The sequence below is a fragment of the Oncorhynchus mykiss genome, chromosome 14 (assembly GCF_013265735.2).
Source record: "Oncorhynchus mykiss isolate Arlee chromosome 14, USDA_OmykA_1.1, whole genome shotgun sequence".
In the NCBI taxonomy this organism is placed as follows: Eukaryota; Metazoa; Chordata; class Actinopteri; order Salmoniformes; family Salmonidae; genus Oncorhynchus; species Oncorhynchus mykiss.
In genome coordinates, this window is record NC_048578.1 from 42,622,093 (window position 1) to 42,679,944 (window position 57,852).

Genomic DNA, 57,852 nt, shown 5'->3' on the forward strand with positions numbered 1-57,852 from the left:
ATGATGAATCAAACCCATTGAACACCACAGTGTTCCGGTCCATGATGAATCAAACCCATTGAACACCACAGTGTTCCGGTCCATGATGAATCAAACCCATTGAACACCACAGTGTTCCGGTCCATGATGAATCAAACCCATTGAACACCACAGTGTTCCGGTCCATGATGAATCAAACCCATTGAACACCACAGTGTTCCAGCCCATGATGAATCAAACCCATTGAACACCACAGTGTTCCGGTCCATGATGAATCAAACCCATTGAACACCACAGTGTTCCAGCCCATGATGAATCAAACCCATTGAACACCACAGTGTTCCAGCCCATGATGAATCAAACCCATTGAACACCACAGTGTTCCAGCCCATGATGAATCAAACCCATTGAACACCACAGTGTTCCAGTCCATGATGAATCAAACCCATTGAACACCACAGTGTTCCGGTCCATGATGAATCAAACCCAGGGATCACCACAGTGTTCCAGCCCATGATGAATCAAACCCATTGAACACCACAGTGTTCCAGCCCATGATGAATCAAACCCATTGAACACCACAGTGTTCCAGCCCATGATGAATCAAACCCATTGAACACCACAGTGTTCCAGTCCATGATGAATCAAACCCATTGAACACCACAGTGTTCCGGTCCATGATGAATCAAACCCATTGAACACCACAGTGTTCCGGTCCATGATGAATCAAACCCATTGAACACCACAGTGTTCCGGTCCATGATGAATCAAACCCATTGAACACCACAGTGTTCCAGCCCATGATGAATCAAACCCATTGAACACCACAGTGTTCCAGCCCATGATGAATCAAACCCATTGAACACCACAGTGTTCCAGTCCATGATGAATCAAACCCATTGAACACCACAGTGTTCCGGTCCATGATGAATCAAACCCATTGAACACCACAGTGTTCCGGTCCATGATGAATCAAACCCATTGAACACCACAGTGTTCCAGCCCATGATGAATCAAACCCATTGAACACCACAGTGTTCCAGTCCATGATGAATCAAACCCAGGGAACACCACAGTGTTCCAGCCCATGATGAATCAAACCCATTGAACACCACAGTGTTCCAGCCCATGATGAATCAAACCCAGGGAACACCACAGTGTTCCAGCCCATGATGAATCAAACCCATTGAACACCACAGTGTTCCGGTCCATGATGAATCAAACCCATTGAACACCACAGTGTTCCGGTCCATGATGAATCAAACCCATTGAACACCACAGTGTTCCGGTCCATGATGAATCAAACCCATTGAACACCACAGTGTTCCGGTCCATGATGAATCAAACCCATTGAACACCACAGTGTTCCGGCCCATGATGAATCAAACCCATTGAACACCACAGTGTTCCGGTCCATGATGAATCAAACATATTGAACACCACAGTGTTCCGGTCCATGATGAATCAAACCCATTGAACACCACAGTGTTCCGGTCCATGATGAATCAAACCCATTGAACACCACAGTGTTCCGGTCCATAATGAATCAAACCCATTGAACACCACAGTGTTCCGGCCCATGATGAATCAAACCCATTGAACACCACAGTGTTCCGGTCCATGATGAATCAAACCCATTGAACACCACAGTGTTCCGGTCCATGATGAATCAAACCCATTGAACACCACAGTGTTCCGGTCCATGATGAATCAAACCCATTGAACACCACAGTGTTCCGGTCCATGATGAATCAAACCCATTGAACACCACAGTGTTCCGGTCCATAATGAATCAAACCCATTGAACACCACAGTGTTCCGGCCCATGATGAATCAAACCCATTGAACACCACAGTGTTCCGGTCCATGATGAATCAAACCCATTGAACACCACAGTGTTCCGGTCCATGATGAATCAAACCCATTGAACACCACAGTGTTCCGGTCCATGATGAATCAAACCCATTGAACACCACAGTGTTCCGGTCCATGATGAAACAAACAGAAAACAGACAAATAGTATATGGAATAAATGCTTTGGTCAAGTCCTCGTCTAAAGCGAGTATGTATGTTGAAGGCCATGTTTCACTTTTTTATATATCTTTATTTAACTAGACGAGTCAATAAAAAAAAAATCTTATTTACAATAACGGCCTACCACGACCAAACCCTAACCCGGACTACAATTGTGATACAGCCTGGAATCAAACCAGGGTCTGTAGTGACGTCTCTAGTACTGGAGATGCAGTCCCAACTTGAGAGCCCACTTTAACCCACCCAACAATGATGAGTGTTGCATATCTGTATGAATCTGATGTCACTTTTTTTTTCCATTGTAAATCGGAGAGGTAATCAATTTTGTGCTGCATGCACACCATAAAAATATGAAGTCTAACATTGTCCAGGCTTGACGTAGATTCAGGTGAATACTTTAAGAACGCTGAGCCATTGCACCTGACTGCACCAGATGGCAGTGTGGGTTTCTTTGACAGTGAAGCTGAATCGTTTTGAACCTAGAAGAAGACCTATAGACTGGAGCAGGCAACAAGGAGTCGGGCCGAGAATGACTGAAGTAATGTCTAGTTGGTCAGAGAAGTATGGTAAGTTACCAAGTGAGTCCAAGGACCTCCAGAGCACAGAGAAGCTCCATCCATAAAAGTGTACGTGATGCACTATGTAAACCTCCTTCACTATGTAAACCTCCTTCACTGTGTAAACCTCCTTCAATATGTCAACCTCCTTCACTATGTAAACCTCCTTCACTGTGTAAACCTCCTTCACTATGTAAACCTCCTTCACTATGTAAACCTCCTTCACTGTGTAAACCTCCTTCACTATGTAAACCTCCTTCACTGTGTAAACCTCCTTCACTGTGTAAACCTCCTTCACTATGTAAACCTCCTTCACTGTGTAAACCTCCTTCACTATGTAAACCTCCTTCACTATGTAAACCTCCTTCACTATGTAAACCTCCTTCACTATGTAAACCTCCTTCACTGTGTAAACCTCCTTCACTGTGTAAACCTCCTTCACTATGTAAACCTCCTTCACTATGTAAACCTCCTTCACTATGTAAACCTCCTTCACTGTGGTAGTCTGCTTCGTGTGATGCTAGCATATTATCCAGGGCCAATGGTTGGATTGGCTTTACTGTCCTGACTCGTGCTCTCTCCTCCCTGTGTATATCCCCCATCCCCAGGTGAGCTGGGCTCTCTGGAACTCTACATCTTATGATTTAAAAGGTTGAAAATAAAGTCTCATGAATACATTTTTATTAATGTACAGTGCCAGCCAAAACTCATTCCAGGGTTTTTCTTTATTTTTACTATTTTCTACATTGTGGAATAATAGTGAAGACATCAAAACTATGAAATAACACATATGGAATCATGTAGTAACCAAAATATATTTTATATTTGAGATTCTTCAAAGTAGCCACCCTTTGCCTTGATGACAGCTTTGCATTATCTTGACAGGTGTCTCATCTAAAATATGCACAGAACAAAAAATATAATTGCAACATGGTCCTGTGTGGCTCAGTTGGTAGAGCATGGCACTTGCAACGCCATGGTTGTGGGATTGATTCAAAAAGTATGAAAAAAAAAAGTATGAAAATGTCTCACTCTGTCACAACTTCCACCTTCCTGTTCGGGCAACGCTCGGCAGTCATCGTCACCGGTCTTCTAGCTGCCACCTTTTCCCTTTTCTGTTGGTTATGTCTTATTGGTTTCACCTGTTCCTCGTTTGGGGTTTGGTTTAAGCCTTGTATGCCCGCCTGCTGTGGAGGGTATAGTTTGTATTTTTTTCCGTGCTGTTTGGGTCCTGTTTTGGGACGGTCATTTATTCGCCTGTTGTTTTGGCATGACTATTTATCACTGGAATAAATCAGTGTAATGTTCGTCGTCCTCGTCTGAGGAGTATGAAGGATCGGAGGACCAATGTGAGAATGCTGTTCATCGACTACAGCTCGGCATTTAACACCATAGTGCCCTCCAAGCTCGTCATCAAGCTCGAGACCCTGGGTCTCGACCCCGCCCTGTGCAACTGGGTACTGGACTTCCTGACGGGCCACCCCCAGGTGGTGAGGGTAGGCAACAACATTTCCACCCCGCTGATCCTCAACACTGGGGCCCCACAAGGGTGCGTTCTGAGCCCTCTCCTGTACTCCCTGTTCACCCACGACTGCGGGGCCACGCACGCCTCCAACTCAATCATCAAGTTTGCGGACGACAGTGGTAGGCTTGATTACCAACAACGACGAGACGGCCTACAGGGAGGAGGTGAGGGGCCTCGGAGTGTGGTGTCAGGAAAATAACCTCACACTCAACGTCAACAAAACTAAGGAGATGATTGTGGACTTCAGGAAACAGCAGAGGGAACACCCCCCTATCCACATCAATGGAACAGTAGTGGAGAGGGTAGTAAGTTTTAAGTTCCTCGGCGTACACATCACAGACAAACTGAATTGGTCCACCCACACAGACAGCATCGTGAAGAAGGCGCAGCAGCGCCTCTTCAACCTCAGGAGGCTGAAGAAATTCGGTTTGTCACCAAAAGCACTCACAAACTTCTACAGATGCACAATCGAGAGCATCCTGTCGGGCTGTATCACCGCCTGGTACGACAACTGCTCCGCCCACAACCGTAAGGCTCTCCAGAGGGTAGTGAGGTCTGCACAACGCATCACCGGGGGCAAACTACCTGCCCTCCAGGACACCTACACCACCCGATGTCACAGGAAGGCCATAAAGATCATCAAGGACAACAACCACCCGAGCCACTGCCTGTTCACCCCGCTATCATCCAGAAGGCGAGGTCAGTACAGGTGCATCAAAGCTGGGACCGAGAGACTGAAAAACAGCTTCTATCTCAAGGCCATCAGACTGTTAAACAGCCACCACTAACATTGAGTGGCTGCTGCCAACACACTGACTCAACTCCAGCCACTTTAATAATGGGAATTGATGGGAAATGATGTAAAATATATCACTAGCCACTTTAAACAATGCTACCTAATATAATGTTTACATACCCTACATTATTCATCTCATATGTATATGTACATACTGTACTCTATATCATCTACTGTATCCTTATGTAATACATGTATCACTAGCCACTTTAAACTATGCCACTTTGTTTACATACTCATCTCATATGTATATACTGCACTCAATACCATCTACTGTATCTTGCCTATGCCGCTCTGTACCATCACTCATTCATATATCTTTATGTACATATTCTTTATCCCCTTACACTTGTGTGTATAAGGTAGTAGTTTTGGAATTGTTAGCTAGATTACTTGTTGATTATTACTGCATTGTCGGAACTAGAAGCACAAGCATTTCGCTACACTCGCATTAACATCTGCTGACCATGTGTATGTGACAAATAAAATTTGATTTGATTTGAATAGACTGGGAGTCAGTATCAGACCCCAGAATTGACTGGGAGGCAATATCACACCCCAGAATAGACTGGGGGCAGTATCAGACCCCAGAATAGACTGGGAGTCAGTATCAGACCCCAGAATAGACTGGGGGGCAGTATCAGACCACAGAATACACTGGGAGTCAGTATCAGACCCCAATATAGATTTGGAGGCAGTATCAGACCCCAGAATAGATGTGGAGGCAGTATCAGACCCCAGAATAGATTAGGAGGCAGTATCAGACCCCAGAATAGATTTGGAGGCAGTATCAGACCCCAGAATAGACTGGGAGGCAGAATCAGACCCCAGAATAGACTGGGAGGCAGAATCAGACCCCAGAATAGACTGGGAGTCAGTATCAGACCCCAGAATAGACTGGGAGGCAATATCACACCCCAGAATAGACTGGGGGGCAGTATCAGACCCCAGAATAGACTGGGAGTCAGTATCAGACCCCAGAATAGACTTGGAGGCAGTATCAGACCCCAGAATAGACTGGGAGTCAGTATCAGACCCCAGAATAGATTTGGAGGCAGTATCAGACCCCATAATAGATTTGGAGGCAGTATCACACCCCAGAATAGACTGGGGGGCAGTATCAGACCCCAGAATAGACTGGGAGTCAGTATCAGACCCCAGAATAGACTTGGAGGCAGTATCAGACCCTAGAATAGACTGGGAGTCAGTATCAGACCCCAGAATAGATTTGGAGGCAGTATCAGATCCCAGAATAGATTTGGAGGAAGTATCAGACCCCAGAATAGATTTGGAGGCAGTATCAGACCCCAGAATAGACTTGGAGGCAGTATCAGACCCCAGAATAGACTGGGAGTCAGTATCAGACCCCAGAATAGATTTGGAGGCAGTATCAGACCCCAGAATAGATTTGGAGGCAGTATCACACCCCAGAATAGACTGGGAGGCAGAATCAGACCCCAGAATAGACTGGGAGTCAGTATCAGACCCCAGAATAGACTGGGAGGCAATATCACACCGCAGAATAGACTGGGGGGCAGTATCAGACCCCAGAATAGACTGGGAGTCAGTATCAGACCCCATAATAGACTGGGAGGCAGTATCAGACCCCAGAATAGACTGGGAGTCAGTATCAGACCCCAGAATAGATTTGGAGGCAGTATCAGACCCCAGAATAGACTGGGAGGCAGAATCAGACCCCAGAATAGACTGGGAGGCAGAATCAGACCCCAGAATAGATTTGGAGGCAGTATCAGACCCCAGAATAGACTGGGAGTCAGTTTCAGACCCCAGAATAGACTGGGAGGCAGAATCAGACCCCAGAATAGACTGGGAGGCAGTATCAGACCCCAGAATAGACTGGGAGTCAGTATCAGACCCCAGAATAGACTGGGAGTCAGTATCAGATCCCAGAATAGACTGGGGGGCAGTATCAGACCCCAGAATAGACTGGGGGGCAGTATCAGACCCCAGAGTTGTCTGGGTGTCCATCTCATTGTTTCCATACCTCATCGTTTGGGATGTCAATGAGACCTTCATCAGGGATACAATACGTTTAGTTAACAAGTCTTTACCTAGCAAGGTAAATGGTAGAATGGGTGGATACAGAATATCATGTTCAACATTCATTGTTCCAATTGAACAAGGAATGGGTTTTGTTTAAAAATATATTACCAGGGTGGAGGAAATCCGGTAAGCGTTTAAAATGTTATTGGTTAAGGGAAGGTCAAGTCCAATACCTCTACCAAAATCAGATGTAGTGTCTATACCAACCTAGGAATGTCTTTCCCCTGAATGTTTACCATAACGGTCTCCTTTCCCCTGAATGTTTACCATAAGGGTCTCCTTTCCCCTGTATGTTTACCATAACAATCTCCTTTCCCCTGAATGTTTACCATAATGATCTCCTTCACCATAACGGCCTCCTTTCCCCTGAATGTTTACCATAACGGTCTCCTTTCCCCTGTATGTTTACAATGACGGTCTCATTTTCCCTGAATGTTTACCATAATGATCTCCTTTACCATAAAGGTCTCCTTTCCCCTGTATGTTTACCATAACGGTCTCCTTTCCCCTGTATGTTTACCATAACGGTCTCCTTTCCCCTGTATGTTTACCATAACGGTCTCCTTTCCCCTGTATGTTTACCATAACGGTCTCCTTTCCCCTGTATGTTTACAATGACGGTCTCCTTTACCATAACGGTCTCCTTTCCCCTGTATGTTTACAATGACGATCTCCTTTACCATAAAGGTCTCCTTTCCCCTGTATATTTACCATAATGGTCTCCTTTCCCCTGTATGTTTACAATGACGGTCTCCTTTCCCCTGAATGTTTACCATAACGGTCTCCTTTCCCCTGAATGTTTACCATAATGATCTCCTTTACCATAAAGGTCTCCTTTCCCCTGTATGTTTACCACAACGGTCTCCTTTGCCCTGTATATTTACCATAATGAACTCCTTTCCCCTGTATGTTTACCATAATGATCTCCTTTCCCCTGTATATTTACCATAATGAACTCCTTTCCCCTGTATGTTTACCATAATGATCTCCTTTCCCCTGTATGTTTACCATAACGGTCTCCTTTCCCCTGTATGTTTACCATAACGGTCTCCTTTCCCTTCTGAATATTTACCATAATGATCTCCTTCACCATAAAGGTCTCCTTTCCCCTGTATGTTTACCATAACGGCCTCCTTTCCCCTGAATGTTTACCATAATGATCTCCTTTACCATAACGGTCTCCTTTCCCCTGTATGTTTACCATAACGGCCTCCTTTCCCCTGTATGTTTACCATAACGGTCTCCTTTCCCCTGAATGTTTACCACAACGGTCTCCTTTACCATAAAGATCTCCTTTCCCCTGAATGTTTACCATAACGGTCTCCTTTACCATAAAGATCTCCTTTCCCCTGTATGTTTACCATAACGGTCTCCTTTCCCCTGAATGTTTACCATAACGGCCTCCTTTCCCCTGTATGTTTACCACAACGGTCTCCTTTCCCCTGAATGTTTACCATAACGGCCTCCTTTCCCCTGTATGTTTACCATAACGGTCTCCTTTCCCCTGAATGTTTACCACAACGGTCTCCTTTACCATAAAGATCTCCTTTCCCCTGAATGTTTACCATAACGGTCTCCTTTACCATAAAGATCTCCTTTCCCCTGTATGTTTACCATAACGGTCTCCTTTCCCCTGAATGTTTAACATAACGGCCTCCTTTCCCCTGTATGTTTACCATAACGGTCTCCTTTACCCTGAATGTTTACCACAACGGTCTCCTTTACCATAAAGATCTCCTTTCCCCTGAATGTTTACCATAACGGTCTCCTTTACCATAAAGATCTCCTTTCCCCTGAATGTTTACCACAACGGTCTTCTTTACCATAAAGATCTCCTTTCCCCTGAATGTTTACCACAACGGTCTCCTTTACCATAAAGATCTCCTTTCCCCTGAATGTTTACCATAATGATCTCCTTTCCCCTGAATGTTTACCACAACGGTCTCCTTTCCCCTGAATGTTTACCATAACGGTCTCCTTTCCCCTGAATGTTTACCACAACGGTCTCCTTTACCATAAAGATCTCCTTTCCCCTAAATGTTTACCATAACGGTCTCCTTTCCCCTGAATGTTTACCACAACGGTCTCCTTTACCATAAAGATCTCCTTTCCCCTGAATGTTTACCATAACGGTCTCCTTTACCATAAAGATCTCCTTTCCCCTGTATGTTTACCATAACGGTCTCCTTTCCCCTGAATGTTTACCATAACGGCCTCCTTTCCCCTGTATGTTTACCATAACGGTCTCCTTTACCCTGAATGTTTACCACAACGGTCTCCTTTACCATAAAGATCTCCTTTCCCCTGAATGTTTACCATAACGGTCTCCTTTACCATAAAGATCTCCTTTCCCCTGAATGTTTACCACAACGGTCTCCTTTACCATAAAGATCTCCTTTCCCCTGAATGTTTACCACAACGGTCTCCTTCACCATAAAGGTCTCCTTTCCCCTGTATGTTTACCATAACGGCCTCCTTTCCCCTGAATGTTTACCATAATGATCTCCTTTACCATAACGGTCTCCTTTCCCCTGTATGTTTACCATAACGGCCTCCTTTCCCCTGTATGTTTACCATAACGGTCTCCTTTCCCCTGAATGTTTACCACAACGGTCTCCTTTACCATAAAGATCTCCTTTCCCCTGAATGTTTACCATAACGGTCTCCTTTACCATAAAGATCTCCTTTCCCCTGTATGTTTACCATAACGGTCTCCTTTCCCCTGAATGTTTACCATAACGGCCTCCTTTCCCCTGTATGTTTACCACAACGGTCTCCTTTCCCCTGAATGTTTACCATAACGGCCTCCTTTCCCCTGTATGTTTACCATAACGGTCTCCTTTCCCCTGAATGTTTACCACAACGGTCTCCTTTACCATAAAGATCTCCTTTCCCCTGTATGTTTACCATAACGGTCTCCTTTCCCCTGAATGTTTACCATAACGGCCTCCTTTCCCCTGTATGTTTACCATAACGGTCTCCTTTACCCTGAATGTTTACCACAACGGTCTCCTTTACCATAAAGATCTCCTTTCCCCTGAATGTTTACCATAACGGTCTCCTTTACCATAAAGATCTCCTTTCCCCTGAATGTTTACCACAACGGTCTCCTTTACCATAAAGATCTCCTTTCCCCTGAATGTTTACCACAACGGTCTCCTTTACCATAAAGATCTCCTTTCCCCTGAATGTTTACCACAACGGTCTCCTTTACCATAAAGATCTCCTTTCCCCTGAATGTTTACCATAATGATCTCCTTTCCCCTGAATGTTTACCATAATGATCTCCTTTCCCCTGAATGTTTACCATAATGGTCTCTTATATTATATTATATAAACTACATCCATTGTGTGTCGATGCCTTTGTACAGACCTCACTGATGTGATTTGTCTTGTGTCTGTCTACAGAATGAGTGACTAACCGACCCTAACCAGCCTGGGGACTAACCGACCCTAACCATCCTGGGGACTAACCGACCCTAACCAGCCTGAGGACTAACCGACCCTAACCAACCTGGGGACTAACCGACCCTAACCATCCTGGGGACTAACCGACCCTAACCAGCCTGAGGACTAACTGACCCTAACCAGCCTGGGGAGTAACCGACCCTAACCAGCCTGAGGATTAACCGACCCTAACCAGCCTGGGGACTAACCGACCCTCACCAGCCTGAAGACTAACCGACCCTAACCAGCCTGAGGACTAACCAACCCTAACTATTACTAGCCTGTTCAACCTGCCTGGGTACTAACCGACCCTAACCAGCCTGGGGAGTAACCAACCCTAACCAGCCTGAGGACTAACCGACCCTAACCAGCCTGGGGAGTAACCGACCCTAACCAGCCTGAGGATTAACCGACCCTAACCGACCCTAACCAGCCTGGGGACTAACCAACCCTCACCAGCCTGAGGACTAACCGACCCTAACCAGCCTGAGGACTAACCGACCCTAACCAGCCTGAGGACTAACCGACCCTAACTATTACTAGCCTGTTCAACCTGCCTGGGTACTAACCGACCCTAACCAGCCTGGGGAGTAACCAACCCTAACCAGCCTGAGGACTAACCGACCCTAACCAGATGTAGTCTGAATGGTGCGTGTTCTACAGCATCCAGTGTGTGATGACTGAGGTACTGTTAACTCTGTAGGGTGTTGGAGCGTTATAATGACTGTTAACTCTGTAGGGTGTTGGAGCGTTATACAGACTGTTAACTCTGTAGGGTGTTGGAGCGTTATACAGACTGTTAACTCTGTAGGGTGTTGGAGCGTTATACAGACTGTTAACTCTGTAGGGTGTTGGAGCGTTATATAGACTGTTAACTCTGTAGGGTGTTGGAGCGTTATACAGACTGTTAACTCTGTAGGGTGTTGGAGCGTTATACAGACTGTTAACTCTGTAGGGTGTTGGAGCGTTATATAGACTGTTAACTCTGTAGGGTGTTGGAGCGTTATACAGACTGTTAACTCTGTAGGGTGTTGGAGCGTTATACAGACTGTTAACTCTGTAGGGTGTTGGAGCGTTATACAGACTGTTAACTCTGTAGGGTGTTGGAGCGTTATACAGACTGTTAACTCTGTAGGGTGTTGGAGCGTTCTTCAAGTCATCATGGAGACACTTCCCTCCCTTCCACATATGAAGCTGCTAACACAACATTCAGAGTGGAACACAGAACACAGGGTGTTGGAGCGTTCTTCAGACTGTTAACTCTGTAGGGTGTTGGAGCGTTATACAGACTGTTAACTCTGTAGGGTGTTGGAGCGTTATACAGACTGTTAACTCTGTAGGGTGTTGGAGCGTTATACAGACTGTTAACTCTGTAGGGTGTTGGAGCGTCCTTCAGACTGTTAACTCTGTAGGGTGTTGGAGTGTTATACAGACTGTTAACTCTGTAGGGTGTTGGAGCGTTCTTCAGACTGTTAACTCTGTAGGGTGTTGGAGCGTTATACAGACTGTTAACTCTGTAGGGTGTTGGAGCGTTATACAGACTGTTAACTCTGTAGGGTGTTGGAGCGTTATACAGACTGTTAACTCTGTAGGGTGTTGGAGCGTTATACAGACTGTTAACTCTGCAGGGTGTTGGAGCGTTATACAGACTGTTAACTCTGTAGGGTGTTGGAGCGTTATACAGACTGTTAACTCTGTAGGGTGTTGGAGCGTTATACAGACTTAACTCTGCAGGGTGTTGGAGCGTTATACAGACTGTTAACTCTGTAGGGTGTTGGAGCGTTCTTCAGACTGTTAACTCTGTAGGGTGTTGGAGCGTTATACAGACTGTTAACTCTGTAGGGTGTTGGAGCGTCCTTCAGACTGTTAACTCTGTAGGGTGTTGGAGCGTTCTTCAAGTCATCATGGAGACACTTCCCTCCCTTCCACATATGAAGCTGCTAACACAACATTCAGAGTGGAACACAGAACACATCCTGAAGATGTTTTCCAATTAAACTAAGATACTGACAGAACTAATGGTCTTCATGACTTTTCATTGACTTGAAGGCTGTATGTATCATCTCTCTGTGTGGCCATATCATTTGACATTTAGAAAACCTATCCTGTAGAAATCAAGGCAGAAGAATGAGTTAGTTTATTATTATGAGTTTATTTTTATATTTACAGGGACAGGGCACATTAATCAACGGTTCAGTAAAAGTGATGGTTTTAGCCAGTCGGCTCATTTTAATCTGCAGTTCCAAATGTGGATGTAGAATAATTAAATCATTCCATGATTATAAACCATATGATGCAGGAAGCAAACAAGCCATGTCACAGTGCATTACATTATAATGTATATGATTAACTGAAAGACACAAACGGTGGAGGTGAATCAGAGGTGGTCAGGGTTCAGAGGTGACAGAGGAGAGGTCAGGGTTCAGAGGTGGCAGAGAGGAGGTGGTCAGGGTTCAGAGGTGGCAGAGAGGAGGTGGTCAGGGTTCAGAGGTGACAGAGGAGAGGTCAGGGGGTCATTCAGGGAGTATTCAGACCCCTTCCCTTTTTCCACGTTGCCTTATTCTAAAATGGATTAAAAAATAAATTAAAAATGTCCTCAATCTACACACATTACCCCATAGTGACAGATTTTGCTAAACAATTTACAAATAATAAAACATGACATTTACATGAAGTATTCAGACTCGTTGCTATGCGACTCCAAGTTGAGTTCAGGTGCTTCCTGTTTCTATTGATCATCCTTGAGATGTTTCTACAACTGTGGTAGTCCACCTGTGGTAAATTCAATTGATTGGACATGATTTGGAAAGAAATACACCTGTCTATATAAGGTCCCACAGTTGACAGTGTATGTCAGAGCAAAAACCAAGCCATGAGGTCAAAGGAATTGTCGTGGAGCTCCGAGACGGGATTTTGTCAAGGTACAGATCTGGGGAAGGTTAGCAAAAAATGTCTGCAGCATTGAAGGTCCCCAAGAACACAGTGGCCTCCATCATTCTTAAATGGAAGAAGTTTGGAAACACCGAGATTCTTCCCAGAGCTGGCCGCCTGGCCAAACTGAGCAATCGGGGGAGAAGGGACTTGGTAAGCGAGGATGGTCCCTCTGACAGAGCTCCAGAGTTCCTCTGTGGAGATGGGAGAACCTTCCAGAAAGACAACCAGCTCTGCAGCACTCCACCAATCAGACCTTTATGGTAGAGTGGCCAGACGGAAGCCACTCCTCAGTAAAAGGCACATGACAGCCTGCGTGGAGTTTGCAAAAAGGCACCTAAAGGACTCTGGCAATAAGAAACAAGGTTCTCTGGTCTGATGAAACCAAAATTGAACTCTTTGGCCTGTATGCCAAGGCCTGAATCCCTACGGTGAAGCATGGTGGTGGTAGCAGCATCATGCTGTGGGGATGTTTTTCAGCAGCAGGGACTGGGAGACTAATCAGGATCGATTGAAAGATGAACGGAGCAAAGTACAGAGATCTCATTGATGAAAACCTGCTCCAGAGCGCTCAGGACTTCAGACTGGGGTGAAGGTTCACCTTCCAACAGGACATTGACACTAAGCACACAGCCAAGACAATGCAGGTCTGGCTTTGGGACAAGTCTCTGAATGTCCTGGAGTGGCCCATCTCTGGAGAGACCTGAAAATAGCTGTGCAGCAACGCTCCCCATCCAACCTGACAGAGCTTGAGAGGATCTGCAGGGAAGATTGAGAGAAAATGCCCCAAATACCCCAAATACAGGCGTGCCAAGCTTGTAGAGTCATACCCAAGAAGACTTGAGGTTGTAATCGCTGCCAAAGGTGCTTCAACAAAGTACTGAGTAAAGGGTCTGAATACTTATGTAAATGTGATCTATTTTTTGATTTTATACATTTGCTAAAAATAAAAATATGTTTTTCATTTGTCATTATGGGGTATCGAGTCATTATGGGGTATCGAGTCATTAAGGGGTATCGAGTCATTAAGGGGTATCGAGTCATTAAGGGGTATCGAGTCATTAAGGGGTATCGAGTCATTATGGGGTATCGAGTCATTATGGGGTATCGAGTCATTAAGGGGTATCGAGTCATTAAGGGGTATCGAGTCATTATGGGGTATCATTATGGGGTATCGAGTCATTATGGGGTATCGAGTCATTAAGGGGTATCGAGTCATTAAGGGGTATTGAGTCATTAAGGGGTATCGAGTCATTAAGGGGTATTGAGTCATTATGGGGTATCGAGTCATTATGGGGTATTGTGTGTAGTTTGATGAGGGGATAACAACAATTGAATCCATTTTAGAATAAGGCTGTAACGTAACAAAATGTGGACATAGTCAAGGGGTCTGAATACTTTCTGAATGCACTGTAGAACAGACCTGCTTCTCTGACATGTAGAGTAATGAAGCATGTCAGTTCTATTCAAGACATTTCTGTCAGTACGTTAAGCCTTTCCAACTGCGTGCCAGGTCCCACGGTCAAGACATTTCTGTCAGTACGTTAAGCCTTTCCAACTGCGTGCCAGGTCCCACGGTCAAGCTCAGCTCTGTACAGTACTACTGCAGTACTACAAGAGCAAAACTATAGTACCGTACTCCTGAGTCAAGGCCAGGGGGCTGAACCAGAATGGAGGCTGTGGATGAGAGGCTGAACTGAAGCGCCCTATCAGAGTAAGGGAAGGGTCAGCCTATCATAGCAGAGGGGAAGGAGTAGCATATCAGAGAAGAGGGATATGGTTATTTCATGCCATTAAATACTGTCTATTGATTTGTAACATCAGACTCGTTAGTGCAATCAATCTTTTTTTAATCTAATTTCATGTAACAACTGAACAGAGAGACATTGTGTCTAGACAATAACTAAACAAGCCATCACAGCAGAGTGTGTATAGAACAGGGGAGATACACCTGTAATGTACCATGTCCTGATCTCCATGGTGATATGACATTACAGGTGTAGTTTAGTATCACTAGCACTGACTGGGTAGCTACACAGAGACAGACATCTAAATGTCTCTGTCTGGGTACAGACTGACCCTGACAGGGTAGCTACACAGATACAGACATCTAAATGTCTCTGTCTGGGTACAGACTGACCCTGACAGGGTAGCTACACAGAGACAGACAGCTACACAGAGACAGACAGCTACACAGAGACAGACATCTAAATGTCTCTGTCTGGGTACAGACTGACCCTGACAGCGTAGCTACACAGAGACAGACAGCTACAGAGACAGACAGATACACAGAGACAGCAATGGTTCCCATGCCCCCCCCCAATTATTGGTTTGTTTTTAAATGGAACTCGTCCGTCTTTAAACTTTAAAGTTGCAATAATAGAACCCACAAGGTATCTAATTGGGTAGTACATCATCAGTTCCTCTTGTCATGTCAGCTAACGACCTTACAGAGATGTTAAATACTGGTCAGACATGTCCAGATCAGCTAACGACCTTACAGAGATGTTAAATACTGGTCAGACATGTCCAGATCAGCTAACGACCTTACAGAGATGTTAAATACTGGTCAGACATGTCCAGATCAGCTAACGACCTTACAGAGATGTTAAATACTGGTCAGACATGTCCAGATCAGCTAACGACCTTACAGAGATGTTAAATACTGGTCAGACATGTCCAGATCAGCTAACGACCTTACAGAGATGTTAAATACTGGTCAGACATGCCCAGATCAGCTAACGACCTTACAGAGATGTTAAATACTGGTCAGACATGCCCAGATCAGCTAACGACCTTACAGAGATGTTAAATACTGGTCAGACATGTCCAGATCAGCTAACGACCTTACAGAGATGTTAAATACTGGTCAGACATGCCCAGATCAGCTAACGACCTTACAGAGATGTTAAATACTGGTCAGACATGTCCATGTCAGCTAACGACCTTACAGAGATGTTAAATACTGGTCAGACATGCCCAGATCAGCTAACGACCTTACAGAGATGTTAAATACTGGTCAGACATGCCCAGATCAGCTAACGACCTTACAGAGATGTTAAATACTGGTCAGACATGTCCATGTCAGCTAACGACCTTACAGAGATGTTAAATACTGGTCAGACATGTCCAGATCAGCTAACGACCTTACAGAGATGTTAAATACTGGTCAGACATGCCCAGATCAGCTAACGACCTTACAGAGATGTTAAATACTGGTCAGACATGTCCAGATCAGCTAACGACCTTACAGAGATGTTAAATACTGGTCAGACATGCCCAGATCAGCTAACGACCTTACAGAGATGTTAAATACTGGTCAGACATGTCCATGTCAGCTAACGTCTTTTAATTTAGTTTTTTTAGCCCATAGTTTTTTTTAGCCCAATACACATTAGACATGGCAAAAATGTATAGAATTGCAAAAAATGTTGCTTTAAAACTGAAACATTTATTTTGCGCCCCATGACAAAATGTGTAGAATTGCAGGAAATAAGCTTAAAAACCTGCAACATGTCCTCTCCACCAACAAGAGGGGTGTGAACAGTGTGTCATGAACAGTGCTGTACCAATAGAAATAGACACAGTGCGGTGCGCGTGCCGGGGGAGGCGTGGGATGTTCTCCAATGCTGGAAGGGGGCCCCAGGGTAATAACCATTTGGTAAACCCTACTCCAGATTATCAGTCTGTTTTCTAGGCTTGTAGAGCCCTGGATGAGAGGGCCGTGGACTGGAGAACAGCTGTTTGTTAGGCTTGTAGAGCCCTGGATGAGAGGGCCGTGGACTGGAGAACAGCTGTTTGTTAGGCTTGTAGAGCCCTGGATGAGAGGGCCGTGGACTGGAGAACAGCTGTTTGTTAGGCTTGTAGAGCCCTGGATGAGAGGGCCGTGGACTGGAGAACAGCTGTTTGTTAGGCTTGTAGAGCCCTGGATGAGAGGGCCGTGGACTGGAGAACAGCTGTTTGTTAGGCTTGTAGAGCCCTGGATGAGAGGGCCGTGGACTGGAGAACAGCTGTTTGTTAGGCTTGTAGAGCCCTGGATGAGGGGGCCGTGGACTGGAGAACAGCTGTTTGTTAGGCTTGTAGAGCCCTGGATGAGAGAGCCATGGACTGGAGAACAGCTGTTTGTTAGGCTTGTAGAGCCCTGGATGAGAGGGCCATGGACTGGAGAACAGTATGGAGGACAGCTGGACTGGACAGTGGACTGAATTCTACAATATTTTAAAGCTGCATATCCAACAATCGTTTGTCTTTGGACAGATAAACACACCTCATTATCTTGTTAAGGAACAGAAAGCAAGACAATCACAACGTTGTTAAATCTCCACTGTCTGGATGCCTTGTTGTGTCACCATTCTGTCCAATAGAGGACCTCTCCTCCTTGCTGACTGGAAGACAAGAGGGAGGAGAGGAGAGCGATTTCTTTTTTGTGGGTCCGCTGTCGTCTTCTCTTGCACCCTCTTTTCCTCCCCCTCTCTCCTCGTTCTCCCCCTCTCTTATTTCCTGATGCAGTTGGGCCAGCTGAGTCCTCCGCAGGCTGCAGACACAACTACATACAGGACCACCTGACGAGAACACACCACATAGTTCAGACTATTACACACACACACACACACGGAGGGGTGAACAGACAGACAGTACCTACCAGTGACACCACCACTACGACAACAGTCAGTTTGAGGTTCTTCATACACATGGCTCTGGCCAGGTTACGGCTGGTGGTCTTAAAACTCACAGACTGGAGGAGAGAGGAAGTTAGTGACGCTCTGAGCCGGGTTATAGGAACAGTAGTAGTAGGATAGTTGAGTAATTGTAGTAGATTAGAATGTAACTCACTGAGCCGACCAGGTTCTCCGTTTTATCAATCAGCAACTCCAACTTCTCTCCCCTCTGAGCCACCAAGTCTGTAGGAAACACAGAGTAAACACAAGACACTCAAATAAATCCTCAGACCCTAGACACTTCTCCCCTAGCCCCTAATTCAGCGGTAGTGGTGGATGTAGGAGTGGAGTCTTATCTCACCGATGTTGCGTACCATGATGCCTTTCAGGTCGTCAACCTGCATCTGAGTCTCAGCCAGGCGATCTGATGGAGGAGAGGAATGGTGCTTCTAGAGAGAGAGAAGGAGAGAGAGAGAGAGAGAGAGAAGGAGAGACAGAGAAGGAGAGAGAGACAGAGAGAGAGAGAGACAGAGAGAGAGAGAGAGAGAGAGAAGGAGAGAGGGAGGGAGAGGGAAGGAGGGAGAAGGAGAGAGAGGGAGAAGGAGAGTGAAGTAGAGACACAGGGAGGGAGAGATAAGGAGACACAGGGAGGGAGAGATAAGGAGACACAGGGAGGGAGAGAGAGGGGATCAGTGGTATGGTGTTCATGTGACTGAAGGTAAACAGACTGTCCTCACAAACGCAAATGGAGTGTGTGTGTAGTGTGTGTTTGTGCCTGTGTGTGTGTTTTCAGTGGTGTGGTCATGCGCTCAGAGTTCCCCCAGAGGCAGAGTTGTCATGCTCCCCTCACGAGCCCCTCCTTACACGCTAACCCGTCCTCCAGCCATAATCCTTTCAGCCCAGGCCCCTACTCTGGCCCCTGCCCAGGCCCCTGCTCTGGCCCCTTCCCAGGCCCCTGCCCAGGCCCCTGCTCTGGCCCCTTCCCAGGCCCCTGCCCAGGCCCCTGCTCTGGCCCCTTCCCCGGCCCCTGCCCAGGCCCCGGCTCTGGCCCCTTCTCTGGCCCCTGCTCTGGCCCCTTCCCAGGGCCCCTGCCCAGGCCCCTGTTCTGGCCCCTGCTCTGGCCCCTTCCCAGGGCCCTTCCCAGGCCCCTGCTCTGGCCCCTGCCCAGGCCCCGGCTCTGGCCCCTTCCCAGGCCCCTTCCCAGGCCCCTGCCCAGGCCCCTGCTCTGGCCTCTTTGAGCTGACGGTGTGTTCCTCATCTCTCCTGCCACTACTGATTGGCATTCCGAGTCTTGTCTTTGTCTCCCAAATGACTCTTTGTTTAGTAGCTCTTCACATGTCTCTAAAACCATGTGGATTAGCTCATCTCTGACTTCTGTGATCGAAAAAACCTTGGTTTCATGCATGTTAACATCAGAATCCTCCTCCCTAAGTTTGTTTTACTCACTGCTTTAGCATACTCCGCCAACCCTGATGTCCTTGCCGTGTCTGAATCCTGGCTTAAGAAGGCCACCAACAAGATATAACTGCCAAAGGGTAGGAGTTAGCCTGCAAAGTTCTGTCATACTTTCCAGGTCTATACCCAAACAGTTTGAACTTCTAATTTTAAAAATTAATCTCCCCAGAAATAAGTCTCTCACTGTTGCCGCCTGCTACCGACCCCCCTCTGCTCCCAGCTGTGCCCTGGACACCATTTGTGAATTGATCGCCCCCCATCTAGATTCAGAGTTTGTTCTGTTAGGTGACCTAAACTGGGACATGCTTAACACCCTCATAGACATTATCTTGACCAACTGGCCCTCCATATACACCTCTGCAGTTTTCAATCAGGATCTCAGCCATCACTGCCTCATTGCCTGTATCCGCTATGGGTCCGCGGTCAAACGACCTTCACTCATCGCTGCCAAACGCTCCCTAAAACACTTCTGCGAACAGGTCTTTCTAATCGACTTGGCCCGGGTATTCTGGAAGGATATTGACCTGATCCCATCAGGTCGAGGATGCCTGGTCATTCTTTAAAAGTAACTTCCCCGTTGAAAAATGCAGAACTAAGAACAGATATAGTCCTTGGTTCACTCCAGACCTGACTGCCCTCGACCAGCACAAAAACATCCTGTGGCGGACTGTAATAGTCCCCGCGATATGCAACTGTTCAGGGAAGTCAGGAACCAATACACAAAGTCAGTCAGGAAAGCAAAGGCTTTTTCACAAGCACAAATTCACATCCTGTAGCTCTAACTCCCAAATGTTTTGGGACACTAAAGTCCATGGAGAGCAAGAGCACCTCCTCCCAGCTGCCCACTGCACTGAGGCTAGGCGACACGGTCACCACTGATAAATCCATGATAATCGAAGATTGCAATAAGCATTTCTCAACGGCTGGCCATGCCTTCCTCCTGGCTACTCCAACCCCGGCCAACAGCTCCGCCCCCCCCCCCCCCCCCCCCGCAGCTACTCGCCCAAGCCTCTCCAGCTTCTCCTTCACCCAAATCCAGACCGCAGATGTTCTGAAAGAGCTGCAAAACCTGGACCCGTACAAATCAGCTGGGCTTGACAATCTGGACCCTCTCTTTCTGAAACTATCCTCCACCATTGTTGCAACCCCTATTACCAGCCTGTTCAACCTCTCTTTCGGATTGTCCGAGATCCCTAAAGATTGGAAAGCTGCCGCGGTCATCCCCCTCTTCAAAGGGGTGACACTCTAGACCCAAACTGTTACAGACCTATATCCCTCCTGCCATGCCTATCTAAAGTCTTCGAAAGCCAAGTAAATAAACAGATCACTGACCATTTCGAATCCCACCGTACCTTCTCCGCTGTGCAATCCATATGCTCTACAAAATTGCTTCCAACACTCTACTCAGCAAACTGGATGCAGTTTATCACGGTGCCATCCGTTTTGTCACTAAAGCACCTTATACCACCCACCACTGCGACCTGTATGCTCTAGTCGGCTGGCCCTCACTACATATTCGTCGCCAGACCCACTGGCTCCAGGTCATCTACAAGTCTATGCTAGGTAAAGCTCCGCCTTACCCCAGTTCACTGGTCACGATGGCAACACCCACCCGTAGCACGCGCTCCAGCAGGTATATCTCACTGATCATCCCCAAAGCCAACACCCCATTTGGCCGCCTTTCGTTCCAGTTCTCTGCTGCCTGTGACTGGAACGAATTGCAAAAATCGCTGAAGTTGGAGACTTTTATTTCCCTCACCAACTTTAAACATCAGCTATCTGAGCAGCTAACCGATCGCTGCAGCTGTACATAGTCCATATTTACAGATGGACTATGTATATGGACAATGTTAGCCATACGTTTTATATATATATATATATATATATATGTGTAAGACAACACTTAGCACTACATTATTTACAGTCGAAGTCGGAAGTTTATATACATTAGCCAAAAACGTTTAAACTCAGTTTCTCAATTCCTGACATTTAATCCCAGTAAAAATTATCTGTTTTAGGTCAGTTAGGATCACCACTTTAGTTTAAGAATGTGAAATGTCAGAATAATAGTAGAGAGAATGATTTATTTCAGCTTTTATTTCTTTCATCACATTCCCAGTGGGTCAGAAGTTTACATACACTCAATTAGTATTTGGTAGCATTGCCTTTAAATTGTTTAACTTGGGTCAAACGTTTCGGGTAGCCTTCCACAAGCTTCCCACAATAAGTTGGGTGAATTTTGGCCCATTCCTCCTAACAGAGCTGGTGTAACTGAGTCAGGTTTGTAGGCCTCCTTGCTCTCACACACTTTTTCAGTTCTGCCCACAAACTTTCTAAAGGATTGAGGTCAAGGCTTTGTGATGGCCACTTCAATACCTTGATTTTGTTGTCCTTAAGCCATTTTGCCTTTGGAAGTATGCTTGGGGTCATTGTCCATTTGGAAGACCCATTTGAGACCAAGCTTTAACTTCCTGACTGATGTCTTGAGATGTTGCTCATGAGGCATCCCTCATGATACCATCTATTTTGTGAAGTGCACCAGTCCCTCCTGCAGCAAAGCACCCCCACAACATGATGCTGCCACCCCCATGCTTCACAGTTGGGATGGTGTTCTTCGGCTTGCAAGCCTCTCCTTTTTCCCTCCAAACATAACAATGGTCATTATGGCCAAACAGTTCTGTTTTTGTTTCATCAGACCAGAGAACATTTCTCCTAAAAGTATGATCTTTGTCCCCATGTGCAGTTGCATACCGTAGTCTAGCTTTTTTATGCCGGTTTTGGAGCAGTGGCTTCTTCCTTGCTGAGCAGCCTTTCAGGTTATGTCGATATAGGACTCATTTTACTGTGGATATAGATACTTTTGTACCCGTTTCCTCCAGCATCTTCACTTTGCTATTGTTCTGGGATTGATTTGCACTTTTCACACCAAAGTACGTTCATCTCTAGGAGACAGAATGCGTCTCCTTTTTGAGTGGTATGACGGCTGCGTGGTCCCATGGTGTTTATACTTGCTTGTACAGATGAACGTGGCACCTTCAGGCGTTTGGAATTTTCTCCCAAGGATGAAGTAGACTTGTGGATGTCTGCAATTTATTTTCTGAGGTCTTGGCTGATTTCTTTTGATTTTCCCATGATGTCAAGCAAAGAGGCACTGAGTTTAAAGGTAGGCCTTGAAATACAGCTACATGTACACCTCCAATTGACTCAAATGATGTCAATTAGCCTATCAGAAGCTCCTAAAGCAATGACATCATTTTCAGGAATTGTCCAAGCTGTTTAAAGGAACACAATACATTTGTGGAGTGAGAGTGAGAGGTCTAGCTGAAATGCAGACCTGTCAAACCCTGTCTCACAGTCTGTTCTGACCACTCACTACCATACTAACATATTACAGGGTTGGCTCTCGTCATCTGAGTAGCCAGAGTGGAGGAGAACTAACTCACCATCTGATCAGGGAGTGGAGGAGAACTAACTCACCATCTGATCAGGGAGTGTGTGTGTGTGTCTCACCATCTGAGCCATCAGAGTGGAGGAGAACTAACTCACCATCTGATCAGGTAGTGTGTGTGTGTGTCTCACCATCTGAGCCATCAGAGTGGAGGAGAACTAACTCACCATCTGATCAGTGAGTGTGTGTGTGTCTGTGTCTCACCATCTGAGCCATCAGAGTGGAGGAGAACTAACTCACCATCTGATCAGGTAGTGTGTGTGTGTGTGTGTCTCACCATCTGAGCCATCAGAGTGGAGGAGAACTAACTCACCATCTGATCAGGTAGTGTGTGTGTGTGTGTGTCTCACCATCTGAGCCATCAGAGTGGAGGAGAACTCTGAGTTCATTGCGTAGGGAAGGGCTGTCTGAGCTCTGGAGCCATACGTCGTCTGGAAACGCTTCTTCACCTCTCCCAGGAAGCTGAACGCACGTGACCGCTCAAAGTCCTAACAGACAGACAGTTAACAGACAGACAGTTAACACAGTCAGACACAACAGACAGGCAGTTAACACAGTCAGACACAACAGTTCCAACAGACCTGGCAACAGAGGGCAGTGCGTACGGCCTAGTACATCACTGGGGCCAAGATTCCTGCCATCCAGGACCTCTATACCAGGCGGTGTCAGAGGAAGGCCCTAAAAAATGTCAAGGACTCCAGCCACACTTGTCATAGACTGTTATTTCTGCTACCGCACGGCAAGCGGTTCCTGGAGCACCAAGTCTAGGTCCAAGAGGCTTCTAAACAGCTTCTACCCCCAAGCCATAAGACTCCTGAACATCTAATCAAATGGCTAACCAGACTACTTGCATTGTATTTTACACTGCTGCTACTCTCAGTTTATTATCTATGCATAGTTACTTTAACTCTACCTACATGTACATATAACCTCAATTACCTGGACTAACCGGTGCCCCGCACATTGACTCTGTACCTGTACCCCCTGTGTATATAGCCTTGCTATTGTTATTTTACTGCTGCTCTTCAATGATTAGTTATTTTAACATAAGCTCTGAGGAAGGCCTTGAGGCCGATACATAAAACATAATGAAGAGCAGTGATACTAGCAAGAGGGTTTCTTCTATTTTCTCCCAACTGTTACCATGCAACACACACACACACGGGATTGGAAATGATACAGACAATTACCTTGATGGAAGCTACAATATTAAAATCTGATCAACCCCCCCCATATAAAAATTAAATACATTTTTAAAAACTCAACCCCGACCCTCCATAAAGGACTCAACCCCGACCCCCCCCTGTAAAGGACTCAACCCCGACCCCCCCGTAAAAGACTCAACCTCGACCCCCCCCCTGTAAAGGACTCAACCCCGACCCCACCCCTGTAAAGGACTCAACCCCGACCCCCCCCCCCCCCCCTGTATAGGACTCAACCCCGACCCCCCCCCCCCCCCCCCCACCTACTACAATGTGATTTCCTGGATTTTTTTCTCTCATTTTGTCTGTCATAGTTGAAGTGTACCTATGATGAAAATTACAGGCCTCTCATCTTTTTAAGTGGGGGAATTTGCACAATTGGTGGCTGACTAAATAATGTTTTGCCCCACTGTACATTTTGGTTTGTAAACCAAAGAACACTATATACACTCGGTCTCTCAGACACACATTAAAACTAAAGCCTGTATACTCACGTCGTCAGTGATACAGAGATATATGATTCTGTCATGGCAGATGTAGTGGAAGAGATAGCTGAAGGAGAAGACAAGATACTCCGTTTGATTTAATCTTCACGGTCACACTAACAAACATACACTACAAGTAGAACAGGACTATCCAACTCCAGGCAGATATGTGTGTGGCTGTCTGAGTGTTAACCCTACCTGCCATGGCTGTAGGTGAGCTTGTTGTTCTCGGATGGTATCTTAGCTAGGATCTGTTCTGTCACCTCCAGGAAATTACCGCCACACCACGCATGCTTCGCCAGGATGGTGCTGCCGCGGGCAACCACTGCAAACAGGATCGCCATAGTTGTGGACAGGGTCAGGGAGGACAGCTGGTCAGGGGTTCACTGAGAGAGATGGAGGGATGGGTGGAGGGAGGAGAAAAGTTATGAGGAGGGAGAGGGATAGAGAGATGGTGGGTTAACATGTTTTCACCACTAAGCTAGTGGCAAAGTAGGCAACGAATAGTAGACAAGTCTACAACAACACTGTTGAGACCAACAACACTGACATGTTGTTAACTAGCTAGCTAAGGTTAGCTAACCCAGTGCACTAGCCAGCCGTCTGCCTGCCTGCCGAACATCGGGAAATATGAGCAAGAGATTCACCACCGCCAACTTTAACATTGTCGCTCTGAATAAAACTAAAGTAGCTAGTTAAGGTGGCTGGTTAGCATAAACTACAACAATGACGTTAACAAAGACTGCCGTATGCATCCTGGGTACCCACGGTTGCGATCATCATGACAAATCATAGTTAGCAATAATACGGCCATTATAAATGGTTTTGTTAGCAGTACTAAACAATAACAATTAATCATGCATACCTGCGATGCTCAGCAGTCTTCAAAACGATGTGTTTTCAACATTAAAACAACTGTTAACGTTAATCTTCTCGTCTGACTTCTGCTTTCCCAGATCCTTGATCGGAAGCTTTATCTGGTTCCACCTAGGGAAATGTGGTTTTTTGCTTCCTTACGATGAATATGCATGCAGAATGTTGAACTACACTTCCTGGTGTGCAGCTACTTCCTGGTTGTGTCAGACCAACGTCACATGTATGTCACATTTACGCGACAAAACAGGAAACTTTGCAGTCGAGTGTTTTTTTTTTTCAAGCATGGCTGGGGTAGATGGAGAAAAGAAATCGGTATTGGAGATGGTAAGTGTTGCGAACTACTTTATCGAACAGGGCATGAAAATATGCCTCTGAATAGTTGTTTGAAATGGTTCTCATGTGGTGCCATAATTCGGCAAAGGCAGCCTCATCGTGTAATGGCAGGCTGAGTTTTCCACGGTTCGTGTGGAAGAAGATTCACCGGCACTGGTCATGATTTGACTACAGTAGCGTTATGTCAGACCAGGTACTGTTAACTCAAATACACAATGTACATAATTATTTTAATTAAGCCTGATCCGTACTGCCTGTGTTGCCAGTTATCTAGGGTTTGTTTTGACAACTCGTAAATGTAACCGGGAATTTAGACAGCGTCCACTGGGGGATGTTTCCATTATATTTAGTTTATTTAAAGGCAATTACACCTGTGTACGCTACTCTTCGTGGGGTACAGAAAAATTAAGGCAGTTTATACAATTTAAAAAAACATTACAATACATTCAGGCCCTCAAGCCACTTCTCCACCACTACCACATGTAACGGATGTGAACCAGGGTCCCTGGTTCGCGCCCGGGTATGGGCGAGGGGACGGTCTACTGTTACATTGATGCTGTTGACCCGGATCACTGGTTGCTGCGGAAAAGGAGGAGGTCAAAAGGGAGGTGAGTGTAACGGATGTGAAACGGCTAGCTTAGTTAGCGGTGGTGCGCGCAAAATAGTGTTTCAATTGGTGACGTCACTTGTTCTGAGACCTTGAAGTAGTGGTTCCCCTTGCTCTGCAAGGGCCGCGGCTTTTGTGGAGCGATGCTTCGTGGGTAACGATGCTTCGTGGGTGACTGTTGTTGATGTGTGCAGAGGGTCCCTGGTTCGCGCCCGGGTATGGACGAGGGGACGGTCTAAAGTTATACTGTTACACACATATCTACAGTACTGTTCCATAAGGTGTATTTTTATGTTTTTTATCTACTTGTACTGCTTGCATCAGTTACCTGATGTGGAATAGAGTTCCATGTAGTCATGGCTCTATGTAGTACTGTGTGCCTCCCATAGTCTGTTCTGGACTTGGGGACTGTGAAGAGGTCTCTGATGACATGTCTTGTGGGGTATGCATGGGTGTCCGAGCTATGGGCCAGTAGTTTAGACAGACGGCTTGATGCATTCAACATGTCAATACCTCTCATAAATACAAGTAGTGATGAAGTCAATCTACTCCACTTTCAGCCAGGAGAGATTGACATGCATATTATTAATATTAGCTCTCTGTGTACATTCAAGGGCCAGCAGAGTTGCAAAGAAATAGCCATATGTCAGACTGGCCAATAAAAATAAAATATTAAGATGGGCAAAAGAACACAGACACTGGACAGAGGAACTCTGTGTAGAAGGCCAGCATCCCAGAGTCGCCTCTTCACTGTTGACGTTGAGACTGGTACTATTTAACGGGTACTATTTAATGAAGCTGCCAGTTGAGGACTTGTGAAGCGTCTGTTTCTCAAACTAGACTCTTATGTACTTGTCCTCTTGCTCAGTTGTGCCCCGAGGCCTCCCACTCCTCTTTCTATTTTGGTTAGAGACAGTTTGCGCTGTTCTGTGAAGGGAGTAGTACACAGCTTTGTACGAGATATTCCGTTTCTTGGCAATTTCTCACATGGAATAGCCATCATTTCTGAGAACAAGAATAGACTGATGAGTTTCAGAAGAAATGTCTTTGTTTCTGGCCATTTTGAGCCTGTAATCAAACCCACAAATGGGCAGTTTTATTGTTTCTTTAATCAGGACAACCGTTTTCAGCTGTGCTAACATAATTGCAAAAGGGTTTTCTAATGACCAATTAGTCTTTTAAAATGATAAACGTGGATTAGCTAACACAACGTGCCATTGGAACATAGGAGTGAGTGATGGTTGCTGATAATGGGCCTCTGTACGCTTATGTAGATATTCCATAAAAAATCAGGTGTTTCCAGCTAGTAATTTACAACATTAACAATGTCTACACTGTATTTCTGATCAATTTGATGTTTATTTTAATGGACAAAAATGTGCTTTACTTTCAAAAACAAGGGCATTTCTTAGTGACCCCAAACTTTTGAACGGTAGTATAGGTTCAGAACTTTTGTGAAATAGCACAGTTACAAATATAAATCATACTGGATGGACATCCGAAATAGAGGAAGGACTAAAAACAAACAAATATAACTAATGAAAAATAGATTGTCTGTAAAATGTATATCATATGTATAAGATGGAAGTAGAAACCCTTGTTGTTTATTAGTTTACTCCAGTTAGGGGGGTGGTGGGGTTAGTGGGGTGGTGGGGTTAGTGGGGTGGTGGGGTTAGTGGGGTGGTAGGGTTAGGGGAGGGGTGGTAGGGTTAGTGGAGGGGTGGTAGGGTTAGTGGAGGGGTGGTAGGGTTAGTGGATGGGTGGTAGGTTTAGGGGAGGGGTGGTAGGGTTAGGGGAGGGGTGGTAGGGTTAGGGGAGGGGTGGGGTGGTAGGGTTAGGGGAGGGGTGGGGTGGTAGGGTTAGTGGAGGGGTGGTAGGGTTAGTGGAGGGGTGGTAGGGTTAGTGGAGGGGTGGTAGGGTTAGTGGAGGGGTGGTAGGTTTAGTGGTAGGGTTAGGGGAGGGGTGGTAGGGTTAGTGGAGGGGTGGTAGGGTTAGGGGAGGGGTGGTAGGGTTAGGGGAGGGGTGGTAGGGTTAGTGGAGGGGTGGTAGGGTTAGGGGAGGGTTGGTAGGGTTAGGGGAGGGGTGGTAGGGTTAGGGAAGGGGTGGTAGGATTAGGGGAGGGGTGGTAGGGTTAGGGGAGGGGTGGTAGGGTTAGGGGAGGGGTGGTAGGGTTAGGGGAGGGGTGGTAGGTTTAGGGGAGGGGTGGTAGGTTTAGGGGAGGGGTGGTAGGTTTAGTGGAGGGGTGGTAGGTTTAGTGGAGGGGTGGTAGGTTTAGTGGAGGGGTGGTAGGTTTAGTGGAGGGGTGGTAGGTTTAGTGGAGGGGTGGTAGGTTTAGTGGAGTGGTGGTAGGGTTAGTGGAGTGGTGGTAGGGTTAGTGGAGGGGTGGTAGGGTTAGTGGAGGGTTAGGGGAGGGGTGGTAGGGTTAGTGGGAGGAGTGGTAGGGTTAGTGGGAGGAGTGGTAGGGATAGTGGGAGGAGTGGTAGGGATAGGGTAGGGGAGGGGGAGGAGTGGTAGGGTTAGTGGAGGGGTGGTAGGTTTAGTGGAGGGGTGGTAGTGGTAGGGTTAGGGGAGGAGTGGTAGGGTTAGGGGAGGGGTGGTAGGGTTAGTGGGAGGAGTGGTAGGGTTAGTGGGAGGGGTGGTAGGGATAGGGGAGGGGTGGTAGGGATAGGGGAGGGGTGGTAGGGTTAGTGGGAGGGGTGATAGGGTTAGGGGAGGGGTGGTAGGGGGAGGGGTGGTAGGGTTAGTGGTAGGGTTAGTGTTGGGGTGGGGGGGTTAGTGGAGGGGTGGGGGGGTTAGTGGAGGGGTGGGCGGGTTAGTGGAGGGGTGGGGGTTTAGGGGAGGGGTGGTAGGGTTAGTGGAGGGGTGGTAGGGTTAGTGGAGGTAGTGTTAGTGGAGGGGTGGTAGTGTTAGTGGAGGGGTGGTAGGGTTAGTGGAGGGGTGGTAGGGTTAGGGGAGGGGTGGTAGGGTTAGGGGAGGGGTGGTAGGGTTAGGGGAGGTAGTGTTAGTGGAGGGGTGGTAGTGTTAGTGGAGGGGTGGTAGTGTTAGGGGAATAATACAGGAAGGTACATTCTAAAAAAGTGTGTGTGTGTGTGTGTGTGTGTGTGTGTGTGTGTGTGTTTACCCCAAATGCAGACAGTTACATAGAATGTTGCTTCCATCATTCTGCAATATTAAAGCTGATCCACAAAAAATATGTATTGAAATACAATCTATGCAATATTTACACTAGATATACTAGGATATATATTAGTGAGCTATGTAGAAATACACTGTATAAATACTAGAGGTGTTGCTGATTATATTCAATCACATTCCTGTAAATCTTAGAGAGGATCCTCATGTTAAATACTGTTGAAGTAATATGGCTACAGGTTCATCTGCCTCACCTAAAGCCCATTCTGGTGGGAAGCTGCTATAGACCACCAAGCGCTAACAGTCAGTATCTGGATAACATGTTGAAATGGTTGATAATATATGTGATATCAACAGAGAAGTATATTATCTGGGTGATTTAAATATTGACTAGTTTTCATCAAGCTTCCCACTCAGGAAAAAGCTTCTAACTGTAACCAGTGCCTGTAACCTGGTTCAGGTTTATCAGTCAACCTACCAGGATAGTTTACAAACAGAACAGTAACTAAACCATCCACTTGTATTGGCCACATCTTTACTAATCCCACAGAAATCTTCTCTTATGTAGTATTCACACCCATCAGATGTAGTGATCATGATATAATAGCCATATCTAGGAAAACCAAAGTTTCAAAGACTGGACCTAAAATAGTGTATAACCGATCATACTAGAGGTTTTTACAATGATTCCTATGTTGAAGATGTGAAGAAATAAGATGGTCTGATGCGTGTGTAAATGAGATGGTCTGATACGTGTGTAAATGAGATGGTCTGATGCGTGTGTAAATGAGATGGTCTGATGCGTGTGTAAATAAGATGGTCTGATACGTGTGTAAATGAGATGGTCTGATGCGTGTGTAAATGAGATGGTCTGATACGTGTGTAAATGAGATGGTCTGATGCGTGTGTAAATAAGATGGTCTGATGCGTGTGTAAATGAGATGGTCTGATGCGTGTGTAAATGAGATGGTCTGATGCATGTGTAAATGAGATGGTCTGATGCATGTGTAAATGAGATGGTCTGATATGTGTGTAAATGAGATGGTCTGATACGTGTGTAAATGAGAACGGTCTGATACGTGTGTAAATAAGATGGTCTGATGCGTGTGTAAATGAGATGGTCTGATGCGTGTGTAAATGAGATGGTCTGATGCGTGTGTAAATGAGATGGTCTGATGCGTGTGTAAATGAGATGGTCTGATGCGTGTGTAAATGAGAACGGTCTGATACGTGTGTAAATAAGATGGTCTGATGCGTGTGTAAATGAGATGGTCTGATGCGTGTGTAAATGAGATGGTCTGATGCGTGTGTAAATGAGATGGTCTGATGCGTGTGTAAATGAGATGGTCTGATATGTGTGTAAATTAGATGGTCTGATATGTGTGTAAATGAGATGGTCTGATACGTGTGTAAATGAGAACATCTGATGCTGCACTTGAAGCATTTCTGAAACTGCTTTTTCAAGTTACTGACAGGCATCAATAAACTAACTGACGATAAGAGATTTACCAAATCCCCATGGATAGATGATGAACTGAAAAACTGTATTGACTGAAAGGGATGATGGTGATGGTGATGGTGGTGGTGATATGGGAATGGAAAATAAATCTGGCAACACAGCAGATTGGCAAACATACAGAGAAATCACGTAACTAAACAAAAAGAAGAAACTACTATGGAATAAAGATGCATTCTATAAGGAATGATAGTGAAAAGGAGTAGCTAGGCAGAGAAGCTAACTGAGTTCCATTGAGACTGATGGCTCATTCATAACAAAACCCTTTGATATTGCCAACCACTTTAATAATGATTTTGAGGAAAGTTTGGCATGACCTTCAAAACAACATGCTGATCCTTCATATTCCTGCATAACGGACCAAAATAATGAAAGATGAGCGCTGTAGTTTTGAATTTGTGTGGATGAGGTGAAGAAGATATTTGCTATCTATGAATTAGGACAAACCACCTGGAACTGAACTTGGATATTAAGTTGGTAGTGGAATACATTGCGATGCTATTTGGCACATCTTCTATCTAAGCCTAGAAGACGGGGTGTGCTCTTAGGCCTGGAAGGAGGCAAAGGTCATTACGCTGCACAAGAAAAATAAAAGCACCCTATATGGATTCCCATAATTTGCCTTATCATGGCTGGACAGTTACCTATCCAATATAACAGAGGGTTTTCTTTAATGGAAGCCTCTCTAATGCAAATTCAGTTGAATGTGGTGTACCGCAGAGCAGCCGGCTTGGGCCATTATTGTTTTCTGTGTCTCACTAATGACCTTCCACTGACCTTGAATAAAGCCTGTGTATCCATGTACGCTGTCAACTGAACAGTATAGATGTTGGCTGCAACAGTAAAAAAAATTAGAATGGGTAACTAGCAACAGTGGTGTAAAGTGCTTAACTTGTTATGGCTGCAATCCCGTTAACGGGATAAGTGTCATCAACAACCGCTGAATAGCATAGCGCTACCTACATTCAATGAATGAGTTGAGTGAGTGTTGAGTGTTGGCAGCAGCCACTCAATGGGAGTGGTGGCTGTTTAACAGTCTGATGGCCTTGAGATAGAAGCTGTTTTTCAGTCTCTCGGTCCCAGCTTTGATGCACCTGTACTGACCTCGCCTTCTGGATGATAGCGGGATGAACAGGCAGTGGCTCGGGTGGTTGTTGTCCTTGATGATCTTTATGGCCTTCCTGTGACATCGGGTGGTGTAGGTGTCCTGGAGGGCAGGTAGTTTGCCCCCGGTGATGCGTTGTGCAGACCTCACTACCCTCTGTAGAGCCTTACGGTTGTGGGCGGAGCAGTTGCCGTACCAGGCGGTGATACAGCCCGGCAGGATGCTCTCGATTGTGCATCTGTAGAAGTTTGTGAGTGCTTTTGGTGACAAGCCAAATTTCTTCAGCCTCCTGAAGGTTGAAGAGGCGCTGCTGCGCCTTCTTCACGATGCTGTCTGTGTGGGTGGACCAATTCAGTTTGTCTGTGATGTGTACGCCGAGGAACTTTAAACTTACTACCCTCTCCACTACTGGTCCATCAATGTGGATAGGGGGGTGTTCCCTCTGCTGTTTCCTGAAGTCCACAATCATCTCCTTAGTTTTGTTGACGTTGAGTGTGAGGTTATTTTCCTGACACCTCGCTCCGAGGGCCCTCACCTCCTCCCTGTAGGCCGTCTCGTCGTTGTTGGTAATCAAGCCTACCACTGTTGTGTCGTCCGCAAACTTGATGATTGAGTTGGAGGCGTGCGTGGCCACGCAGTCGTGGGTGAACAGGGAGTACAGGAGAGGGCTCAGAACACACCCTTGTGGGGCCCCAGTGTTGAGGATCAGCGGGGTGGAGATGTTGTTGCCTACCCTCACCACCTGGGGGCGGCCCGTCAGGAAGTCCAGTACCCAGTTGCACAGGGCGGGGTCGAGACCCAGGGTCTCGAGCTTGATGATGAGCTTGGAGGGCACTATGGTGTTAAATGCCGAGCTGTAGTCGATGAACAGCATTCTCACATAGATATTCCTCTTGTCCAGATGGGTTAGGGCAGTGTGGTTGAGATTGCATCGTCTGTGGACCTATTTGGGCGGTAAGCAAATTGGAGTGGGTCTAGGGTGTCAGGTAGGGTGGAGGTGATATGGTCCTTGACTAGTCTCTCAAAGCACTTCATGATGACGGAAGTGAGTGCTACGGGGCGGTAGTCGTTTAGCTCAGTTACCTTAGCTTTTTTGGGAACAGGAACAATGGTGGCCCTCTTGAAGCATGTGGGAACAACAGACTGGGATAGGGATTGATTGAATATGTCCGTAAACACACCAGCCAGCTGGTCTGCGCATGCTCTGAGGGCGCGGCTGGGGATGCCGTCTGGGCCTGCAGCCTTGCGAGGGTTGACACGTTTAAATGTTTTCCTCACGTCGGCTGCAGTGAAGGAGAGTCTGCATGTTTTGGTTGCGGGCCGTGTTAGTGGCACTGTATTGTCCTCAAAGCGGGCAAAAAAGTTATTTAGTCTGCCTGGGAGCAAGACATCCTGGTCCGTGACGGGGCTGGTTTTCTTCTTGTAGTCCGTGATTGACTGTAGACCCTGCCACATACCTCTTGTGTCTGAGCCGTTGAATTGAGATTCTACTTTGTCTCTATACTGACGCTTAGCTTGTTTGATTGCCTTGCGGAGGGAATAGCTACACTGTTTGTATTCAGTCATGTTACCAATCACCTTGCCCTGATTTAAAAGCAGTGGTTCGCGCTTTCAGTTTCACGCAAATGCTGCCATCAATCCACGGTTTCTGGTTTGGGAGTGTTTTAATCGTTGCTATGGGAATGACATCTTCAACCCACTTTCTAATGAACTCGCTCACCGAATCAGCGTATTCGTCAATGTTGTTGTTTGACGCAATACCAAACATATCCCAGTCCACGTGATGGCAGCAGTCTTGGAGTGTGGAATCAGATTGGTCGGACCAGCGTTGAACAGACCTCAGCGTGGGAGCTTCTTGTCTTAGTTTCTGTCTGTAGGCAGGGATCAACAAATTGGAGTCGTGGTCAGCTTTTCCGAAAGGAGAGCGGGGCAGGGCCTTATATGCGTCGCGGAAGTTAGAATAGCAATGATCCAAGGTTTTTCCAGCCCTGGTTGCGCAATCGATATGCTGATACAATTTAGGGAGTTTTGTTTTCAGATTAGCCTTGTTAAAATCCCCAGCTACAATGAATGTAGCCTCAGGATATATGGATTCCAGTTTGCAAAGAGTCAAATAAAGTTTTTTCAGAGCCATCGATGTGTCTGCTTTGGGGGGAATATATACGGCTGTGATTATAATCGAAGAGAATTCCCTTGGTAGATAATGCAGTCGACATTTGATTGTGAGGAATTCTAAATCGGGCGAACAGAAGGACTTGAGTTCCTGTATGTTGTTGTGTCCACACCACGTCTCGTTAACCATGAAGCATACGCCCCCGCCCCTCTTCTTACCAGAAAGATGTTTGTTTCTGTCGGCGCGATGCGTGGAGAAACCAGCTGGCTGCACCGACTCCGATAGCGTCTCTCCAGTGAGCCATGTTTCTGTAAAGCAAAGAACGTTACAGTCTCTGATGTCCCTCTGGAATGCTACCCTTGCTCGGATTTCATCAACCTTGTTGTCAAGAGACTGGACATTGGCGAGAAGAATGCTAGGGAGTGGTGCACGATGTGCCCGTCTCCGGAGTCTGACCAGAAGACCGCTTCGTTTCCCCCTTTATGAAGTAGTTTTTTGGGGTCGCCGGCTGGGATCCATTCCGATGTCCTGGGTGAAAGGCAGAACACAGGATCCGCTTCGCGAAAGTCATATTCTTGGTAGTACTGATGGTGAGTTGACGCTGCTCTTATATTCAGTAGTTCTTCTCGACTGTATGTAATGAAACCTAAGATGAGCTGGGGTACTAATGTAAGAAATAACACGTAAAAAAACAAAAAAAACTGCATAGTTTCCTAGGAACGCGAAGCGAGGCGGCCATCTCTGTCGGCGCTGGAAGTCAACTATTTTGTTGATCTTCGGATGTTTTCACTCACGAGACTCCCAATTACACAACAAATGTTCCTTTTGTTCCATAAAGATTATTTTATATCCAAAATACCTCCGTTTTTTTGGCGCGTTATGTCTAGAAATCCACAGGAAAGAGCGGTCACGACAACGCAGACAAATTCCAAATAGTTTCCATAATGTTCACAGAAACATGTCAAACGTTTTTTATAATCAATCCTCAGGTTATTTTAAAAATATATAATCGATAATATATCAACCGCAAATGTCTTTCACAGTAGGTGAGGGAAAAGCAATAGCTGTCCAAACTCTGTTGCGCGAACAAAACTCATGTGACCATTTTACGCGATGTTATCTTTCTGGCTCATTTTTCAAAATAAAAGCCTGAAACTATGTCTGAAGACTGTTGCCACCTTGAAGAAGCGATAGGAAAAGTAATCTGGTTGATATCCCTTTAAATGGAGCAAAGGGCGGCTATGGAACATGGAGATTTCAAAATAGAGCCACTTCCTGTTTTGATTTTCCTCAGGGTTTCGCCTGCAATATCAGTTCTGTTATACTCACAGACAATATTTTGACAGTTTTGGAAACTTTAGTGTGTTCTATCCAATACTAATAATAATATGCGTATATTAGCAACTGAGACTGAGGAGCTGGCCGTTTACAATGGGCACCTTTTCATCCAAGCTACTCAATACTGCCCCTGCAGCCATATGAAGTTTTAAGTAAAAATACTTTAAAGTACTACTTAGGTAGTTTTTTGGGATATCTGTACTTTACGATTTATATTTTTTCTTCACTACATTTGTAAAGAAAATCTTGTACTTTTTACTCTATTTTCCCTGACACCCAAAAGTACTCATTACATTTTGAATGCTTAGCAGGACCGGAAAATTATCAAATTCACACTATTATCAAGACTCAACTCTTGGTCATCCCTTGTGCCTCTGATCTGAAGGACTCACTGAACACATGCATCTTTTGTAAATTACATCTGAGTGTTGGAGTGTTCCCTTGGCTAAATTTTACATGTATGTTTGATACTTAAGTATATTTATAACCAAATACTTTTAGACTTTTACTCAAGTAATATTTTACTGGGTAAATTTCACTTTAAGAAAACCGGGGTGTATAGTAATAGTTTATAGAGTATGGTGTTTATAGACAGTAGAAAAGGTGTGGACGGCAGTAGTTATATAGGATGATTAACTAGACTACAGTGTAGAAATAAGTGGGTAAAACAGTATCTATTAGTGTGACAAGTGTTGAATGACTACGTACATAGATTGCTGCCCTGAGGTGCAGGGTAGAGTACCGGGTGTTAGCCGGCTAGTGACTAAGGTTCAGGGTAGAGTACTGGGAGGTGGCTGTTTAAGGGTCTGATGGTTGTATCTGTGTCTCCAGGTGCAGGCTGATGGAACAGACGAAGGCTGTGTGACGTTTGTTCTTCATGAGGAGGATCACACTCTGGGGAACTCTCTACGTTACATGGTTATGAAGAGGTTAGTCCCTGACCCTTAACCTCTAACCCTAACTCCCTCTGCTACAACATCATCGAGAGGTTATTACCTGACCTCTAACTCCTAACCCTAACTCCCTCTGCTACAACATCATCGAGAGGTTAGTCCCTGACCCTTAACCTCTAACCCTAACTCCCTCTGCTACAACGTCATGAAGAGGTTATTACCTGACCTCTAACCCCTAACCCCTAACTCCCTCTGCTACAACATCATGGAGAGGTTATTACCTAACCCCTAACTCCCTCTGCTACAACATCATGGAGAGGTTATTACCTAACCCCTAACCCTAACTCCCTCTGCTACAACGTCATGAAGAGGTTATTACCTGACCTCTAACCCCTAACCCCTAACTCCCTCTGCTACAACATCATGGAGAGGTTATTACCTGACCTCTAACCCCTAACTCCTTCTGCTACAACGTCATGGAGAGGTTATTACCTGAACTTTAACCCCTGACCTCTAACCCCAACTCCCTCTGCTGCAACATCATGGAGAGGTTATTACCTGACCTCTAATCCCTAACCCCCTCTGCTACAACGTCATGGAGAGGTTATTACCTGACCTTTAACCTCTAACCCTAACTCCCTCTGCTACAACGTCATGGAGAGGTTATTACCTGACCCCTAACCTCTAACCCTTAACCCTAACTTAAAACCCTAATTTAACCCTAACCTCTGACCTCTAACCCTAACTTCCTCCGCTTCATGATCAGGTTAGTCCTTGACACCCTAACCTCTGACCCTTAACCCTGGGCAACCAAGCTCCTCTGATACAGGGCCATAATCCAGGCCTTGCCCCTAGCCCCTGCTCCACAGCCACCAGCCACCATTGAGATGTGTTGTTGTCAGTAGGTGTCCACCTTGCCATTAGTTGGGCTTGGTTTATCCTTGGTTATATTGCTCCCTCCTATGTAATGCCTCACCATAGTGATGGGTCTTACTGTGTGTAATGGTCTGTTTCTGCTGTGTGTTTAGCCTGGATGTAGACTTCTGTGGTTACAGCATCACTCACCCCTCTGAGAGCAAAATCAACTTCCGCATCCAGACCCGAGGTACGTAGGAGACAACTCTCCTCCACCCTCTGTTCTTCTCTCCTCCACCCTCTGTTCTTCTCTCCTCCACCCTCTGTTCTTCTCTCCTCCACCCTTTGTTCTTCTCTCCTCCACCCTCTGTTCTTCTCTCCTCCACCCTCTGTTCTTCTCTCCTCCACCCTCTGTTCTTCTCTCCTCCACCCTCTGTTCTTCTCTACTCCACCCTCTGTTCTTCTCTCCTCCACCCTCTGTTCTTCTCTCCTCCACCCTCTGTTCTTCTCTCCTCCACCCTCTGTTCTTCTCTCCTCCACCCTCTGTTCTTCTCTCCTCCACCCTCTGTTCTTCTCTCCTCCACCCTCTGTTCTTCTCTACTCCACCCTCTGTTCTTCTCTCCTCCACCCTCTGTTCTTCTCTCCTCCACCCTCTGCCCTGTGTTCTTCTCTCCTCCACCCTCTGTGCTTCTCTACTCCACCCACTGCCCTGTGTCTTTCTCTCATCCACCCACTCTGCCCTGTGTCCTTCTCTCCTCCACCCACTGCCCTGTGTCCTTCTCTCCTCCACCCACTGCCCTGTGTGCTTCTCTCCTCCACCCACTGCCCTGTGTCCTTCTCTACTCCACCCTCTGCCCTGTGTCCTTCTCTACTCCACCCTCTGCCCTGTGTCCTTCTCTCCTCCACCCACTGCCCTGTGTCCTTCTCTCCTCCACCCACTGCCCTGTGTCCTTCTCTCCTCCACCCACTGCCCTGTGTCCTTCTCTCCTCCACCCACTGCCCTGTGTCCTTCTCTCCTCCACCCACTGCCCTGTGTCTTTCTCTCCTCCACCCACTCTGCCCTGTGTGCTTCTCTCCTCCACCCACTCTGCCCTGTGTCTTTCTCTCCTCCACCCACTCTGCCCTGTGTCTTTCTCTCCTCCACCCACTGCCCTGTGTGCTTCTCTCCTCCACCCACTGCCCTGTGTCTTTCTCTCCTCCACCCACTCTGCCCTGTGTCCTTCTCTCCTCCACCCACTGCCCTGTGTCCTTCTCTACTCCACCCTCTGCCCTGTGTCCTTCTCTACTCCACCCTCTGCCCTGTGTCCTTCTCTACTCCACCCTCTGCCCTGTGTCCTTATCTACTCCACCCTCTGCCCTGTGTCCTTCTCTACTCCACCCTCTGCCCTGTGTCCTTCTCTACTCCACCCTCTGCCCTGTGTCCTTCTCTACTCCACCCTCTGCCCTGTGTCCTTCTCTACTCCACCCTCTGCCCTGTGTCCTTCTCTACTCCACCCTCTGCCCTGTGTCCTTCTCTCCTCCACCCACTGCCCTGTGTCCTTCTCTACTCCACCCTCTGCCCTGTGTCTTTCTCTCCTCCACCCACTCTGCCCTGTGTCCTTCTCTACTCCACCCTCTGCCCTGTGTCCTTCTCTACTCAACCCTCTGCCCTGTGTCCTTCTCTACTCCACCCTCTGCCCTGTGTCCTTCTCTACTCCACCCTCTGCCCTGTGTCCTTCTCTACTCCACCCTCTGCCCTGTGTCCTTCTCTACTCCACCCTCTGCCCTGTGTCCTTCTCTACTCAACCCTCTGCCCTGTGTCCTTCTCTACTCCACCCTCTGCCCTGTGTCCTTCTCTACTCCACCCTCTGCCCTGTGTCCTTCTCTACTCCACCCTCTGCCCTGTGTCCTTCTCTACTCAACCCTCTGCCCTGTGTCCTTCTCTCCTCCAGCCACTCTGCCCTGTGTCCTTCTCTCATTCAGCCACTCTGCCCTGTGTCCTTCTCTCCTCCAGCCACTCTGCCCTGTGTCCTTCTCTCCTACACCCACTCTGCCCTGTGTTCTTCTCTCATCCACCCACTCTGCCCTGTGTTCTTCTCTCCTCCACCCACTCTGCCCTGTGTTCTTCTCTCCTCCACCCACTCTGCCCTGTGTGTAACACAACTACTTGCTGACATGCCTAATAGAAATCCCCAGTCAGCATGTTTCCTGTCGGTCTACATACTGCAGTAACGACAGCATGTCATTCTATTGGTGGGATGTAGCCACTAGCCTCCACAGCTTTTACAAACTATGACCTGTATGTGTCGGTATGTGTGTGTCTCTCTCTGTGTGTGTGTCTCTCTCTGTGTGTGTGTGTGTCTCTCTCTGTGTGTGTGTGTGTCTCTGTGTGTGTGTGTGTGTGTCTCTCTGTGTGTGTGTGTGTCTCTGTGTGTGTGTGTGTGTGTCTCGCTGTGTGTGTGTGTCTCGCTGTGTGTGTGTGTCTCGCTGTGTGTGTGTGTCTCTGTGTGTGTGTGTGTGTGTGTGTGTGTGTGTGTGTGTGTGTCTCTGTGTGTGTGTGTCTCTGTCTGTTCCAGGTGGGGTTCCAGCTGTGGAACCTTTGAGAAGAGGACTGAATGAGCTCAGTGATGTCTGTCAACACGTCCTCAACACCTTCCAGGTACCACCATCCTTCCAACCCAGGGTCTGTGGGGTCAGGGTCAGGTACCACCATCCTTCCAACCCAGGGTCTGTGGGGACAGGGTCAGGTACCACCATCCTTCCAACCCAGGGTCTGTGGGGACAGGGTCAGGTACCACCATCCTTCCAACCCAGGGTCTGTGGGGACAGGGTCAGGTACCACCATCCTTCTAACCCAGGGTCTGTGGGGACAGGGTCAGGTACCACCATCAGTCGGTCATCCTTCCAACCCAGGGTCTGTGGGGACAGGGTCAGGTACCACCATCCTTCCAACCCAGGGTCTGTGGGGACAGGGTCAGGTACCACCATCCTTCCAACCCAGGGTCTGTGGGGACAGGGTCAGTTATAACAGTAGTGGGGACAGGGTCAGTTATAACAGTGGTGGGGACAGGGTCAGTTATAACAGTGGTGGGGACAGGGTCAGTTATAACAGTGGTGGGGACAGGGTCAGTGGGGACAGGGTCAGTTATAACAGCAGTGGGGACAGGGTCAGTTATAACAGTAGTGGGGACAGGGTCAGTTATAACAGCAGTGGGGACAGGGTCAGTTATAACAGTAGTGGGGACAGGGTCAGATATAACAGTAGTGGGGGCAGGGTCAGATATAACAGTAGTGGGGACAGGGTCAGATATAAACAGTAGGTTGGTGGGGACAGGGTCAGTTATAACAGTAGTGGGGACAGGGTCAGTTATAACAGCAGTGGGGACAGGGTCAGTTATAACAGTAGTGGGGGCAGGGTCAGATATAACAGTAGTGGGGACAGGGTCAGATATAACAGTAGTGGGGACAGGGTCAGATATAACAGTAGTGGGGACAGGGTCAGATATAACAGTAGTGGGGACAGGGTCAGATATAACAGTAGTGGGGACAGGGTCAGTTATAACAGTAGTGGGGACAGGGTCAGTTATAACAGCAGTGGGGACAGGGTCAGTGGGGACAGGGTCAGTTATAACAGCAGTGGGGACAGGGTCAGTTATAACAGTGGTGGGGACAGGGTCAGTTATAACAGTAGTGGGGGACAGGGTCAGTTATAACAGCAGTGGGGACAGGGTCAGTTATAACAGTAGTGGGGACAGGGTCAGTTATAACAGCAGTGGGGACAGGGTCAGTTATAACAGTAGGTTGGTGGGGACAGGGTCAGATATAACAGTAGTGGGGACAGGGTCAGTTATAACAGCAGTGGGGACAGGGTCAGTTATAACAGTAGTGGGGACAGGGTCAGTTATAACAGCAGTGGGGACAGGGTCAGTTATAACAGTAGGTTGGTGGGGACAGGGTCAGTTATAACAACAGTGGGGACAGGGTCAGTTATAACAGTAGTGGGACAGGGTCAGTTATAACAGCAGTGGGGACAGGGTCAGTGGGGACAGGGTCAGTGGGGACAGGGTCAGTTATAACAGTAGTGGTGACAGGGTCAGCTGTAACAGCAGTGGGGACAGGGTCAGCTGTAACAGCAGTGGGGACAGGGTCGGTTATAACAGCAGTGGGGACAGGGTCAGTTATAACAGTAGTGGGACAGGGTCAGTTATAACAGCAGTGGGGACAGGGTCAGTGGGGACAGGGTCAGTGGGGACAGGGTCAGTTATAACAGTAGTGGGGACAGGGTCAGTTATAACAGCAGTGGGGACAGGGTCAGTGGGGACAGGGTCAGTTATAGCAGCAGTGGGGACAGGGTCAGTTATAACAGCAGTGGGGACAGGGTCAGTTATAACAGCAGTGGGGACAGGGTCAGTGGGGACAGGGTCAGTTATAACAGTAGTGGGGACAGGGTCAGTTATAACAGTAGTGGGGACAGGGTCAGTTATAACAGCAGTGGGGACAGGGTCAGTTATAACAGCAGTGGGGACAGGGTCAGTTATAACAGCAGTGGGGACAGGGTCAGTTATAACAGCAGTGGTGACAGGGTCAGATATAACAGTAGTGGGGACAGGGTCAGTTATAACAGTAGTGGGGACAGGGTCAGCTGTAACAGCAGTGGGGACAGGGTCAGTTATAACAGTAGTGGGGACAGGGTCAGCTGTAACAGCAGTGGGGACAGGGTCAGTTATAACAGCAGTGGTGACAGGGTCAGCTGTAACAGCAGTGGTGACAGGGTCAGCTGTAACAGCAGTGGGGACAGGGTCAGCTGTAACAGTAGTGGGGACAGGGTCAGTTATAACAGTAGTGGGGACAGGGTCAGTTATAACAGCAGTGGGGACAGGGTCAGTTAACAGTAGTGGGGGCAGGGTCAGATATAACAGTAGTGGGGACAGGGTCAGATATAACAGTAGTGGGGACAGGGTCAGTTATAACAGTAGTGGGGACAGGGTCAGATATAACAGTAGTGGGGACAGGGTCAGATATAACAGTAGTGGGGACAGGGTCAGATATAACAGTAGTGGGGACAGGGTCAGTTATAACAGTAGTGGGGACAGGGTCAGATATAACAGTAGTGGGGACAGGGTCAGATATAACAGTAGTGGGGACAGGGTCAGATATAACAGTAGTGGGGACAGGGTCAGATATAACAGTAGTGGGGGCAGGGTCAGATATAAACAGTAGGTTGGTGGGGACAGGGTCAGTTATAACAGTAGTGGGGACAGGGTCAGTTATAACAGTAGTGGGGACAGGTTCAGATATAACAGTAGTGGGGGCAGGGTCAGATATAACAGTAGTGGGGACAGGGTCAGTTATAACAGTAGTGGGGACAGGGTCAGTTATAACAGTAGTGGTGACAGGGTCAGCTGTAACAGCAGTGGGGACAGGGTCAGTTATAACAGTAGTGGGGACAGGGTCAGTTATAACAGTAGTGGGGACAGGGTCAGTTATAACAGTAGTGGGGACAGGGTCAGTTATAACAGCAGTGGGGACAGGGTCAGTTATAACAGTAGTGGGGACAGGGTCAGTTATAAACAGTAGGTTGGTGGGGACAGGGTCAGTTATAACAGTAGTGGGGACAGGGTCAGTTATAACAGCAGTGGGGACAGGGTCAGTTATAACAGTAGTGGGGGCAGGGTCAGATATAACAGTAGTGGGGACAGGGTCAGATATAACAGTAGTGGGGACAGGGTCAGTTATAACAGCAGTGGGGACAGGGTCAGATATAACAGTAGTGGGGACAGGGTCAGATATAACAGTAGTGGGGGCAGGGTCAGATATAACAGTAGTGGGGACAGGGTCAGTTATAACAGTAGTGGGGACAGGGTCAGATATAACAGTAGTGGGGACAGGGTCAGATATAACAGTAGTGGGGACAGGGTCAGATATAACAGTAGTGGGGACAGGGTCAGATATAACAGTAGTGGGGGCAGGGTCAGATATAACAGTGGGGACAGGGTCAGATATAACAGTAGTGGGGGCAGGGTCAGATATAAACAGTAGGTTGGTGGGGACAGGGTCAGTTATAACAGTAGTGGGGACCGGGTCAGTTATAACAGTAGTGGGGACAGGTTCAGATATAACAGTAGTGGGGGCAGGGTCAGATATAACAGTAGTGGGGACAGGGTCAGTTATAACAGCAGTGGGGACAGGGTCAGTTATAACAGCAGTGGGGACAGGGTCAGTTATAACAGCAGTGGGGACAGGGTCAGTGGGGACAGGGTCAGTTATAACAGCAGTGGGGACAGGGTCAGTTATAACAGTAGGTTGGTGGGGACAGGGTCAGTTATAACAGTAGTGGTGACAGGGTCAGCTGTAACAGCAGTGGGGACAGGGTCAGTGGGGACAGGGTCAGTTATAACAGTAGTGGGGACAGGGTCAGTTATAACAGCAGTGGGGACAGGGTCAGTGGGGACAGGGTCAGTTATAGCAGCAGTGGGGACAGGGTCAGTTATAACAGCAGTGGGGACAGGGTCAGTTATAACAGCAGTGGGGACAGGGTCAGTGGGGACAGGGTCAGTTATAACAGTAGTGGGGACAGGGTCAGTTATAACAGTAGTGGGGACAGGGTCAGTTATAACAGCAGTGGGGACAGGGTCAGTTATAACAGCAGTGGGGACAGGGTCAGTTATAACAGCAGTGGGGACAGGGTCAGTTATAACAGTAGGTTGGTAGGGACAGGGTCAGTTATAACAGTAGTGGGGACAGGGTCAGCTGTAACAGCAGTGGGGACAGGGTCAGCTGTAACAGCAGTGGGGACAGGGTCAGCTGTAACAGCAGTGGGGACAGGGTCAGTTATAACAGTAGTGGGGACAGGGTCAGTTATAACAGTAGTGGGGACAGGGTCAGTTATAACAGCAGTGGGGACAGGGTCAGTTATAACAGCAGTGGGGACAGGGTCAGTTATGACAGTAGTGGGGACAGGGTCAGTTATAACAGTAGTGGGGACAGGGTCAGTTATAACAGCAGTGGGGACAGGGTCAGTTATGACAGTAGTGGGGACAGGGTCAGTTATAACAGCAGTGGGGACAGGGTCAGTTATAACAGCAGTGGGGACAGGGTCAGTTATAACAGCAGTGGGGACAGGGTCAGTTATGACAGTAGTGGGGACAGGGTCAGTTGTAACAGCAGTGGGGACAGTGTCAGTTGTAACAGCAGTGGGGACAGGGTCAGTTATAACAGCAGTGGGGAAAGGGTCAGTTATAACAGCAGTGGGGACAGGGTCAGTTATAACAGTAGTGGGGACAGGGTCAGTTATAACAGCAGTGGGGACAGGGTCAGTTATAACAGCAGTGGGGACAGGGTCAGTAGGGACAGGGTCAGATATAACAGTAGTGGGGACAGGGTCAGTTATAACAGCAGTGGGGACAGGGTCAGTTATAACAGCAGTGGGGACAGGGTCAGTTATAACAGCAGTGGGGACAGGGTCAGTTATAACAGCAGTGGGGACAGGGTCAGTTATAACAGCAGTGGGGACAGGGTCAGTTATAACAGCAGTGGGGACAGGGTCGGTTATAACAGTAGTGGGGACAGGGTCAGTGGGGACAGGGTCAGTGGGGACAGGGTCAGTTATAACAGTAGTGGGGACAGGGTCGGTTATAACAGCAGTGGGGACAGGGTCAGTTATAACAGTAGTGGGGACAGGGTCCGTTATAACAGCAGTGGGGACAGGGTCAGATATAAACAGTAGTGGGGACAGGGTCAGATATAAACAGTAGGTTGGTGGGGACAGGGTCAGTTATAACAGCAGTGGGGACAGGGTCAGTTATAACAGTAGTGGGGACAGGGTCCGTTATAACAGTAGTGGGGACAGGGTCCGTTATAACAGTAGTGGGGACAGGGTCAGTTATAACAGCAGTGGGGGACAGGGTCAGTTATAACAGCAGTGGGGACAGGGTCAGTTATAACAGTAGTGGGGACAGGGTCCGTTATAACAGTAGTGGGGACAGGGTCCGTTATAACAGTAGTGGGGACAGGGTCAGTTATAACAGCAGTGGGGGACAGGGTCAGTTATAACAGCAGTGGGGACAGGGTCAGTGGGGGACAGGGTCAGTTATAACAGCAGTGGGGACAGGGTCAGTGGGGACAGGGTCAGTTATAACAGCAGTGGGGACAGGGTCCGTTATAACAGTAGTGGGGACAGGGTCAGTTATAACAGCAGTGGGGGACAGGGTCAGTTATAACAGCAGTGGGGACAGGGTCAGTGGGGGACAGGGTCAGTTATAACAGCAGTGGGGGACAGGGTCAGTTATAACAGCAGTGGGGACAGGGTCAGTGGGGACAGGGTCAGTTATAACAGCAGTGGGGGACAGGGTCATTTATAACAGCAGTGGGGGACAGGGTCAGTTATAACAGCAGTGGGGGACAGGGTCAGTTATAACAGCAGTGGGGGACAGGGTCAGTTATAACAGCAGTGGGGACAGGGTCAGTTATAACAGCAGTGGGGACAGGGTCAGTGGGGACAGGGTCAGTTATAAAAGCAGTGGGGACAGGGTCAGTTATAACAGTAGTGGGGACATGGTCAGTGGGGACAGGGTCAGTTATAACAGTAGTGGGGACAGGGTCAGTTATAACAGTAGTGGGGACAGGGTCAGTTATAACAGCAGTGGGGGACAGGGTCAGTTATAACAGCAGTGGGGACAGGGTCAGTGGGGACAGGGTCAGTTATAACAGTAGTGGGGACAGGGTCAGTTATAACAGCAGTGGGGACAGGGTCAGTGGGGACAGGGTCAGTTATAACAGCAGTGGGGACAGGGTCAGTTATAACAGTAGTGGGGACAGGGTCAGTTATAACAGTAGTGGGGACAGGGTCAGTTATAACAGCAGTGGGGACAGGGTCAGTGGGGACAGGGTCAGTTATAACAGCAGTGGGGACAGGGTCAGTTATAACAGTAGTGGGGACAGGGTCAGTGGGGACAGGGTCAGTTATAACAGCAGTGGGGACAGGGTCAGTTATAACAGCAGTGGGGACAGGGTCAGTTATAACAGTAGTGGGGACAGGGTCAGTTATGACAGTAGTGGGGACAGGGTCAGTTATAACAGTAGTGGGGACAGGGTCAGTTATAACAGTAGTGGGGACAGGGTCAGTTATAACAGCAGTGGGGACAGGGTCAGTTATAACAGCAGTGGGGGACAGGGTCAGTTATAACAGTAGTGGGGACAGGGTCAGTTATAACAGCAGTGGGGACAGGGTCAGTTATAACAGCAGTGGGGACAGGGTCAGTGGGGACAGGGTCAGTGGGGACAGGGTCAGTTATAACAGCAGTGGGGACAGGGTCAGTTATAACGGCAGTGGGGACAGGGTCAGTTATAACAGCAGTGGGGACAGGGTCAGTGGGGACAGGGTCAGTTATAACAGTAGTGGGGACAGGGTCAGTTATAACAGCAGTGGGGACAGGGTCAGTGGGGACAGGGTCCGTTATAACAGTAGTGGGGACAGGGTCAGTTATAACAGTAGTGGGGACAGGGTCAGTTATAACAGTAGTGGGGACAGGGTCAGTTATAACAGCAGTGGGGACAGGGTCAGTGGGGACAGGGTCCGTTATAACAGTAGTGGGGACAGGGTCAGTTATAACAGTAGTGGGGACAGGGTCAGATATAACAGTAGTGGGGACAGGGTCAGTTATAACAGTAGTGGGGACAGGGTCAGTTATAACAGCAGTGGGGACAGGGTCAGTTATAACAGCAGTGGGGACAGGGTCAGTTATAACAGTAGGTTGGTGGGGACAGGGTCAGTTATAACAACAGTGGGGACAGGGTCAGTGGGGACAGGGTCAGTTATAACAGTAGGTTGGTGGGGACAGGGTCAGTTATAACAGCAGTGGGGACAGGGTCAGTTAACAGTAGTGGGGGCAGGGTCAGATATAACAGTAGTGGGGACAGGGTCAGTTATAACAGCAGTGGGGACAGGGTCAGTTATAACAGCAGTGGGGACAGGGTCCGTTATAACAGTAGTGGGGACAGGGTCAGTTATAACAGTAGTGGGGACAGGGTCAGTTATAACAGTAGTGGGGACAGGGTCAGATATAACAGTAGTGGGGACAGGGTCAGTTATAACAGTAGTGGGGACAGGGTCAGTTATAACAGCAGTGGGGACAGGGTCAGTTATAACAGCAGTGGGGACAGGGTCAGTTATAACAGTAGTGGGGACAGGGTCAGATATAAACAGTAGGTTGGTGGGGACTGTTAGATGTTATTTACGATTAGATCTCTGCTGTTAAACTGATAGATGTACCTTAGCATCTGCTGTGTTATTGGGTTAACGTGTGTGTGTGTGTGTGTGTGTGTGTGTGTGTGTGTGTGTGTGTGTGTGTGTGTGTGTGTGTGTGTGTGTAGAGGAGTGTGAGTGAGTTCAGGTCACAGCAGGAGGACGTCATGGATTGAGGAGCCCACTGCTGACCCAGCGGGACCGTTGACGGGATATGAAACATACAACTCTGTATTTCTATCCTAATGCTGTACATTGTTGATAGATAAATGATTTATTTCCCAATGCACCAATATGTTGTATTAATATTGGAGGAGTATCCTGTCGGCATGACATTCTGTTTGTCTAAACTTTAGTAAAGTGTTTTATCAGAGAGTTGACTTGTTTGTCGTGACTGGTGTGATTTATAATTCCAGTAATCAGATTTTTTATTTATTTTATTTATTTTACCTTTATTTAACCAGGTAGGCAAGTTGAGAACAAGAATGTGTGTCGCAAATGGCACCCTATTCCCTATATAGTGCACTACTTTAGACCAGAGCACCCTATTCCCTATATAGTGCACTACTTTAGACCAGAGCCCTATTCCCTATATAGTGCATTACTTTAGACCAGAGCACCCTATTCCCTATATAGTGCATTACTTTAGACCAGAGCACCCTATTCCCTAAATAGTACATTACTTTAGACCAGAGCCCTATTCCCTAAATAGTGCATTACTTTAGACCAAAACACCCTATTCCCTATATAGTACATTACTTTTGACCAGAGCCCTATTCCCTATATAGTACATTACTTTTGACCAGAGCACCCTATTCCCTATATAGTGCATTACTTTAGACCAGAGCACCCTATTCCCTATATAGTACATTACTTTAGACCAGAGCACCCTATTCCCTATATAGTGCACTACTTTTGATCAGAGCACCCTATTCCCTATATAGTACATTACTTTTGACCAGAGCACCCTATTCCTTATATAGTTCACTAGTTTTGACCAGGGCACCCCTATTCCCTATATAGTACATTACTTTTGACCAGAGCACCCTATTCCCTATATACAGTGCCTTGCGAAAGTATTCGGCCCCCTTGAACTTTGCGACCTTTTGCCACATTTCAGGCTTCAAACATAAAGATATAAAACTGTATTTTTTTTATGAAGAATCAACAACAAGTGGGACACAATCATGAAGTGGAACGACATTTATTGGATATTTCAAACTTTTTTAACAAATCAAAAACTGAAAAATTGGGTGTGCAAAATTATTCAGCCCCCTTAAGTTAATACTTTGTAGTGCCACCTTTTGCTGCGATTACAGCTGTAAGTCGCTTGGGGTATGTCTCTATCAGTTTTGCACATCGAGAGACTGAATTTTTTTCCCATTCCTCCTTGCAAAACAGCTCGAGCTCAGTGAGGTTGGATGGAGAGCATTTGTGAACAGCAGTTTTCAGTTCTTTCCACAGATTCTCGATTGGATTCAGGTCTGGACTTTGACTTGGCCATTCTAACACCTGGATATGTTTATTTTTGAACCATTCCATTGTAGATTTTGCTTTATGTTTTGGATCATTGTCTTGTTGGAAGACAAATCTCCGTCCCAGTCTCAGGTCTTTTGCAGACTCCATCAGGTTTTCTTCCAGAATGGTCCTGTATTTGGCTCCATCCATCTTCCCATCAATTTTAACCATCTTCCCTGTCCCTGCTGAAGAAAAGCAGGCCCAAACCATGATGCTGCCACCACCATGTTTGACAGTGGGGATGGTGTGTTCAGCTGTGTTGCTTTTACGCCAAACATAACGTTTTGCATTGTTGCCAAAAAGTTCAATTTTGGTTTCATCTGACCAGAGCACCTTCTTCCACATGTTTGGTGTGTCTCCCAGGTGGCTTGTGGCAAACTTTAAACAACACTTTTTATGGATATCTTTAAGAAATGGCTTTCTTCTTGCCACTCTTCCATAAAGGCCAGATTTGTGCAATATACGACTGATTGTTGTCCTATGGACAGAGTCTCCCACCTCAGCTGTAGATCTCTGCAGTTCATCCAGAGTGATCATGGGCCTCTTGGCTGCATCTCTGATCAGTCTTCTCCTTGTATGAGCTGAAAGTTTAGAGGGACGGCCAGGTCTTGGTAGATTTGCAGTGGTCTGATACTCCTTCCATTTCAATATTATCGCTTGCACAGTGCTCCTTGGGATGTTTAAAGCTTGGGAAATCTTTTTGTATCCAAATCCGGCTTTAAACTTCTTCACGACAGTATCTCGGACCTGCCTGGTGTGTTCCTTGTTCTTCATGATGCTCTCTGCGCTTTTGACGGACCTCTGAGACTATCACAGTGCAGGTGCATTTATACAGAGACTTGATTACACACAGGTGGATTGTATTTATCATCATTAGTCATTTAGGTCAACACTGGATCATTCAGAGATCCTCACTGAACTTCTGGAGAGAGTTTGCTGCACTGAAAGTAAAGGGTCTGAATAATTTTGCACGCCCAATTTTTCAGTTTTTGATTTGTTAAAAAAGTTTGAAATATCCAATAAATGTCGTTCCACTTCATGATTGTGTCCCACTTGTTGTTGATTCTTCATAAAAAAAATACAGTTTTATATCTTTATGTTTGAAGCCTGAAATATGGCAAAAGGTCGCAAAGTTCAAGGGGGCCGAATACTTTCGCAAGGCACTGTAGTACATTACTTTTGACCAGAGCACCCTATTCCCTGTATAGTACATTACTTTTGACCAGAGCACCCTATTCCCTATATAGTACATGACTTTTGACCAGAGCACCCTATTCCCTATATAGTACATGACTTTTGACCAGAGCACCCTATTCCCTATATAGTACATGACTTTTGACCAGAGCACCCTATTCCCCGTATAGTACATTACTTTTGACCAGAGCACTCTATTCCTTATATAGTTCACTAGTTTTGACCAGGGCACCCCTATTCCCTATATAGTACATTACTTTTGACCAGAGCACCCTATTCCCTATATAGTACATTACTTTTGACCAGAGCACCCTATTCCCTATATAGTACATGACTTTTGACCAGAGCACCCTATTCCCTATATAGTACATGACTTTTGACCAGAGCACCCTATTCCCTATATAGTACATGACTTTTGACCAGAGCACCCTATTCCCTGTATAGTACATTACTTTTGACCAGAGCACTCTATTCCTTATATAGTTCACTAGTTTTGACCAGGGCACCCCTATTCCCTATATAGTACATTACTTTTGACCAGAGCACCCTATTCCCTATATAGTACATGACTTTTGACCAGAGCACCCTATTCCCTATATAGTGCACTACTTTTGATCAGGGTCCATAGGGTTCCATGTGGAGAGCTGTCTCCCTACAGAGGAACAGACATCAACACCACTTCCTGAAACCATTCTGTAGGATCTGGGCTCAGTTCACCTGGAGTCTGTTGGTGCAGTTAAACTCACAGAACGCTGTTGTGTTGAATGTTTTCCAGACTCTTAACGGATATCAGAGGTTTATTGGTTGTGTACACATTTTGCGGATGTTATCGCAGGTGCAGCAAAATGCTAATGTTTCTAGCTCAAACAGTGCAGTATACCTAACAATACAAAAAAATACACACCTCATAATTAAAGGAATTAAGAAATATCAGAACGAGCTAAGTCAGTCAGTGCATTCAGAAAGTATTCAGACTTTTTCCACATTTTGTTACGTTAGTCTTATTCTAAAATGTATAGATAAATACAAATCCTCAGCCAACTACACACAATACCCCATGATGACATCACAATACCCCGCGATGACATCACCATACCCCATGATGACATCACAATACCCCATGATGACATCACAATACCCCGCGATGACATCACCATACCCCATGATGACATCACCATACCCCATGATGACAAAGAAAAAACTTGCAACTGTGTCAAAAATAAACAGATACCGTATATACGTGAGTATTCAGACCCTTTGCTATGAGACTCAAAATTGAACTCTGGTGCCTCCTGTTTCCATTGATCATCCTTGATGTTTCTGCAACTTGATTGGAGTCCACCTGTGGTAAATTCAATTGATTTGGAAATTGATTTGGAAAGAAATACAGGTTGAAGGAATTGTCCGTAGAGCTCCGAGACAGGATTGTGTTGAGGCACAGACCTGGGGAAGGGTACCAACACATTTCTGCAGCATTGAAGGTCCCCAAGAACACAGTGGCCTCCATCATTCTTAAATGGAAGAAGCTTGGAACCACCAGTACTCTTCGTAGAGCTGGCCGCCCAGATAAACTGATCAATCGGGGGAGAAGGGTCTTGGTCAGGGAGTTGACCAAGAACCCGATGGACACGCTGACCGAGCTCTAGACTTCCTCTATGGAGATGGGAGAATCTTCCTGAAGGACAACCGTTTCTGCAGCACTCCACCAATCAGGCCTTTATGGTAGAGTGGCCAGAAGGAAGCCACTCCTCAGTAAAAGACACAGACAGCCCGCTTGGAGTTTGTCAAAAGGTGCCTAAAGGACTCTGGCCATAAGAAACAAGGTTCTCTGGTGTGATGAAACCAAGATTGAACTCTTTGGCCTGAATGCCAAGCGTCACATCCAGTGGAAACCTGTCACCATCCCTATGATGAAGCATGGTGGTGGTGGCAGCATCATGCTGTGGGGATTTTTTTCAGTGGCAGAGACTGGGAGATTAGTCAGGATTGAGGGAAAGATGAACGGAGCAAAGTACAAAGAGATCCTTGATGAAAACCTGCTCCAGAGCACTCAGGACCTCAGACTGGGGTGAATGTTCACCTTCCAACAGGACAACGACCTGAAGCACACAGCCAAGACAACGTAGCCAAACAACGTTTGGGGCAAGTATCAGTATGTCCGTGAGTGGCCCAGCCAGAGCCCGGACTTGAACCCGATCGAACATCTCTGGAGAGACCTGACAGAGCCTTATGAGAAACTCCCCAAATACAAATGTGTCAAGCTTGTAGAGTCATACCCAAGACTCGAGGTTGTAATCATGTTTAACATCATTGCACACAGAGAGTCCATGCAACTTATGTGACTCAAATTTTTACTTGTGAACTTATTTATGCTTGCCATAACGAAGTGGTTAAATACTTATTGACTCCACATTTCAGCTTTTCTATTTTTTATTTTTTTGTTAACATTTCTAAAAACATAATTCCACTTTGACATTATGGGGTAATGTGTGTAGGCCAGTCACCAAAAAAATGAATGTAATCCATTTTAAATTGTGACAACAAAATGTGGAAAAAGTGGAGGGGTGGGAATACCTTCTGGAGGCGCTGTATGTTTCTTAAATCAAGCGCCCTGAGTACATCAATCTGTATGTTAAGATCAAGCTCCCTGAGTACATCAATCTGTATGTTAAGATCAAGCGCCCTGAGTACATCAATCTGTATGTTTAAATCAAGCTCCCTGAGTACATCAATCTGTATGTTAAGATCAAGCGCCCTGAGTACATCAATCTGTATGTTAAGATCAAGCTCCCTGAGTACATCAATCTGTATGTTAAGATCAAGCGCCCTGAGTACATCAATCTGTATGTTAAGATCAAGCGCCCTGAGTACATCAATCTGTATGTTAAGATCAAGCTCCCTGAGTACATCAATCTGTATGTTTAAATCAAGCTCCCTGAGTACATCAATCTGTATGTTAAGATCAAGCGCCCTGAGTACATCAATCTCAAGAGCCGTAAGAGTCGAATGGTTCAGTGTTTCCTGTCCCATCGATGATCTCAGTGGGGTTTTGACAAGCCAGCTGTAAAAATAACCACTCCCCTGATGGTAACATGTAAAGTCAAGAATATTGGCACGGCAGACACCTCTGTCTCAACATGTGAAGCATGTTTTCTCACTTTCTATCAGTTCTTTACACCGGACAATAACATTGCAAATCAGATATATATCTTCTGAAGGTTGAGTGTAGACTAATGTAGGTATTGTGAGGAAAGTAAAAGCACATTGTTTAAAGTCCAAAGCAGTTGTTAAGCTCTTTGTATGACTCATACCTCCTATCCAACTCAGCAATAAGTGTGACAATCACAACAGTAAACACACCGACGGCAAATTTCTTCTACCCTTAACCCCTAACACATCCACTCGGTACTGGTACTTCCTGTATATAACCATGTTATTACCTGGTACATCCTGTATATAACCATGTTATTACCTGGTACTTCCTGTATATAACCATGTTATTTCCTGGTACTTCCTGTATATAACCATGTTATTACCTGGTACCGCTGCACAGCCACTCGTTACTGGTACTTCCTGTATATAGCCATGTTATTACCTGGTACTTCCTGCATATAACCATGTTATTACCTGGTACTGCTGCACAGCCACTCGTTACTGGTACTTCCTGTATATAGCCATGTTATTACCTGGTACTTCCTGTGTATAGCCATGTTATTACCTGGTACCCCTGCGCATCCACTCGTTACTGGTACTTCCTGTATATAGCCATGTTATTACCTCGTACCCCTGCACAGGTACTTCCTGTATATAGCCATGTTATTACCTGGTACATCCTGTATATAGCCATGTTATTACCTGGTACATCCTGTATATAGCCATGTTATTACCTGGTACCCCTGCACATCCACTCTGTACTGGTACTTCCTGTATATAGCCATGCTATTACCTCGTACTCCACTCGGTACTGGTACTTCCTGTATATAGCATGCTATTACCTCGTACTCCACTCGGTACTGGTACTTCCTGTATATAGCCATGTTATTACCTGGTACTTCCTGTATATAGCCATGTTTTTACCTGGTACTTCCTGTTTATAGCCATGTTATTACCTGGTACTTCCTGTATATAGCCATGTTATTACCTCATACCCCTGCACATCCACTCTGTACTGGTACTTCCTGTATATAGCCATGTTATTACCTGGTACTTCCTGTATATAGCCATGTTATTACCTGGTACTTCCTGCATATAGCCATTTTATTACCTGGTACTTCCTGCCTATAGTCATGGTATTACCTGGTACTTCCTGTATATAGCCATGTTATTACCTGGTACTCCCTGTATATAGCCATGTTATTACCTGGTACTTCCTGTCTATAGCTATGTTATTACCTCATACCCCTGCATATAGCCATGTTATTACCTGGTACTTCCTGTATATAGCCATGTTATTACCTGGTACTTCCTGCATATAGCCATGTTAACTCCTATTATTATGTGTTTTACTTTAGTATTATTACTATGTTCTCGGCATTGTTCAGATAGGAGGTTAAGAAGCATGTCACTGTTAGTCCACCTGTTGTTTACCAAGCATGTGAGGAATAACAGTTGATTCTGACAAACCACAGGCTCTGTCTCTGATGACTCATCCGCGTCTTCTCTGTCCCTGACTCGATGTCCATCCGCTGGTCCCTGATTGGTTGTCGTTGTCCATCGTGTGTTGGGCAGAAAATAACCAGTCAGCTTGGGTATTATTCATGTAATTTCTTGGTCCTGCTGTTGTTTAACGTTTTGTAGTTTTCTTTTCTGGGCCACACTCAAGCCATTCTCACTTTTTCAGTAGGCAGGTGAGCTAGCAAGATTTACGTTACCTCTTACTCTAGGTTCATGTCATATGCCATAGGTTATCTAGTTACATGTAGTTAGTTACCTCTTACTCTAGGTTCATGTCATATGCCATAGGTTATCTAGTTACATGTAGTTAGTTACCTCTTACTCTAGGTTCATGTCATATGCCATAGGTTATCTAGTTACATGTAGTTAGTTACCTCTTACTCTAGGTTCATGTCATATGCCATAGGTTATCTAGTTACATGTAGTTAGTTACCTCTTACTCTAGGTTCATGTCATATGCCATAGGTTATCTAGTTACATGTAGTTAGTTACCTCTTACTCTAGGTTCATGTCATATGCCATAGGTTATCTAGTTACATGTAGTTGTTACCTCTTTACACTCTACGTTCATGTACCATATTTCTGATTGGATTATGAATGATACGAGTACACCAGTCACATTTATTAATGCAGTTTATTTGTTTTATCACATTTTAATCAGTTAGCCAATCAAGGCAGCCCCTCCCTTCGGTTAGCCATTAGTTTACCCCGCTCCTTGAGTCATCCTTCTCCTCTCTCTCCATGCCGCTTTCCACAGACCTGGTCCCCGTCACTCAAACAGCGCATTTGTTTGACCACAAGACACTCACTCGGGTTCAGTCTGCATGGTCAATTCAGCACCCACAACGATGTTGTTTCCACTTTGATCTTAATATAAATCCACAAACTAATCATTACAATATTAGTTTGTGTTTCTTACATCTGCAAACAGATAGTTTGTATTTTCTTAGCAAGTTAAGCTAAATCGTGTTAGTCGCTAATCGCTAATAAAAGCACTGAGTCATACAGCCTGACACCAGTACTGGTAGAGGCTTAAATCAGCATGTTGTTTGTACAACATTATCTTCTAAATCAGAGGGATAGGCGAAGCATGAACATGTTGGCTACATGAATAAAGATTGAATGTAGCCAAAGATTTTAGGGTCCCCTAGGAAACACTGAACATCACTTTGGTTCCTACCCGGTCAAAATAATTCCTCCATGGCATTTTCATTCGTTGTCATGTGAAACAACACATTTCAAAGTACCCACTCTTATTTATATAGAATTACAATAAACATATTTCCATGATTCCAAAAGTTCACCCAAGTGTTATGATCTAAATCACAATTGCAACATTGGGTTAAAAATAAAGCCTGGTATTTTAGCCCATATCGTGGCAGTGTGGAAATGACATCAAATGAGTGCAGGAAATGCAGAAATGGATGGAAATGCAGGAAATGATTTTAGGTTGAAGTTGAATTGAACAGTATAAACCAATCAGAATGGAGAAAGACCCATTGAAATAATGTAGAATATATGTGTTGCCACCCTAGGGTCACACACTACTCATAAAGCACATTTAGAAATCAAAAACATAAAATACGGTTTTGAAACAAGCAGGGAGCAAGTCTCGAACCCTCGACCTAGCCCGAAGTCCAGCGCACTATCGACTGGGCCGTAACAGCTCGTGCAGCAGAGTTGATTTCCGCGCTTATAAACGCAGGGTCGTTACAATACCGTCAAAAATGTGAAAAATACCATGATATGATATTTGAGCCATATCGCCCAACCCTACGTCAAGCAGTGCAGCCAGAATAACAGCAAAGTGTTTGCATTTGTTTAAGCTGTTTTCTAATGACATTTATTTGGACAGATCCATAACAATGAGCTAATGACGTGTGATTTCACCTGGCATAGAAAATGTGCTCTCTCGTCAGGACACTGTTGTTCAGACGAGCTAGTCAACAACACAGCTAAAACAATCACTTCAAACTGAAGCTGGAAAGACTGAAAACTAGCTGCACTTCGTTCCATGTCACCATATTTCTTTGTATATATCCATAATGATGCCAGGTAATTCATGATTTCAACTGGCTGAGAAACGCTGCCTGACTGTCTGTCTCATCCCGACTCCCGACACGTTCATTACTACGGGACAGCTGGAGGTCCAATTTGAAAATTGAAACAATGTTGCAAATGTCAGAAAAACAGACCACAAGGTTTATACAAATAAATCTCCGCTGTTAAAAACTAAATGTTACTCTAAAGGAAATGAGAGATAATGTCTAGATACTTTTTATAGTGGAGATCATGTTTATAAATTGCCTGGCTGGTCTGATGAGACAGTGGATTGTGCAGTCAGATGGAACAGAGTAAATAGGCATTTTATCGTCATAGATTTAGCCGGTGGTAACTTCTGGAATAGACGCCGGCTGGAATGCAGTTTTAACCAATCAGCATTCAGGACTAGACCCACCCATTGTATAATTAAGTAATAAGGCCCGTAGGGGTGTGGCATATGGTCAAAATACCACGGCTAATGGCTGTTCTTAAGCACGATGCAACGCAGAGAATGATAGTCAAATAACAAATGATATTCCCACTAAACACAAACCAGATGGGATGGTGTATTGCTGCAGAATGCTGTGGTAGTCATGCTGGTTAAGAGTGCCTTGAATTCTAAATAGATCACAGACAGTGTCATCAGCAAAGCGCTCCCACACCATCACACCTTCTCATCCATGCTTCACGATGGGAACCGTTCCTACTCTGTGTCTCACAAAGACACAGCGGTTGGAACCAAAAATCTCAAATTTGGACTCATCGGACCAAAGGACAGATTTCCACCTGTCTAATGTCCATTGCTCGTTTTTCTTGGCCCAAGCAAGTATCTTCTTCTTCAATCCAGAAAAT

At 46.3% G+C, this 57,852-nt stretch overlaps 2 protein-coding genes across 3 annotated transcripts; one reads left to right on the forward strand and one right to left on the reverse strand.

The window, feature by feature from the left end:
• Positions 1-15,166: 15,166 nt before the first annotated feature.
• sybl1 (synaptobrevin-like 1) lies at positions 15,167-25,611 on the reverse strand. 2 transcript variants are annotated; one of them, XR_005036023.1, is made up of 9 exons: positions 25,447-25,611; positions 24,780-24,967; positions 24,591-24,648; positions 23,245-23,382; positions 18,353-18,440; positions 18,167-18,234; positions 17,976-18,068; positions 15,830-17,895; positions 15,167-15,779 (listed from the first exon to the last, which is right to left on the reverse strand). XR_005036023.1 is itself a non-coding variant. In XM_036943608.1 (8 exons), exons 2-8 carry the CDS (start codon positions 24,923-24,925, stop codon positions 17,827-17,829), a joined length of 660 nt encoding a protein of 219 aa, XP_036799503.1. In that variant the 5' UTR covers positions 24,926-24,967; positions 25,447-25,611; the 3' UTR covers positions 15,167-17,826. The 2 variants fall into 2 exon arrangements, 1 of the variants encoding a protein (XP_036799503.1); XM_036943608.1 differs by having other exon boundaries at positions 15,167-17,895.
• A 101-nt stretch (positions 25,612-25,712) lies between these two features.
• Positions 25,713-47,950, forward strand: polr1d (RNA polymerase I and III subunit D). Its single transcript, NM_001160585.1, is given in 5 exon segments — positions 25,713-25,781; positions 36,433-36,530; positions 37,523-37,599; positions 39,905-39,987; positions 47,700-47,950. Coding segments are annotated over 5 exon segments (348 nt in total). The 5' UTR covers positions 25,713-25,739; the 3' UTR covers positions 47,748-47,950.
• The last annotated feature ends 9,902 nt before the right edge of the window (positions 47,951-57,852 follow it).

Coding starts and splice junctions, on each gene's coding strand:
- sybl1 (XM_036943608.1), bottom strand. CDS start 24,925: ATGGCGATCCTGTTTGCAGTGGTTGCCCGCGGCAGCACCATCCTGGCG. Junction 24,649..24,779: donor CTCACCTACAGCCATGGCAG/GTAGGGTTAACA, acceptor CTTCTCCTTCAG/CTATCTCTTCCACTACATCT. Junction 17,896..17,975: donor TCGTAGTGGTGGTGTCACTG/GTAGGTACTGTC, acceptor TGTTCTCGTCAG/GTGGTCCTGTATGTAGTTGT.